The 71,829-nt window shown below is 41.7% G+C and overlaps 4 protein-coding genes across 4 annotated transcripts; all 4 read left to right on the top strand.

The window, feature by feature from the left end:
* The first annotated feature begins 3,502 nt into the window (after positions 1 to 3,502).
* On the top strand, positions 3,503 to 7,903 carry LOC106591742 (haptoglobin). The gene is made up of 4 exons (XM_045712805.2): positions 3,503 to 3,639; positions 3,968 to 4,080; positions 6,685 to 6,953; positions 7,139 to 7,903. Exons 1-4 carry the CDS (start codon positions 3,635 to 3,637, stop codon positions 7,700 to 7,702), a joined length of 951 nt encoding a protein of 316 aa, XP_045568761.1. The 5' UTR covers positions 3,503 to 3,634; the 3' UTR covers positions 7,703 to 7,903.
* Positions 7,904 to 14,061: 6,158 nt separating this feature from the next.
* LOC145867267 (uncharacterized) lies at positions 14,062 to 24,940 on the top strand. The gene is made up of 5 exons (XM_082971339.1): positions 14,062 to 14,306; positions 15,068 to 15,211; positions 24,004 to 24,120; positions 24,424 to 24,508; positions 24,638 to 24,940. Exons 2-5 carry the CDS (start codon positions 15,084 to 15,086, stop codon positions 24,923 to 24,925), a joined length of 618 nt encoding a protein of 205 aa, XP_082827465.1. The 5' UTR covers positions 14,062 to 14,306; positions 15,068 to 15,083; the 3' UTR covers positions 24,926 to 24,940.
* Positions 24,941 to 25,341: 401 nt separating this feature from the next.
* On the top strand, positions 25,342 to 34,058 carry LOC145867266 (NLR family CARD domain-containing protein 3-like). Its single transcript, XM_082971338.1, has 3 exons — positions 25,342 to 27,044; positions 27,280 to 27,453; positions 33,632 to 34,058. Exons 1-3 carry the CDS (start codon positions 25,663 to 25,665, stop codon positions 33,819 to 33,821), a joined length of 1,746 nt encoding a protein of 581 aa, XP_082827464.1. The 5' UTR covers positions 25,342 to 25,662; the 3' UTR covers positions 33,822 to 34,058.
* A 20,312-nt stretch (positions 34,059 to 54,370) lies between these two features.
* LOC145867265 (E3 ubiquitin/ISG15 ligase TRIM25) lies at positions 54,371 to 56,351 on the top strand. Its single transcript, XM_082971337.1, has 2 exons — positions 54,371 to 55,064; positions 55,497 to 56,351. Exons 1-2 carry the CDS (start codon positions 54,468 to 54,470, stop codon positions 55,725 to 55,727), a joined length of 828 nt encoding a protein of 275 aa, XP_082827463.1. The 5' UTR covers positions 54,371 to 54,467; the 3' UTR covers positions 55,728 to 56,351.
* Positions 56,352 to 71,829: the final 15,478 nt, after the last annotated feature.

Raw genomic sequence — 71,829 nt, 5'->3', positions numbered from 1 at the left:
TGAGCTTTTTTGAACAAAACTACATTCGTTATGGACCTGTGATACCTGGAAGTGACATCTGATGAAGAGAATCAAAGGTAATGGATTATTTACATAGTATTTTCGATTTTAGATCTCCCCAACATGACGTCTAGTCTGTATCGCAACGCGTATTTTTCTGGGCACAGTGCTCAGATTATTGCAAAGTGTGATTTCCCAGTAAGGTTATTTTTAAATCTGGCAAGTTGATTGCGTTCAAAAGATGTAAATCTATAATTCTTTAAATGACAATATAATATTTTACCAATGTTTTCTAATTTTAATTATTTAATTTCTGACGCTGACTTGACTGCCGGTTATTGGAGGGAAACGATTTCCTCAACATCAATGCCATAGTAAAACGCTGTTTTTGTATATAAATATGAACTTGATAGAACTAAAAATGCATGCATTGTCTAACATAATGTCCTAGGAGTGTCATCTGATGGAGATTGTAAAAGGTTAGTGTATCATTTTAGCTGGTTTTATGGTTTTGGTGACCCTGTCTTTGACTTGACAAAACATTACACACAACTCTTGTAAATGTACTGTCCTAACATACTCTAAATTTATGCTTTCGCCGTAAAACCTTTTTGAAATCGTAAAACGTGGTTAGATTAAGGAGATGTTTATCTTTCAAATGGTGTAACATAGTTGTATTTTTGAAAAATTTGAATTTTGACATTTATTTGGATTCAAATTTGCCGCTCTTGAAATGCACCTGCTGTTGATGGAGTGCACCACAGGTGGCACGCTAGCGTCCCACCTAGCCCCAAGAGGTTAAGGACAACAAAGTTAATGTATTGGAGTGGCGATCACAAAGCCCTGACCTCAATCCGATAGAAAATCTGTGGGCAGAACTGAAAAAGCGTGTGTGTGCAAGGAGGCCTACAAATCTGACTCAGTTACACCAGCTCTGCCAGGAGGAATGGGCCAAAATTCACCCAACATATTGTGGGAAGCTTGAGGAAGGCTACCCAAAACCTTTGACCCAAGTTAAACAATTTAAAGGCAATGCTACCAAATACTAATTGAGTGTATGCAAACTTCTGACCCACTGGGAATGCGATGAAAGAAATAAAAGCTGAAATAAATTATTCTCCCTACTATCTTTCTGACATTTCACATTCTTAAAATAAAGTGGTGATCCTAACTGACCTAAGACAGGGAACTTTTACTAGAATTAAATGTCAGGAATTGTGAAAAACTGAGTTTAAATGTATTTGGGTAAGGTGTATGTAAACCTCCGACTTCAACGGTATATCTCCCTGACTAACTTCAAGCATCAGCTATCTGAGCAGCTTACCGATCATTGCAGCTGTACATAGCCCATCCAACTACCTACAAATCAAATCAAATCAAATGTATTTATATAGCCCTTCGTACATCAGCTGAAATCTCAAAGTGCTGTACAGAAACCCAGCCTAAAACCCCAAACAGCAAGCAATGCATGTGAAAGAAGCACGGTGGCTAGGAAAAACTCCCTAGGAAAAACTCCCTAGAAAGGCCAAAAACCTAGGAAGAAACCTAGAGAGGAACCAGGATATGAGGGGTGGCCAGTCCTCTTCTGGCTGTGCCGGGTGGATATTATAACAGAACATGGTCAAGATGTTAAAATGTTCATAAATGACCAGCATGGTCAGATAATAATAATCATTGTAGTTGTCGAGGGTGCAACAAGCACGTCCGGTGAACAGGTCAGGGTTCCGTAGCCGCAGGCAGAACAGTTGAAACTGGAGCAGCAGCATGGCCAGGTGGACTGGGGACAGCAAGGAGTCATCATGCCAGGTAGTCCTGAGGCATGGTCCTAGGGCTCAGGTCCTCCGAGAGAAAGAAAGAAAGAAAGAGAGAAAGAGAGAATTAGAGAGAGCATATTTACATTCACACAGGACACCGGATAAGACAAGAGAATACTCCAGATGTAACAGACTGACCCTAGCCCCCCGACACATAAACTACTGCAGCATAAATACTGGAGGCTGAGACAGGAGGGATCAGAAGACACTGTGGCCCCATCCGATGATACCCCCGGACAGGGCAAAACAGGCAGGATATAACCCCACCCACTTTGCCAAAGCACAGCCTCCACACCACTAGAGGGATGTCTACAACCACCAACTCACCGTCCGAAGACAAGGCCGAGTATAGCCCACAAAGATCTCCGCCATGGCACAACCCAAGGGGGGGGGCGCCAACCCATCCCCATATTGTTTTATTTACTTTTTTTGTTCTTTTGCACACCAGTATTTCTACTTGCACATCATCATCTGCACATCTATCACTCCAGTGTTAATAACACTGGATTTTTTTATTGTGTTATTGACTGTACTTCTGTTTATTCCATGTGTAACTCTGTGTTGTTGTTTGTGTCGAACTGCTTTGCTTTATCTTGGCCAGGTCGCAGTTGTAAATGAAAACTTGTTCTCAACTAGCCTACCTGGTTAAATAAAGGACTTGTTCTCAACTGGCCTACCTGTTTAAATAAAGGACTTGTTCTCAACTGGCCCACCTGGTTAAATAAAGGACTTGTTCTCAACTAGCCTACCTGGTTAAATAAAGGACTTGTTCTCAACTGGCCTACCTGGTTAAATAAAGGACTTGTTCTCAACTGGCCTACCTGTTTAAATAAAGGACTTGTTCTCAACTGGCCTACCTGGTTAAATAAAGGACTTGTTCTCAACTGGCCCACCTGGTTAAATAAAGGACTTGTTCTCAACTGGCCTACCTGGTTAAATAAAGGTGAAATAAATGTTTTTGTTTATAAAAAAAAAATGTCTGACATCAATGTGTGAGCAACTACAATAATTGAATATGGTCAATTTCAAACATTTGTATATAACATAAACATACTGTTGACATGTAGGCTATGGTGTAATGGAATGGTTTGCCTTGTGTGGTAGGTTTTGTGGGTTTTGACACTCTTATGTAGGTGTTATAACCAGCCATAAAATAACTCAATATATGTCACAACAGGTCCAAATATGTGTCATAACAGTGTTATGACCATATTATAACAGGCTATGACAAGTTATGTCAGCTGTTATGACATATTATGACATGGTTATGACTGTGTCATAATGTTTTATGACGCTGGATGTCAAGTACAGTGTTACCAAAGTGAGTCGTAAACAGCAAATGTGAGTCAACAACAAACAACAACAACCATGACGGTATCACATTTTTTAAATAACACACTCTGATGCGGCATTTATATGCACCTCATTTACTTTCAATAAACCAAATTGACGCACAAATTATAGATGTGCTGTGTCCTGTTCTGATTTCATAATTCATACCCTATGAAATGATTTATCCCTCAGATGGTCTTCTCTGATACTAGTTGGCTGTGGCTGAGCTCCAGATGGGGTCAGGGTTAGGGTTTGGACACGATTCCAATAATGGGTTGGCATGAACAGAGATTTTGCAATCTCTCCGATTTTCGGGAATCAGAACTGAAGCTGTGTCCAGCAAAATTCCCAGCGGTGGGCAGACAGGGGGTGAGTTCTCTCCTCAGCAGATATAAGGCCTTGGTCCTATAACTTCTCACGGAGTACATCGTCTTTACAGAGGAGACACAGCTCAACATACAAACTGATAAACAGATATTTCCATCAAAATGTGGTATGTTATACTTTTCATATTCTTTCTTCAACAAAACCCTAGTTGCCTGGCAATTGTTGTCATTGCAGTACCAATCCAAATGAATCTCTGAAATGTCTTTGGACAATGGATCTTTGTAAAATGGCAGGGAAACACAGCTACTTAAATCTTTCAAAAAACATTCAAATTGCTCTAGCTAGAGACCTTTTCTAAATATAGGTTAACAAGCAAGCCCAGAGACTTCCTAAGTAAAGGAACCGTTAGTTGTGGTACTAGTGAGTGTTTGGGAGCTGTCTGTCAGTTGGCTCTGTGTGTGTGTACTGTACTTATGTGTTCCTTCTGTCCGCAGGTCATCCCTGGTAGTGCTCCTCGCGGCCTCCTGTGTCTGTCTGGAACAGGACAAAATCAAAATCAAAATCAAAATCAAAACCAAATCAATTGATGAGATGTCAGACAATTCAGGTAGCTATCTGTCTAACTGACACATAACCAACTCCCTGCCTTATGCCAATACGGGCTTACTTTTTCTGATTTAGATTGAAATGTCAACAAAGTGAGAGGGATGAAACGTTTTCAAACAAAAACATGTACATTTTAAAGATCATTGACAACCTTTCTTGTCCCATGTCTATGTTAAGGTGGGTGTTAGTGACACCATTGATGCAGAATATCGCCCAAAAATATTGGACTTACACATTACACGTGTGTTTTCACACGTGCAATTTGTCTATTTCCGAAACATATTATATTTGCTGGCCCATTGTGACTGGTTCGTGTAAGGATATCACTCACATTTCAATTACACTGTCACTCTCATCGGATGTTCTGAAGCCAATCTTCACTATGGATCCCCTTACGCAACTCTGAGCTGAGCAGACACAAGCTGTTCCTATTCAGCCTGTTGGAGAATACAGTAGCTGTGGCCAAAATGAGGATGTCACCATCACTTTCAAGTGAGAACCTTGTTAACCTCTTGGGGCTAGGTGGGACGCTAGCGTGCCACCTGTGGTGCACTCCATCAACAGCAGGTGCATTTCAAGAGCGGCAAATTTGAATCCAAATAAATGTCAAAATTCAAATTTTTCAAAAATACAACTATGTTACACCATTTGAAAGATAAACATCTCCTTAATCTAACCACGTTTTACGATTTCAAAAAGGTTTTACGGCGAAAGCATAAATTTAGAGTATGTTAGGACAGTACATTTACAAGAGTTGTGTGTAATGTTTTGTCAAGTCAAAGACAGGGTCACCAAAACCATAAAACCAGCTAAAATGATACACTAACCTTTTACAATCTCCATCAGATGACACTCCTAGGACATTATGTTAGACAATGCATGCATTTTTAGTTCTATCAAGTTCATATTTATATACAAAAACAGCGTTTTACTATGGCATTGATGTTGAGGAAATCGTTTCCCTCCAATAACCGGCAGTCAAGTCAGCGTCACAAATTAAATAATTAAAATTAGAAAACATTGGTAAAATATTATATTGTCATTTAAAGAATTATAGATTTACATCTTTTGAACGCAATCAACTTGCCAGATTTAAAAATAACCTTACTGGGAAATCACACTTTGCAATAATCTGAGCACTGTGCCCAGAAAAATACGCGTTGCGATACAGACTAGACGTCATGTTGGGGAGATCTAAAATCGAAAATACTATGTAAATAATCCATTACCTTTGATTCTCTTCATCAGATGTCACTTCCAGGTATCACAGGTCCATAACGAATGTAGTTTTGTTCAAAAAAGCTCATCATTTATGTCCAAAAATCTCCGTCTCGTTAGCACATGATGTAAGCCAGCCGGACTTCTCGTCATGAACGAGGGGAAAAAATATATTTCCGTTCGTTCAAACATGTCAAACGTTGTATAGCATAAATCATTAGGGCCTTTTTTAACCAGAACATGAATAATATTCAAGGTGGACGAATGCATAGCCTTTTATAACGTATTGGAACGAGGGTACCCAACATGAAGTAGCGCGCCAGGTGTCTAATGGGACATCACCGTTCCATGGCTCTTGTTCGGTCAGATCTCCCTCCAGAAGACTCAAAACACTTTGTAAAGGCTGGTGACATCTAGTGGAAGCAATAGGAAGTGCCAAAATATTCCTAAACCCCTGTGTTTTTCAATGGGATAGGTTTAAAGTCAATACAACACATCAGGTATCCACTTCCTGTCAGAAAATGTCTCAGGGTTTTGCCTGCCAAATGAGTTCTGTTATACTCACAGACACCATTCAAACAGTTTTGGAAACTTTAGAGTGTTTTCTATCCATATATAATAAGTATATGCATATTCTAGTTACTGGGTAGGATTAGTAACCAGATTAAATCGGGTACATTTTTTTTATCCAGACGTGCAAATGCTGCCCCCTAGACCCAACAGGTTAAGTCTCACGGCTCACAGCTATTATCCCGATTATCTTAAAAATCGATTCAGCAGCGACACACATGAGATGACAGGGATCAAAGAGAAGGCAAGCAGGGAGGAAAGGAAGGAGAGATCCTCAGTCTCAGCTTCCTCCAAGCTGGATGGTAAAATATGTCATTAGGAAAATCTACAGAGCATGAAAGCCTTGAAAAGTAAAATTCCTCAAAATCCACCTCTCATCAAACGTTTCAGGAAAATGTTTGAGAAGAGAAATGACACTAATTCCATCCTCATCTAGGTTTCTGCGTATTGTGACCTCCAAGGTAATTCTGTGAAAGCTAGCCTTGTCTGGCTCAAGTCATGACAACACTTATTTTTTTTAGATAATAGTAGATGATTAATGAATTTACTGAACTTTTGTCAGGTCAAAGCTAAAAGGTTCCAGAAAGCTACTACCAAATGCTATGTGTATTCAAGTGAATAGTGTTGATTTTAGCAAACTCAAACTCAAACTAAAACCAAGGCTGGAATTGTATTGAGGCACATTTCATTTTTCTGCAATAATCTTTTATGGTTGTGTTTGAGTTGCACAGCAGTAAGTGCTAGGTGGTGCTGAGTTGGGGATGTTTTAACCATATAGAGATTGTATAGAAATAATGTTGTTGTGTTTCTTGCCCAGACCTGCGCTTCAGGCGTATGGTTGGGGGCACCCTGGCCCCTCATGTCCCCTGGCAGGCCATGGTCTATCTGAGTAAAAACGTCATGAACGGGGGCTTCGCTGGGGGAGCTCTAATCTCTGACCGCTGGGTCCTGACCGCTGGCAGGAACTTGTTTGTCAGGAAGAGTAGGCAGGACACCCAGGGGAAAGAACCAATCATCCCCAAGGTGTACCTAGGCATCACGCGATACTCCCAAGCCAATGACTCCAAAGAAGTTGCTGTAGAAAAGGTGAGCTAGTATACCCATTACCATCTCTTTCAAACAATATACAGACAATTCAGTATTTACAGCAAGCAGAACTGCACTGGGCTCTCTCACCTACATCATCATTTTCAGTCTTATAGGTAGTTAGAGCACAAATACAGTAGATCGTCAAAAAAAAGGTCCTATGAATTATTCCCTTCCCCTTCTAGGTGGTTCTGCACCCAGGCTTCCAGAGCGTGTCAGACTGGGACAACGACCTGGCTCTGATTCAGCTGAAGGAGCCATTCACCTTGAGCGAGGCTGTGATGCCCATCCCTCTGCCTGAGAGGGGTGAGGACCTGGCTGAGGCAGCCCAGGAGAAAGGCATCATCACAGGCTGGGGTTGGGGGGTCCACTTCACCCCCGCTGAGTCACTGAAACACCTGGTATTGCCTGTGGCATCGCATAGCTTCTGTAAGGCAGAGTACAACCGTGGTGGCAGCACTCCAACCATAGACGACAACATGTTCTGTACTGGAGCCAGCAAGTACCAGGAGAATGTGTGCTTTGGGGATGCAGGCGGTGCCCTGGCAGTCCAGGACCCCAAAGACGGCAGAGTGTATGCTGCAGGGATCCTGTCCTTCGATAAGGCCTGTGCCGTGAGGAAATACGCTGTCTACATGAAGCTCTCTGCCTACATGCCTTGGATCAACAGTGTCCTCAGGGGTGACAGTGAGAAATCAGCCAGTCTCCGCTCCAGTGTAATGTCTGAGATGTTTTCGAGGCAGTTGTAGCCTCCACTCAGCACAGTTTCAGATATGAGAGCCGGGGCTCATAATCTCCATTATGCCTTTGCTAACAAAGTAATTTTCTGACTTGATCTTGTAAAACTCTCTCAAGTTTCGACTTTCATTGAGTGTGTGCCCCCGCCTGATTGAGTGTGTCTTCCGATGTTGATTTCAAAGGATTTTCAATAAATTAATCTCTCCTAAGAAGTTTGGTTTCCGATGTTTCACCTTATAACTTTTATTCACATTTTCTTCAACTCATTTTAGAATGCTGGGAAACATATTTTAGATCATCTCTACAAGCTGGAACCTTAGAGCATGTTAGAGCCATTAAAACAAGTAGCCTACAGCTAGGACATGAGACGATTTTGAAGTTCATTTAAGTAATGGAATTATTAAGGAAAATTGTTATCTGGCCAAGGAGGATATTGTGTTGAGACCAGCAAGGGTTTTTTAGTAGATTTGTCATGAAAATCATTCAAGAAGGAAATAACTTGTTCTAAAATAGAGCTACATAAACGAGGGTCTAGAATCCCTCCCAGCAGGGGAATGGAGGTCATGTCACTCCTGGTTAGTGACTAATTTAAATACAGAAGACAAAAGGCTTGTCATCACAGCTCAACACTAGTTAATAGCTCTCTTGCTTTGGAGCAGCCTGCTGTACCACAATTTGTTCAGTTTCAACAAGAGATATCTCAGAAATGGTGCCGAAGAGTATGGCTGATGTTTTACATGCCCGTAATCAATTGTGCTATTTTGTTAATTTTTTTGTGTTGTTTGTAACTTATTTTTTAACTTATTTTGTACATAATGTTGCTGCTACCGTCTCTTACGACCGAAAATAACTTCTGGACATCAGAACTGGGATTACTCACCACGGACTGGTAGAAGCTTTTTCCTTTAATCTCTATGTACTAGGGGCTATGTGGGACGCATGCGTCCCACCCCTGGTACACCCTATCAACAACAGGTGAAATATCAAGAGTGCCAAATTTGAAAACAATTAAATGTCATAATTCAAATTTCTCAAAAATACAACTATCTTACACCCTTTGAAAGATAAACATCTCCTTAATCTAACCACGTTGTCCGATTTCAAAAAGGCTTTACGGCGAAAGCATAAAGTTAGATTATGTTAGGAGAGTACATTGACAATAGCTGTGTGTAATGTTTTGTCAATTCAAAGACAGGCATCACCAAAAGCAGAAAACCAGCTAAAATTATGCACTAACCTTTGACAATCTCCATCAGATGACACTCCTAGGACATTATGTTAGACAATACATGCATTTTTAGTTCTATCAAGTTCATATTTATATCCAAAAACAGCGTTTTACTATGGCGTTGATGTTGAGGAAATCGTTTCCCTCCAATAACCGCCAGTCAAATCAGCACGACAAATTAAATAATTACTATTCGAAAACATTGGTAAAATATTATATTGTCATTCAAAGAATTATAGATTTACATCTCTTGAATGCAACCGGATTGCCAGATTTAAAAATAACCTTACTGGGAAATCACACTTTGCAATAATCTGAGCACTGCGCCCATAAAAATACGCTTTGCGATACAGACTAACCGCCATGTTGGAGAGATCTAAAATCGAAAATACTATGTAAATAATCCATTACCTTTGATTCTCTTCATCAGATGTCACTTCCAGGAATCCCAGGTCCATAACAAATGTAGTTTTGTTCGAAAAAGCTCATAATTTATGTCCAAAAAGCTCTGTGTTGTTAGCACATGATCTATGCCAGCCGAACTTCTCATCATGAACGAGGGGAAAAAAAATATTTATGTTCGTTCAAACATGTCAAACGTTGTATAGCATAAATCATTAGTGCCTTTTTCAACCAGAACATGAATAATATTCAAGGCGGACATTTGCATTCTCTTTTCAAACGTTTCGGAACGAGAGTACCCAACATGAACTCGCGCGCCAGAGTCTAATCGGCCACCACCGTTCCAAGGCTCTTGTTCGTTCAGTTCTCACAGTATAAGACTCAAACCACTTTCTAAAGACTGGTGACATCTAGTGGAAGCCATAGGAAGTGCTCAACAATTAATAAGCCCCTGTGTGTTTCAATGGCATAGGCTTAAAGGTAATTCAACACATCAGGTATCCACTTCCTGTCAGAATTTGTCTCAGGGTTTTGACTGCCATATGAGTTCTGTTATCCTTACAGACACCATTCAAACAGTTTTAGAAAATTCAGAGTGTTTTCTATCCAAACCTGAACAATAATATGCATATTCTAGCTTCTGAGTTGGTGTAGGAGGCAGTTAAAAATGGGCACATATTTTTTTCAAAATTCTCAATACTGCCCCCTAGCCCCAAGAGGTTGTTCCTTTTTCCCCCACGCTGTTTGTGGGGTGTTGCCTCTTTGTGTTTTGAGCAGTTAACGTATCTGCATTTTCTTGGTTTTGTGTACGTGTTTATTTCAGTGTGAAGAATAAACATGTGTTCGCTCCCAGCTGCGCTTTGGTCCTCTTCCTCATCACCCGACGACGATCGTTACACAGAGATGTTAAAAATCTGTTTAAAAAATCGTCAAAGAGTAATTATTTTAACCTAAAGCATTTAATAAAGACACTTATAGTACAATATTATGGGGAATAGGAATGAGAGGGCTACGTACACCATTTTAGGAAGGGATCACAGCAGTGATTGAATGAGGGTATGAGGCATGAGTTGAGGTGTTCAGAGGCTTGACCAGTGCAGGACAGGATTTGACTGGGAAGACAATAACACAAAAACACTACACAGTGAGACAAAAGAGCTAAGAATGAGTCATAGATGTGTAATAATGTGATTGTGTTTGTGATTGACTCTACACAAAGTAATGAGAGAAAATTGACAGGGGTTTCCTCACAGTGCTTGGAGAGGAAACATTCAATGTGCCAGTGGATGAGTGGGCCACATGAGACATGGCTTCCAGTTCATGTGAGGAGGTAGTTGACAATGGTAGTGGAGTGGTCATCGCTTGTTAAATCATGGAACAGGAGGGAATTCAGTTGGAAATACAAATAGCAGATACGTTCCCTTGAAGCTGAGCCATCGTAGGTTTGAACAACAAGTTTGTCCATGAAGATAAACACGGAATTCAAATCTCACCCACTTGGCAAATCAAAGTAGCCCAAGAAACTTTTTCTGAATAAAGCCCTGATCATCCACATACAGTACCTGACGATAACTGAGAACGGCAAGCAGACTGGTGGCAACCATAGGTCCCAGAGTGGGGGGGGGGGGCAATTTTTTTGCCCTGGGACCCAGAGTTTATCCTTATCTGTTGACCTAACCAGGAAAACTCTGGACCCTATGAGGTATGACAATGATGAATCAGTTGTAAAAGGTTTTGTAAGGGCTCTGATGGAACCAGTTTTAACTAAATCAGGGCACATGGTTTTAATAGCTCTTAGGGCTCGCGGACCGCTACCGGGACACCTACGACAACATCCGGTGAAATTGCAGAGCACCAAATTCAAAATAGAAATATCGTAATATTAAACATTCATGAAAATACAAGTGTCATACATCATTTAAAAGCTTAGAATCTTGGCAATCGAACTGCGTTGTCAGATTTCAAAAAGGCTTTACGGTGAAAGCATAGCATTCGATTATCTGAGGACAGCACCCCACAATAACATATTTTCCAAACAAGCACAGGCGTCACAGAATCCCAAATAGCGATAAAATAAATCACTTACCTTTGAAGATCTTCCTCTGTTTGCAATCCCGAGGGTCCCAGCTACACAATGAATGGTCGAGTCCTTCTTTATATCCCAAATCAGTCTGTTTAGCAGGCGCCATGACTTCAGAAATCCACTCCTTCAACATGCAGACACCAGCACACCACTGAAGCCATTAAGAACTATATTCAAAAACACACCTGGTAAACTGTTCAATCACCAGGCACACGACTCAACATAGTTCAATGACAGAGACTGTGGACTTAGAATAAAAAATAAAAATTGTGAAAATTAATAAAATAAAGTTGCAGCTGTCTTTGATATGCTCAAAATTAACTAACTGCTATCTTGAAATGTAGAGAAAGTGTTTTAAAATAGGCATCCAATCATTTGAAAATTAGTCGAAAGGCTAAGTGATTCTCTTCCTGAGAAGAAGCTGACAGCCTTCAAACAGAGCAAAAAAAGTGGTCCCAAAAAATATGTCAAATTGAATCAAAAAATGATACAGCTGTCTTTAATAAGATCAAACTGAACTAACTGCTATCTTGAAATGTTGAAAAAGTGTTTTTAAATAGGCATCCTATCATTTGAAAATTAGTTGAAAGGCTAAGTGATACTCCTCCTGAGAAGAAGTTGACAGCCTTCAAACATAGTGCAAAAAAAGTGGGCGTGAACATAGAATATTTTTGGGTCCAAAAAAATAATATACAGCTGTCTTTAATAAGATCAAACTGAACTAACTGCTATCTAGAAATGTTGAAAAAGTGTTTTTAAATAGCTCAGTCATATCACTCAATATGAGTCAAAATCTGTCACATCCAGGAGTGCTCATTATGTCAAAAATGAAAAAAATAACAACTCACAGCTGTGTTAATAGACCCAACTCAAACATCTGCTATCTTGAAATGTCCAAAAAAGGTATTTAAATGGGTCTACCAGACATCTTCTGGAGAGAAGAAGGCTCGATCTTTTCTCAAGAAGAACAATCTTCATACCATAAGACAGTTCTTCTTGAGAGAAGATAAGGTCAGGGACTCCTGTCTTACTTTCTGTCATGTTGAGATGGGTTTCCCTGTCTTACTTTCTGTCATGTTGAGATGGGTTAGTTCTTCTTGAGAGAACTAACCCAAAATTAGTCTAACTAACCCAAAATTAGTTAGGTGTGTCCATCCAGGGGAACGTCCCTGGTGGTGTGTCCTTCCAGGGGAACGTCCCCGGAGGTGTGTCCTTCCAGGGGAATCAGTGCCAGTAGCTCTTCTTTAAAGTCATTTCCATGAAAATAACAGACATAAACACACATCTGTGCTACATGGGTGTTGTCAGTTCTCTCATCAATAGCCAGGGGAAAATGCTCAGCCTGACTGAGCCCCTCCAGAACAATCCTATACACGTCATCCGCCAGAGCACAGACACGGCGTCCGGCTGATGTCACAGACAGGAGCACCTGTTTGACAGACGCAATTAGGCTATCCATAGACTTGTCTGTAGCCAATTCCTCCAAAACTGTCACCATGCATTTTTTAAACAGCTCTGCGTCTGTGAAGGGCATGTTGTGTTTGGTTAGAACCCAGGATGCTTTTAGGAAGCACTTGTGACCTCCTGTTGTTGGGTCAGGCCACGAAGGAGGATTCTACTGCCGTGTTTGTAGCTTGTAGTTAATGCTTCAGTGATTCTGCTTCAGGCCTCTGTCTGGGGCGGGAAGGCTACTTTGAAAGTACCATGTTTAGATTCATAATGCCGTCTGAGATTGAATTCTTTGCAAACAAGACACACTCTGGCTTGGCATTGGAGAAATATGGTAAGATGAATGGATCTCTCTGTCCGTTCTTCCCTGAAACTTTGATTTTCATTATCCACCTTTCTTTTGTTACTTTTTGAGAGCGACATGTTCTCTTGCTATCAAGCTCATTGTTCTGAATGAATGTTGACATTAATAAAGTAGTGTAGACTACAGTAGGCTACGTAGACCTGTTTTTCCCCACCAATCAACGCACAGAGAAATAAACAAAAAGTTATAATTGAATAGAGATATTGGTGATTTTATGATTTTATCAGATCTAAATTATTTTATTGTCACTGAATGTACTATGTACTAATCAAATGTGTTAAACATGTTAAATTTGTAGTGTAGGCCTATTAATTGTGCTAATATTATACGCTAATTATGTTCTGGCCCGCCCACTTTAACTCAGAAAAAAATTCTCCCGATGTCACGTCCTGACCATAGAAAGCTGTTATTTTCTATGGGAGAGTAGGTCAGGGCGTGACAGGGGGGTTTTCTAGTTTAGTTTTTCTATGTTGTTTTCTAGTTTTGTATTTCTATGTTGGGTTTTGTTTGGGATGATCTCCAATTAGAGGAAGCTGGTCATCGTTGTCTCTAATTGGAGATCATACTTAAGTAGGTGTTTTTCCCACCTTTGTTTGTGGGAGATTGTTTTTGAGTAGTGTATGTTTCACCTCTACATCACATTTTTTTTTTTGTTCTTTAGTTTATGTGTATGTATTGAATAGTTTCACAGTTCAATAAAATATGTGGAACGATAATCACGCTGCACTTTGGTCCGCTCCTCTCTATGACAACCGTGACACCCGAAGCCAAATCTAGTTGACAAACCCTGTTTTATAGTATGTCATGGCCTTTACTGGCCAACTGCTGTTATGTTTATGATATACTATGGTGTTGTTGATGAACCCTGTTTTATAGTATGTCATGGCCTTTTCTGGCCAACTGCTGTTATGTTTATGATATACTATGGTGTTGTGTCACTAGACTTTGACCAGATATTATTGCATCCAAAGATCAACTGTACCTAGAACATAGATACAGAGCCACTTGTTATCAGGAAGGTGCTCTCTCAGAACAACGGAAAATATCTCAATGACTTGACATGTTCTGGTTGTGAATTCAGGCTACAAGGTAAGAATCTTCCCAGTGATTATTGTAAAGTGTGTAGAGAAATTAAATGTTTGGTTTTATTTTAGTATAGTGACTGACAGTAAAACACTCAGATCTAACAGTCCATTTCACCTGGGACAGCTACGTGACAGTTCAATCATACAAAATGGCACTAACTGGGCGTAGGCAAGTCAAATTCAAAAACATATTGTTCATATATCGTATTTGTATATCGTGGTTATTTTACAACTTATAAAAATGTTAATGTATCATAGTTGTAAATCATCTTTCAGAATATCAGAACATTTGTTGTTTTCTAAACTACAATGATCTCCTGCTTCCTGTGTAATTTGGTATGAAACCACTGAACATACTTTTCTTAACATTGATATTATGAACTGAATTCAGTAACAGCATAATAATATCATACCTGTTGAACAAAGCAACACACTAGAATGAGAGAAATTATTAAAAGAGAAAGTGAGACATTATTATTATTATTATTATTATTATTAATATTATTATTATTGTTATTATTATTATTGTTATTGTTATTATTATTAATAATATTATTATTATTATTATTATTATTATTATTAGTTAAACTACATATTAGTCACGACTACATGTTCATGTGATGCATTAAATCACCTGACTGTTTGGATGTGTCTGTTAGAAAATGTTTTATTTCTAAGAGATAATGAATATATCAGAACAATTGACCTTCAATAATTAGTTAGTCACTGTGTTAACCACAACCAACATGCTGGATCTCTGTTTAGGGGTCAGTGCTCTAAAATGAGTCTCTCTGGGGAGAGGAAGGAAGGGGGCCCTGCCTCTAAAATGAGTCTCTTTGGGAAGAGAAAGGAGAAGGGCTCTGCCTCTAAAATGAGTCTCTCTGGGGGACATGACACCAAAGCTAAGAGGTGAGATGACAATTTGTTTAAGAATTATTAAAGAGTTTGTTTCTAAAATGTTACATCCCAAAAAAAAATTGTTTTGTTAAACACTATATAGCTGGAATGAAATGTTTGTATCCTTTATATTTTACTGTGATATGTGGTTGTCTCAACAGCACACACACACACACACACACACACACACACACACACACACACACACACACACACACACACACACACACACACACACACACACACACACACACACACACACACACATCTATAGAATGTTAGTATGACACAATCATTTAGCCTACTCTTAATTATTGCCTAATATGTTGGCATGCATAACTTTATTGTTTTACTAATTCTGATTGTTGTTACAAACGGAATTCTGACAATATATCCATTATATCAACACTCTTCACTCCTGTTAAAACCAAAACGGGTTCTATCTTCCTTAATATACAGAACCACTAAAGTTCTATACAGAACCCTTTATAGGAGGTTAGGAAGTGTCTGAGTATACAGTATATATACAATATATATAGAACCGTTTAAAGGGGGTTAGGAAGTGTCTGAGTATACAGTATAAATAGAATATATATAGAATCAAATTTCAAATCAAATCAAATTTATTTTTATATATTAAATGTATTTATATAGCCCTTCGTACATCAGCTGATATCTCAAAGTGCTGTACAGAAACCCAGCCTAAAACCCCAAACAGCAAGCAAAGCATGTGAAAGAAGCACGGTGGCTAGGAAAAAAAAAACAAGCATCTCTGTTTTGTCCGAGTTTAAAAGTAGAAAGTTTGCAGCCATCCACTTCTTTATGTCTGAAACACAGGCTTCTAGCGAGGGCAATTTTGGGGCTTCACCATGTTTCATTGAAATGTACAGCTGTGTGTCGTCCGCATAGCAGTGAAATTTAACATTATGTTTTCGAATGACATCCCCAAGAGGTAAAATATATAGTGAAAACAATAGTGGTCCTAAAACGGAACCTTGAGGAACACCGAAATTTACAATTGATTTGTCAGAGGACAAACCATTCACAGAGACAAACTGATATCTTTCCGACAGATAAGATCTAAACCAGGCCAGAACTTGTCCATGTAGACCAATTTGGGTTTCCAATCTCTCCAAAAGAATGTGGTGATCGATGGTATCAAAAGCGGCACTAAGATCTAGGAGCACGAGGACAGATGCAGAACCTCGGTCTGACGTCATTAAAAGGTCATTTACCACCTTCACAAGTGCAGTCTCAGTGCTATGATGGGGTCTAAAACCAGACTGAAGCGTTTTGTATACATTGTTTGTCTTCAGGAAGGCAGTGAGTTGCTGTGCAACAGCTTTTTCTAAAATTTTTGAGAGGAATGGAAGATTCGATATAGGCCGATAGTTTTTTATAATTTCTGGATCAAGATTCGGCTTTTTCAAGAGAGGCTTTATTACTGCCACTTTTAGTGAGCTTGGTACACATCCGGTGGATAGAGAGCCGTTTATTATGTTCAACATAGGAGGGCCAAGCACAGGAAGCAGCTCTTTCAGTAGTTTAGTTGGAATAGGGTCCAGTATGCAGCTTGAGGGTTTGGAGGCCATGATTATTTTTATCATTGTGTCAAGAGATATAGTACTAAAACACTTTAGTATCTCCCTTGATCCTAGGTCCTGGCAGAGTTGTGTAGACTCAGGACAATGGAGCTTTGGAGGAATACCCAGATTTAAAGAGGAGTCTGTAATTTGCTTTCTAATGATCATGATCTTTTCCTCAAAGAAGTTCATAAATGTATTACTGCTGAAGTGAAAAGCCTTCCTCCATTTGCGAAGGCTGCTTTTTAGTTAGCTTTGCGACAGTATCAAAAAGAAATTTCGGATTGTTCTTATTTTCCTCAATTAAGTTGGAAAAATAGGATGATCGAGCAGCAGTGAGGGCTCTTCGATATTGCACGGTACTGTCTTTCCAAGCTAGTCGGAAGACTTCCAGTTTGGTGTGGCGCCATTTCCGTTCCAATTTTCTGGAAGCTTGCTTCAGAGCTCGTGTATTTTCTGTATACCAGGGAGCTAGTTTCTTATGACAGATGTTTTTAATTTTTAGGGGTGCAACTGCATCTAGGGTATTGCGCAAGGTTAAATTGAGTTCCTCGGTTAGGTGGTTAACTGATTTTTGTCCTCTGACGTCCTTGGGTAGGCAGAGGCAGTCTGGAAGGGCATCAAGGAATCTTTGGGTTGTCTGAGAATTTATAGCACGACTTTTAATGCTCCTTGGTTGGGGTCTGAGCAGATTATTTGTTGCAATTGCAAACGTAATAAAATGGTGGTCCGATAGTCCAGGATTTTGAGGAAAAACATTAAGATCCACAACATTTATTCCATGGGACAAAACTAGGTCCAGAGTATGACTGTGGCAGTGAGTAGGTCCAGAGACATGTTGGACAAAACCCACTGAGTCGATGATGGCTCCGAAAGCCTTTTGGAGTGGGTCTGTGGACTTTTCCATGTGAATGTTAAAGTCACCAAAAATTAGAATATTATCTGCTATGACTACAAGATCCGATAGGAATTCAGGGAACTCAGTGAGGAACACTGCATATGGCCCAGGAGGCCTGTAAACAGTAGCTATAAAAAGTGAGTGAGTAGGCTGCATAGATTTCATGACTAGAAGCTCAAAAGACGAAAACGTCATAGTTTTTTTTTTTTGTAAATTGAAATTTGCTATCGTAAATGTTAGCAACACCTCCGCCTTTGCCGGATGCACGGGGGGTATGGTCACTAGTGTAACCAGGGGGTGAGGCCTCATTTAACACAGTAAATTCATCAGGCTTAAGCCATGTTTCAGTCAGGCCAATCACGTCAAGATTATTATCAGTGATTAGTTCATTGACTATAACTGCCTTGGAAGTGAGGGATCTAACATTAGGTAACCCAATTTTGAGATGTGAGGTATCACAATCTCTTTCAATAATGGCAGGAATGGAGGAGGTCTTTATACTAGTGAGATTGCTAAAGCGAACACCGCCATTTTTAATTTTGCCCAACCTAGATCGAGGCACAGACACGGTCTCAATGGGGAAAGCTAAGCTGACTACGCTGACTGTGCTAGTGGCAGACTCCACTAAGCTGGCAGGCTGGCTAACAGCCTGCTGCCTGGCCTGCACCCTATTTCATTGTGGAGCTAGAGGAGTTAGAGCCCTGTCTATGTTCGTAGATAAGATGAGAGCACCCCTCCAGCTAGGATGGAGTCCGTCACTCCTCAACAGGCCAGGCTTGGTCCTGTTTGTGGGTGAGTCCCAGAAAGAGGGCCAATTATCTACAAATTCTATCTTTTGGGAGGGGCAGAAAACAGTTTTCAACCAGCGATTGAGTTGTGAGACTCTGCTGTAGAGCTCATCACTCCCCCTAACTGGGAGGGGGCCAGAGACAATTAATCGATGCCGACACATCTTTCTAGCTGATTTACACGCTGAAGCTATGTTGCGCTTGGTGACCTCTGACTGTTTCATCCTAACATCGTTGGTGCCGACGTGGATAACAATATCTCTATACTCTCTACACTCGCCAGTTTTAGCTTTAGCCAGCACCGTCTTTAGATTAGCCTTATAGAACCCTTTATAGGAGGTTAGGAAGTGTCTGAGTATACAGTATATATGGAATATATATAGAACCCTTTATAGGAGGTTAGGAAGTGTCTGAGTATACAGTATATATAGAATATATATAGAACCCTTTATAGGAGGTTAGGAAGTGTCTGAGTATACAGTATATATAGAATATATATAGAAACCTTTATAGGAGGTTAGGAAGTGTCTGAGTATACAGTATATATAGAATATATATAGAACCCTTTATAGGAGGTTAGGAAGTGTCTGAGTATACAGTATATATAGAATATATATAGAACCCTTTATAGGAGGTTAGGAAGTGTCTGAGTATACAGTATATATAGAATATATATAGAACCATTTATAGGAGGTTAGGAAGTGTCTGAGTATACAGTATATATAGAATATATATAGAACCCTTTATAGGAGGTTAGGAAGTGTCTGAGTATACAGTATATATAGAATATATAGAGAATCCTTAATAGGAGGTTATGAAGTGTCTGAGTATACAGTATATATAGAATATATATAGAACCCTTTATAGGAGGTTAGGAAGTGTCTGAGTAGACAGTATATATAGAATATATATAGAACCCTTTATAGGAGGATAGGAAGTTTCTGAGTATACAGTATATATAGAATATATATAGAACCCTTTATAGGAGGATAGGAAGTGTCTGAGTATACAGTATATATAGAATATATATAGAACCCTTTATAGGAGGATAGGAAGTGTCTGGGTATACAGTATATATAATATATATAGAACCCTGTATAGGAGGTTAGGAAGTGTCTGAGTATACAGTATATATAGAATATATATAGAACCCTTTATAGGAGGTTAGGAAGTGTCTGAGTATACAGTATATATAGAATATATAGAGAATCCTTAATAGGAGGTTAGGAAGTGTCTGAGTATACAGTATATATAGAATATATATAGAACCCTTTATAGGAGGTTAGGAAGTGTCTGAGTAGACAGTATATATAGAATATATATAGAACCCTTTATAGGAGGATAGGAAGTTTCTGAGTATACAGTATATATAGAATATATATAGAACCCTTTATAGGAGGATAGGAAGTGTCTGAGTATACAGTATATATAGAATATATATAGAATCCTTTACTGGAGGTTAGCCTGTCTGAGTATACAGTATATATAGAATATATATAGAACCCTTTATAGGAGGTTAGGAAGTGTCTGAGTATACAGTATATATAGAATATATATAGAACCCTTTATAGGAGGTTAGGAAGTGTCTGAGTATACAGTATATATAGAATATATATAGAATCCTTTACAGGAGGTTAGCCTGTCGGAGTATACAGTATATATAGAATATATATAGAACCCTTTATAGGAGGTTAGGAAGTGTCTGAGTATACAGTATATATAGAATATATAGAACTATATAGGGTTCTTTGATCAGAACTCTAGAGGTTCTTCTTCACTGAACTGATCTTCATTATATCCAAACACACTGGTGGTCAGGGAGGCATCTCTTTGTTTGAACGATGGCCCACGCCAACTCTGGCTGACTTTTTTACAATACATTATAATACATTACATTACATTACAATACAACTTTGTCCCCATTAGTTACAGCAAACAACAAACATGTCTCTTCTTACTCCGTAAGAGTAAATTATCTTTATTGTCAGCACTTCTATGACCAATTTTCTACTCTGAGAAGCTTTGTGGATATGGGCCCAGATTTCAAAATATTGTTATAAAAACTTTGAATGTTTGTTTAACATAATATTAAAAAATGAATATTACTAATTTAACCCACTGTCAAGACTGGGTTTAGTTGTTTTGTGCCACTGTTCTGGAACTTCCCGTACAGAACTGTCCGTGTCCACGTACGGTGTGGCGCAAAGCGGTTACGCGCAGAGTGGGCTGAGGTGATCTTGGGGAATAACAACGGAGTTCACTACAGTGTTGAGACACCGAAGTTTATTGTTCAATTAGCTTTTTGCTGAATGGTCAGGGACAGTATGAGTGTAAACAGTTCTTTTCACTCTCTATCCTTGTTTCATTTTGTGGTTCACTGGATTCATGATCATCATCGAGATGAGGTACAGAACAACCTGCTAGCTAGCCAAGCTAGTCGGTACAGCTAGGTAAGCTAGCTAGCTACTATACCAGCAGCATCCTGGTTATCCTAGCTATCAAATCAAATGTATTTATAAAGCCCTTCTTACATCAGCTGATATCTCAAAGTGCTGTACAGAAACCCAGCCTAAATCCCCAAACAGCAGGCAATGCAGGTGTAGAAGCAAGGTGGCTAGGAAAAAATCCATAGAAAGGCCAGAACCTAGAAATAAACCTAGAGAGGAACCAGGCTATGAGGGCTGTGCCAGGTGGAGATTATAACAAAACATGACCAAGATGTTCAAATATTCAAAGATGACCAGCATGGTCAAATAATAATAATCACAGTGGTTGTCGAGGGTGCAACAGGTCAGCACCTCAGGAGTAAATGTCAGTTGGCTTTTCATAGACGATCATTCAGAGTATCTCTACCGAAAACAGCAGGTCTGGGACAGGTAGCACGTCCGGTGAACAGGTCAGGGTTCCATAGCCGCAGGCAGAACAGTTGAAACTGGAGCAGCAGCACGGCCAGGTGGACTTGGGACAGCAAGGAGTCATCAGGCCAGGTAGTCCTGAGGCATGGTCCAAGGGCTCAGGTCCTCTGAGAGAGAGAGAGAGAGAGAGAAAGAAAGAAAGAAAGAAAGAAAGAAAGAAAGAAAGAAAGAAAGAAAGAAAGAAAGAAAGAAAGAAAGAGAGAAAGAGAGAATTAGAGAGAGCATACTTAAATTCACACAGGACACCGTATAAGACAGGATAAATACTCCAGATATAACAGACTGACCCTAACCCCCAACACTTAAACTACTGCAGCAGAAATACTGGAGGCTGAGACAGGAGGGGTCGGGAGATACTGTGGCCCCATCCGACGATACCCCAGGACAGGCCCAAACAGGCAGGATATAACCCAACACACTTTGCCAAAGCACAGCCCCCACACCACTATAGGGATATCTTCAACCACCAACTTACCATCCTAAGACAAGGCCGAGTATAGCCCACAAAGATCTCCGCCACGACACAACACAAGGGGGGCACCAACCCAGACAGGAAGATCACATCAGTGACTCAACCCAATCAAGTGTCGCACCCCTTCCAGGGACGGCATGGAAGAACACCAGTAAGCCAGTGACTCAGCCCCTGTAATAGGGTTAGAGGCAGAGAATCCCAGTGGAGAGAGGGGAAGCACTAACTGAAGTTTATTTACTGCTTTATCACTACATCATCACCGGTTGCCTGCGTTTCTTGTGGACCAATGGAGATACCCGGATGTTTCTTCCACCTGTTAAATCCCGTGGAGGGCTTCTCCCTCTCGTTGACGGATGCTGGCTACCTCTGTCTGGTTCTCCTCTCTTCACTAGATGGACAGTAACTTTAGTGTTTAAACCCTCTGTGTCCAAGGACCGAACTTTTGAATATTATTTTCGGGGCGCCTCAGTAGGCTGAACTCATGACTTTTTCAACAATGTTTTTTTCTAATAAAAACTAGTTCATTGCATCCACCATGGAGCCCAGTTTCATAACATTACCTTATGTCCCTAGTTATGAAGTACTCGTGAAAAAACAGGCCTTATTTCAAGCCATTTTTCACCCTGCCAGCTCCTATTAGTTCTATTGAGCACCATGGCACCAACTCTCCTTCTGAACGTTCTATTCCCAGCTCATTGGTCTGCGTCACAATATCAGCTATGCTACTGTTATCAATGAGACCTGTCGACATTAACCGTGAACGCTTAACTCAGGTCACTTATTGTACTGAGATGTATTGCCTTAGACCGCTGCACCACTTGGGAGCCCATATTGGTTTTCAGAAAAAAGTATTCAACTTAAACAAAACGCATGTCCCTGTCCTCTTTTTCAAGATGTGGCTGATTTAAGCAGCCAGAAGACATTGTTTTCATTAAGAATGATTTAATTGTTGTGACGATTTGTTGTATCTAAATGGCTGCTGGGTCATTTGATATGCATTGAAATCTTCATTCGTAGACATCGAATTGAGTGAACCAAATGGACAGGTCTAGCTCGTTGATTTGTAGATCTGACTCAGTTGCTACCTCAGATTATGAGCCTATCAGGTGTCGTGAATGAGTTATGTAGTTCCCACAGAATGCCACAGGGAAGAGCAAGAGAGCTACAAACACATACTATTTTTTAAGCATTTTTAATATTTTGTTAATCAAAACCTGTCTAAGCGTTGTGCTGTTTTTATTTTGATATTAGTTATTGTATTATATGTATTATTACAAGGCAGAACACTTGATCAACAAGCCACATGTGTTTTATTTTTCAAATGTGGTTTGAACTGGGTGACCTGGTAACCTCTATGTCAAAGTCCAGGAATTGGCGTGGGATAGGTGGGACAGGTTTGAGACTGATCTAAGGAATTAATGAGAAAAATACACTTTATTTCTCAGCTGCCTCACCAATGACTGTATATGAATTAATAACTTTTAATTGCTGAATATTTATAAAAAATATACAGCCAAATAATCACTAGTCAGATGTTCTGAATATCATTAGTCAGAACCTCAACCACAGTATAGATGCATTTTAAAATATTTTCTTAATATCTCATATTGGGACTAAACAGCCTCGGAATAGAAAAGATGAGAGTGCATCTCCCAGCCCGCCAATAAATTACATCATGCAACGGTTAGCGAATTTACCTCAACATGCCCCTCATTTGCGCGAGAAGGCAGAGTAACGACACCAGCTTTTTGGTGGTGGCTGAGTTGTCTGCTTGTGCGAGAAGGCAGAGCAGGTCGATGCTGGTTGATGAATTTGACAATGAATGTACTAGAGCAGAGGGAACTTTTCCTGTGAGGGGGACTGGGGGTGTATCCAGGGAGAAAACTAATCTACTGAACTATCTATTGTGGTCTTATGCTTCCATCTATTGGAATAATTCGCAACAACAGTACTACTGAATAATGTGTAATTCCTTACTAAAGTAGTAATTACTCAGAATGGCAAAATATAACATTATCTAGTTCATTTTACCACTTAGAACCATTAAATATACATTTATAGCATAACAAACATTGAAACTGACATAAACCAAAAACACCATACATTTAGTAGATGAGATATGTAATGTTTGTCTCTGTTGTGTTGAAGCCCAATCAAGCAGCAGAGACCAGCCTTCCCTGTTCCCAGCTGTGTGTCCATGAAGAGTGACCAGTCTATCGGTCATCCTATAGGGTTTAGAGAGGGAGACTTTTCTACTGAACAAAGGTAAGAAGAACTCATGGGTCATGGTCAGTGAGTTAAACAACACTGTCTCTAGTCATTTCTCCTCTCCCATTTTCACATTTCTTTTGGTTGTTTTCATAATCCATAGGCTAATCCTTTTATCCATTTATATAGTCCTAAAACAATATTAAACAAACACAACGTTCCCTCCCTGTGTGTGTGTGTGTGTGTGTGTGTGTGTGTGTGTGTGTGTGTGTGTGTGTGTGTGTGTGTGTGTGTGTGTGTGTGTGTGTGTGTTTGTGTACTCCCTGGATGAGGACATGTAATCAAATGTTTTGTCCACAGACACCAACAGGAGAGATCAGAGTCAGAGATTCTCAGTGGTCAGTCTTCCCAGAGTCATCAAACAGACCTGGACTCTATATTCAGTGTATGTGGTCCTGTTATGAACATTTGTTTTTGTTTACCTCAAGTAAAGTTGATCTGTCAATTATTCATTAATGTGTTAATGAGAAAGCATTTCTTCTCTTGCTTAACTTATTTACTTGATTTATTTCAGTTGCTTGAAGAGAAAATTATGACATTTGTGAAGAACGAGCTGAAGATGTTCAAGAGGATTCTTAGTCCAGAACTCCCAGAAGGCTTTGAGAGTCAGAAGCAGGATGAGGAAGTGGTGGATGCTGAAGATGAGAAGCAGGAGAGCAGTGCCAGAGAGGGGGCTCGGAAGATCACACTGCACGTCCTGAGGAAAATGAACCAGAAGGAGCTTGCTGACACACTGGAGAAATGTAAGATCTGTCTGCCTCATGTTGAATGCTGTTTTATAACATTTAAAAGCTGTAGCTAAAGTACAGCTAAAGTAGCTGAGTAACTCAATGATATTGTAGCAGCCTTAACACAACACCTAGTGACCTCATCAAGTAGCATAAGGGATGTGTTGTGTTGATTAATTTAGAGAGAGAGACAGAGACAGAGAGACAACATTAATAATACCATCAATAATACCAATAATTACATTATCAGTCACACCAGTCTGTAATGCATTATGAAAACATTTAAACAGTCAGTTAAGAGAATAAATGATTATAATTTAAAATGTTATAACAGTCCTACAATACTGTAGGCATTAAAACAGACGTAATATTAATATCCTCTGTGCTATTTCTTCATTCAGATGAGCTTGCTGTGATTTGCCAACGTGAACTCAAATCTAATCTAAAGAAGAAGTTTCAATGTGTATTTGAGGGGATCGCTAAACAAGGAAACCCAACACTTCTCAATAAGATCTACACAGAGCTCTACATCACAGAGGGTGGAACAGGAGAGGTCAATAATGAACATGAGCTGAGACAGATTGAGACAACAACCAGGAAACAAGCAAGACCAGAGACTGCAGTCAAATGTAACGACATCTTCAAACCCTTAACTGGACAAGACAAACTTATCAGAACTGTGCTGACAAAGGGAGTCGCTGGCATTGGAAAAACAGTCTCTGTGCAGAAGTTCATTCTGGACTGGGCTGAAGGAAAAGCCAATCAGGATGTTCAATTTGTGTTTTCATTCCCTTTTCGGGAGCTGAATTTGATGAAAGGGGACAAACACACTTTGATTGAACTTGTCAATCACTTCTCAATGGAAACCAAACAATCAAGAATCTCCAACTACGACAAGTACAAAGTTGTGTTCATCTTTGATGGTCTGGATGAGTGCCGACTGCCCTTAGACTTCCAGAAGAACAAGATCTGTTGGGACGTCACAGAGTCAACCTCAGTGGATGTTCTGCTGACAAATCTCATCAAGGGAAATCTGCTTCCCTCTGCTCTCATCTGGATAACTACCCGACCTGCAGCAGCCAATAAGATCCCTTCAGGGTGTGTTGACCAGGTGACAGAGGTACGAGGGTTCAATGACCCACAGAAGGAGGAGTACTTCAGAAAGAGATTCAGTGATGAGGAGCTGGCCAGCAGAATCATCTCACACATAAAGACATCAAGGAGCCTCCACATCATGTGCCACATTCCAGTCTTCTGTTGGATTTCTGCAACAGTCCTCGAACACATGCTGAAACATAAGAGAGCAGAGATGCCCAAGACTCTGACTGAGATGTACACACACCTTGTGGTGTTTCATACCAAACAGAAGAATGAAAAGTATCTTGGGAAAGAAGAGACAGGTCCACACTGGAATAAAGAGAGCATTCTGTCACTGGGAAAACTGGCTTTTCAACAGCTAGTGAAGGGCAATCTGATTTTCTATGAAAAAGACCTGAAAGAGGCTGGCATTGATGTCAATGAAGCCTCTGTGTACTCAGGATTGTGCACACAGATCTTTAAAGAGGAATGTGTTCTGTACCAAGACAAGGTGTACTGCTTCGTTCATCTGAGCATTCAGGAGTTTCTGGCTGCTGTGTATGTGTTCCTCTCATTCATCAACAAAAATGAGAATCTCATGGACAAACAGCAAACAAAGTCCAGCATCTTTTCTCTGCTGTACAGAGACAAGTCTGAAGTTACTGTCTACAAGAGTGCTGTGGATAAAGCCTTACAAAGTGAGACAGGAAACCTGGACCTTTTCCTCCGCTTCCTTCTGGGACTCTCACTGGAGTCCAATCAGAAGCACTTACGAGGTCTACTGACAAAGACAAGAAGCAGCTCACAGAGCCATGAAGACACAGTGAACTACATCAAGGAGAAGATCAGGGAGAATCTTTCTCCAGAGAGGAGCATCAATCTGTTCCACTGTCTGAATGAACTGAATGACCATTCTCTAGTGGAGGAGATCCAAAGCTACCTGAGATCAGGAAGTCTCTCAGAAGCCAACCTGTCACCTGCACAGTGGTCAGCTCTGGTCTTTGTGTTGCTGACTTCAGAAAAGGAGCTGGATGTGTTTGACCTGAAGAAATTCTCCAGATCAGAGGAAACTCTTCTGAGGCTGCTGCCAGTGGTCAAAGCCTCCAGAGCTGCTCTGTGAGTAAATAATATAATATATATAAGAAGTATTCATCAGGAAGAAATATTATGTTTAGAGAAAAATATGTATTATAATATGTATATTGAAAAACATATTGATTAAATGCATTGATGGAAGATGAATCTATATGTTGTTTGGGAATATGAACCACATGCATCTACCGTTGTCCTTCTACACTACTGGTGTTAAATTAACAGTGTGTTTGTGAAGTCATGATGATCTCTTTGTCAGGCTGTCAGGCTGTGGAGTCACAGAGGAAGGCTGTGCTTCTCTGGTCTCAGCTCTGGAGTCAAACCCCTCACACCTGAGAGAGCTGGATCTGAGTAACAATGGCCTGAAGGATTCAGGAGTGACGCTGCTCTCTGCTGGACTGGGGAATCACCACTGTAAACTGGAGACTCTAAGGTCAGTATTCCTGTAGTTGGTCAACAAGTGGTAACTGTTCACCAGATCCACATGTGTTTACCAGACACACATAGTCCACACCATATGTGTTTGGACAGTGAAGCTTACAGTTTTACATTTGGTGCTGTGCTCCAGCATTTTGGATTTGAGATCAAATGTTTCATATTAGTTGACAGTACAGAATGTCACCTTTTATTTGAGACTATTCGTATCTGTTTTACCGTTTACAAATGAAAGCATTTTATGTATCTAGTTGTCCCATTTTATGTATGTACAGTGGCTTGCAAAAGTATTCACCCCCATGGCATTTTTCCTTTTTGTTTGCCTTACAACCTGGAATTAAAATAGATTTTTGGGGGTTTGTATCATTTGATTTACAAAACATGCCTACCACTTTGAAGATGCAAAATATTTTAATTGTGAAACAAACAAGAAATAAGAAAAAAAAGAGAACTTGACCGTGCTTAACTATTCACTCCCCCAAAGACAAAACTTTGTAGAGTCACCTTTTGCAGCTATTACAGCTGCTACTCTCTTGGGGAATGTCTCCATAAGCTTGGCACATCTAGCCACTGGGATTTTCGCCCATTTTTCAAGGCAAAACTGCTCCAGCTCCTTCAAGTTGGATGGGTTCCGCTGGTGTACAGCAATCTGTAAGTCATACCACAGATTCTCAATTGGATTGAGGTCTGGGCTTTGACTAGGCCATTACAAAACAGTTACATTTGTCCCCTTAAACCACTCGAGTGTTGCTTTAGCAGTCTTACATCTCTGGAAGACTGAAACAGCTTTCCCTCAAGGATTTCCCTGTATCTAGCACCATCCATCATTCCTTCAATTCTGACCAGTTTCCCAGTCCCTGCCGATGAAAAACAAACCCACAGCATGATGCTGCCACCACCATGCTTCACTGTGGGGATGCGGTTCTCGGGGTGATGCGAGGTGTTGGGTTTGCACCAGACATAGCGTTTTCCTTGATGGCCAAAAAGCTCAATTTTAGTCTCATCTAACCAGAGTACCTTCTTCCATATGTTTGGGGAGTCTGCCACATGCCTTTTGGTGAACACCAAATGTGTTTGCTTATTTATTTTCTTCAAGCAATGGCTTTTTTTCTGGCCACTCTTCCGTAAAGCCCAGATCTGTGGAGTGTACGGCTTAAAGTGGTCCTATGGACAGATACTCCAATCTCCGCTGTGGAGCTTTGCAGCTCCTTCAGGGTTATCTTTGGCCTCTTTGTTGCCTCTGATTAATGCCCTCCTTGCCTGGTCTGTGAGTTTTGGTGGGCGGCCCTCTCTTGGCAGGTTTGTTTTGGTGCCATATTCTATCCATTTTTTAATAACGGATTTAATGGTGCTCCGTGGGATGTTAAGAGTTTCATATATTTTTTTATAGCCCAACCCTGATCTGTACTTCTCCACAACTCTGTCCCTGACCTGTTTGGAGAGCTCCTTGGTCTTCATGGTACCGCTTGCTTGATGGTGCCCCTTGCTTAGTGGTGTTGTAGACTCTGGGGCCTTTCAGAACAGGTGTATATATACTGAGATCATATGACAGATCATGTGACACTTAGATTGCACACATGTGGAGTTTATTTAACTAATGATGTGACTTCTGAAGGTAATTGGTTGCACCAGATATTATTTATGGGCTTCATAGCAAAGGGGGTGAATACATATGCACACACCACTTTTCTGTTTTTAACTTTATTTTTTAAACAAGTCATTTTTTTTATTTCTCTTGACCAATTTGGACTATTTTGTGTTTGTCCATTACATGAAATCCAAATAAAATCAATTTAAATTACAGGTTGTAACAAAATGGGAAAAACGCCAAGGGGGATGAATACTTTTGCAAAGCACTGTAGTTCATTTGAAGAAGTCTTAATTATTTGGACAAATTCACTTATATTGTATTAAAGTAGCCATAAGTTTAGTATTTGGTCCCATATTCCATGCCTGAAGTGATTACATCAAGCTTGTGATTCTACAAACTTGTTGAATTCATTTGCAGTTTGTTTTGATTGTATTTTGGATTTTGTTTTTCCTAATAGAAACTGATTGGTGAATAATATCCTGTCATTTTGGAGTCACTTCACTTGTATTGTCAGTAAGAATAAGAATGAATCGAGAATGATGATGAATGAGAAAGTTACAGAGGCACAATGATCAGACCCCCTCTGTTATTGGTAATGGTGAGAGGTTAGCATGTTTTCTTGTAGCCTCTGTTATTGGTAATGGTGAGAGGTTAGCATGTTTTGTTGTAGCCTCTGTTATTGGTAATGGTGAGAGGTTAGCATGTTTTGTTGTAGCCTCTGTTATTGGTAGTGGTGAGAGGTTAGCATGTTTTGTTGTAGCCTCTGTAATTGGTAATGGTGAGACGTTAGCTGTTTTGTTGTAGCCTCTGTTATTGGTAATGGTGAGAGGTTAGCATGTTTTGTTGTAGCCTCTGTTATTGGTAATGGTGAGAGGTTAGCATGTTTTGTTGTAGCCTCTGTTATTGGTAATGGTGAGAGGTTAGCATGTTTTGTTGTAGCCTCTGTTATTGGTAATGGTGAGAGGTTAGCATGTTTTGTTGTAGCCTCTGTTATTGGTAGTGGTGAGAGGTTAGCATGTTTTGTTGTAGCCTCTGTTATTGGTAATGGTGAGAGGTTAGCATGTTTTGTTGTAGCCTCTGCTATTGGTAATGGTGAGAGGTTAGCATGTTTTGTTGTAGCCTCTGCTATTGGTAATGGTGAGAGGTTAGCATGTTTTGTTGTAGCCTCTGCTATTGGTAATGGTGAGAGGTTAGCATGTTTTGTTGTAGCCTCTGTTATTGGTAGTGGTGAGAGGTTAGCATGTTTTGTTGTAGCCTCTGTTATTGGTAATGGTGAGAGGTTAGCATGTTTTGTTGTAGCCTCTGTTATTGGTAATGGTGAGAGGTTAGCATGTTTTGTTGTATCCTCTGTTATTGGTAATGGTGAGAGGTTAGCATGTTTTGTTTTAGCCTCTTAACTTTCTCACTCATTCAGATTCATGATTCATTCATGATTTTTCTTAATCATGGCATCATCAGAATTTAATTTTTAATCGTGAAACACATACAGTTGAAGTCGGAAGTGTACATACACTTAGGTTGGAGTCATTAAAACGTGTTTTTGAACCTCTCCACAAATTTCTTGTTAACAAACTATATAGTTTTGGCAAGTCGGTTAGGACATCTACTTTGTGCATGACACAAGTAATTTTTGAAACAATTGATTACAGACAGATTATTTCACTTATAATTCACTGTATCACAATTCCAGTGGGTCAGAAGTTTACATACACTAAGTTGACTGTGCCTTTAAACAGCTTGGAAAATTCCAGAAAATTATGTCATGGCTTTAGAAGCATCTGATAGACTATTTGACATAATTTGGATGTATTTCAAGGCCTACCTTCAAACTCAGTGCCTCTTTGCTTGACATCATGGGAAAATGAAAAGGAATCAGCCAAAATCTCAGAAAAAAAAATTGTAGACCTCCACAAGTCTGCTTCATCCTTGGGAGCAATTTCCAAACGCCTGAAGGTAACACGTTCAATCAATAGCACGCAAGTCTAAACACCATGGGACCACACAGCCATCATACCATCCCAACTGTGAAGCACGGCGGTGGCAGCATCATGTTGTGGGGGTGATTTGCTGCAGGAGGGACTGGCGCACTTCACAAAATAGATGGCATCATGAGGCAGGAAAATTGTGGATATATTGAAGCAACATCTCGAGACATCAGTCAGGAAGTTAAAGCTTGGTCACAAATGGGTCTTCCAAATGGACAATGACCCCAAGCATACTTCCAAAGTTGTGGCAAAATGGATTAACCTCTATGGGCTAGGTGGGACGCAGGCGTCCCACCCGTGGTGCACTCCATCAACAGCAGGTGCATTTCAAGAGCGGCAAATTTGAATCCAAATAAATGTCAAAATTCAAATTTTTCAAACATACAACTATTTTACACCCTTTGAAAGATAAACATCTCCTTAATCTAACCACGTTTTACGATTTCAAAAAGGTTTCACGGCGAAATCATAAATTTAGAGTATGTTAGGACAATACATTTAAGAGATTTGTGTGTAATGTTTTGTCAATTCAAAGACAGGGTCACCAAAACCATAAAACCAGCTAAAATGATGCACTAACCTTTTACAATCTCCATCAGATGACACTCCTAGGACATTATGTTAGACAATGCATGCATTTTTAGTTCTATCAAGTTCATATTTATATCCAAAAACAGCGTTTTACTATGGCATTGATGTTGAGGAAATCGTTTCCCTCCAATAACCGGCAGTCAAGTCAGCATCACAAATTAAATAATTAAAATTAGAAAACATTGGTAAAATATTATATTGTCATTTAAAGAATTATAGATTTACATCTCTTGAACGCAATCAACTTGCCAGATTTAAAAATAACCTTACTGGGAAATCACACTTTGCAATAATCTGAGCACTGCGCCCAGAAAAATACGCGTTGCGATACAGACTAGTCGTCATGTTGGGGAGATCTAAAATCGAAAATACTATGTAAATAATCCATTACCTTTGATTCTCTTCATCAGATGTCACTTCCAGGTATCACAGGTCCATAACGAATGTAGTTTTGTTCAAAAAAGCTCATCATTTATGTCCAAAAATCTCCGTCTTGTTAGCACATGATCTAAGCCCGCCGGACTTCACTTCATGAACGAGGGGAAAAAATATATTTACGTTCGTTCAAACATGTCAAACGTTGTATAGCATAAATCATTAGGGCCTTTTTTAACCAGAACATGAATAATATTCAAGGTGGACGAATGCATACTCTTTTATAACGTATTGGAACGAGGGTACCCAACATGAACTCGCGCGCCAGGTGTCTAATGGGCCATCATCGTTCCATGGCTCTTGTTCGGTCAGATCTCCCTCCAGAAGACTCAAAACACTTTGTAAAGGCTGGTGACATCTAGTGGAAGCAATAGGAAGTGCCAAAATATTCCTCAGCCCCTGTGTTTTTCAATGGCATAGGTTTAAAGGTAATACAACACATCAGGTATCCACTTCCTGTCAGAAAATGTCTCAGGGTTTTGCCTGCCAAATGAGTTCTGTTATACTCACAGACACCATTCAAACAGTTTTAGAAACTTTAGAGTGTTTTCTATCCATATATAATAAGTATATGCATATTCTAGTTACTGGGTAGGATTAGTAAGCAGATTAAATCGGGTAAAAACAATTTATCCAGCCGTGCAAATACTGCCCCCTAGCCCTAACAGGTTTGGACAACAAAGTCAAGGTATTGGAGTGGCCATCACAAAACCTTGACCTCAATCCTATAGAAAATTTGTGGGCAGAACTGAAAAAGCGTGTGCGAGCAAGAGGCCTACAAACCTGACTCAGTTACACCAGCTCTGTCAGGAGGAATGGGCCAAAATTCACCCAACTTATTGTGGGAAGCTTGTAGAAGGCTACCCGAAACGTTTAACCCAAGTTAAACCATTTAAAGGCAATGCTACCAAATACTAATTGAGTGTATGTAAACTTCTGACCCACTGGGAATGTGATGAAAGAAATAAAAGCTGAAATTAATCATTCTCTCTACTATTATTCTGACATTTCACATTCTTAAAATAAAGTGGTGATCCTAACTGACCTAAGCCAGGGAATTTTTATTAGGATTAAATGTCAGGAATTGTAAAAATTGAGTTTAAATGCATTTGGCTAAGGTATATGTAAACTTCTGACTTCAACTGTATGTATTAAAATACCCTCAAATAAAAGGTGACATTATATACTGTCACCTCATATGAAACATTTGATCTGAAATCCAAAATGTTGGAGTATAGAGCCACATTTAAAATGTTAGCTTCACTGTCAAAATAGATATGGTGTGGACTGTATACTCAATACAATCTAAATCTGATACCTCACTGTCTGTCTTTTGACTGATACTGCTTTTAAACTGGTCTGGTCAGTCTACTCAAATATTTGTACTATACATGTTTCTATCTGCAGGCAATACTTTGATCATTTGTCATTTTTAATGATGATACATTAATTTACGAATAGATATGGCAGGTTTCAGGACACTGATATCTGAAAAATGTTGAAAAATTATACTGCCACTATTTTCACCACCAAAGCATAGCAGTGTGATTTTAATTTGATTTGACTCTTTGCAGGCTGTCAGGCTGTCTAGTCACAGAGGAAGGCTGTGCTTCTCTGGTCTCAGCTCTGAGGTCAAACCCCTCACACCTGAGAGAGCTGGACCTGAGTAACAATGACCTGAAGGATTCAGGAGTGAAGCTGGTCTCTGCTGGACTGGGGAATCCCCACTGTAAACTGGAGACTCTGAGGTCAGTATTCCTGTAGTTGGTCAACAAGTGATAACTGTTCACCAGATCCACATGTGTTTACCAGGGACACATAGTCCACACCATATGTGTTTGGACAGTGAAGCTTACAGTTTTACATTTGGTGCTATCCTCCAGCATTTTGGATTTGAGATGTTTCATATTAGGTGACCTTACAGAATGTCACCTTTTATTTGACGGTATTTTCATACATATCTGTTTTACCGTTTAGAAATTAAAGCACTTTCTGTACGTAGTTCTCCCATTTGAAGAAGTCTTAATTATTTGGACAAATTTACTTATATTGTATTAAAGTTGTCATAAGTTTAGTATTTAGTCCCATGTTCCATGCCTGCAGTGATTACATCAAGCTTGTGATTCTACTAACTTGTTGAATGCATTTTTCAGTTTGTTTTGGTTGTGTTTTGGATGATGTTTTTCCTAATAGAAACTGATTGGTGAATAATGTCCTGTCATTTTGGAGTCACTTCACTTGTATTGTCAGTAAGAATAGAAGATGTTTCTGAACACTTCTACATTCATGTGGATGCTACCATGATTATGAATAATCATGAATGAATCGTGAATAATGATAAATGAGAAAGTTACAGAGGCACAAAGATCAGACCTCCTCTGTTATTGGTGTTATTCTGTATACTTCTGGCCCTTCTTTGGACACTGTGTTAACTAACTAACCAGACGAGCTTCAATGCCATACAACTCTCCTTCCGTGGCCTCCAACTGCTCTTAAATACAAGTAAAACTAAATGCATGGTCTTCAACCGATCGCTGCCTGCACCTGCCCGCCTGTCCAGCATCACTACTCTGGACGGTTCTGACTTAGAATATGTGGACAACTACAAATACCTAGGTGTCTGGTTAGACTGTAAACTCTCCTTCCAGACTCACTATAAGCATCTCCACTCCAAAGTTAAATCTAGAATTGGCTTCCTATTTCACAACATAGCATCCTTCACTCATGCTGCCAAACATACCCTTATAAAAATGACCATCCTACCGATCCTCGACTTCGGCGATGTCATTTACAAAATAGCCTCCAATACCCTACTCAATAAATTGGATGCAGTCTATCACAGTGCCATCCGTTTTGTCACCAAAGCCCCATATACAGTGGGGGAAAAAAGTATTTGATCCCATGCTGATTTTGTACGTTTGCCCACTGACAAAGAAAGGATCAGTCTATAATTTTAACCTCTATGGGCTAGGTGGGACGCTAGCGTGCCACCCGTGGTGCACTCCATCAACAGCAGGTGCATTTCAAGAGCGGCAAATTTGAATCCAAATAAATGTCAAAATTCAAATTTAAAAAAAATACAACTATTTTACACCATTTGAAAGATAAACATCTCCTTAATCTAACCAAGTTTTACGATTTCAAAAAGGTTTTACGGCGAAAGCATAAATTTAGAGTATGTTAGGACAGTACATTTACAAGAGTTGTGTGTAATGTTTTGTCAAGTCAAAGACAGGGTCACCAAAACCATAAAACCAGCTAAAATGATGCACTAACCTTTTACAATCTCCATCAGATGACACTCCTAGGACATTATGTTAGACAATGCATGCATTTTTAGTTCTATCAAGTTCATATTTATATCCAAAAACAGCGTTTTACTATGGCATTGATGTTGAGGAAATCGTTTCCCTCCAATAACCGGCAGTCAAGTCAGCGTCACAAATTAAATAATTAAAATTAGAAAACATTGGTAAAATATTATATTGTCATTTAAAGAATTATAGATTTACATCTCTTGAACGCAATCAACTTGCCAGATTTAAAAATAACCTTACTGGGAAATCACACTTTGCAATAATCTGAGCACTGCGCCCAGAAAAATACGCGTTGCGATACAGACTAGACGTGATGTTGGGGAGATCTAAAATCGAAAATACTATGTAAATAATCCATTACCTTTGATTCTCTTCATCAGATGTCACTTCCAGGTATCACAGGTCCATAACGAATGTAGTTTTGTTCAAAAAAGCTCATCATTTATGTCCAAAAATCTCCGTCTTGTTAGCACATGATCTAAGCCAGCCGGACTTCTCGTCATGAACGAGGGGAAAAAATATATTTCCGTTCGTTCAAACATGTCAAACGTTGTATAGCATAAATCATTAGGGCCTTTTTTAACCAGAACATGAATAATATTCAAGGTGGACGAATGCATACTCTTTTATAACGTATTGGAACGAGGGTACCCAACATGAACTCGCGCGCCAGGTGTCTAATGGGACATCATCGTTCCATGGCTCTTGTTCGGTCAGATCTCCCTCCAGAAGACTCAAAACACTTTGTAAAGGCTGGTGACATCTAGTGGAAGCAATAGGAAGTGCCAAAATATTCCTCAGCCCCTGTGTTTTTCAATGGGATAGGTTTAAAGTCAATACAACACATCAGGTATCCACTTCCTGTCAGAAAATGTCTCAGGGTTTTGCCTGCCAAATGAGTTCTGTTATACTCACAGACACCATTCAAACAGTTTTAGAAACTTTAGAGTGTTTTCTATCCATATATAATAAGTATATGCATATTCTAGTTACTGGGTAGGATTAGTAACCAGATTAAATCGGGTACATTTTTTTTATCCAGACGTGCAAATGCTGCCCCCTAGCCCTAACAGGTTAATGGTAGGTTTATTTGAACAGTGAGAGACAGAATAACAACAAAAACATCCAGAAAAACTAATGTCAGAAATGAAATGGAATAAATAAATTAATTCCATGTATTCCATTCCAGTCTTTACACTGAGCCTGTCCTCATATTGCTCCTCCACCAGCCTCCTCTGGTTTGTATGTGAAAGTATGCAGGTATTCATGTTGTTGTGGAGGCAAATTATATTTAAACAAAATACTTTTAAAAAAGGTACAAATGCAGCCGTAAAAATAAAATAAAATCAGATGTGAAAATGGTGCATTTCTAAGTTTTGTAGAAAAAATATGAAGTTAAAAAGTTCTACCTGATGACATCATCAAAAGTTGAATGATTTTAAAAGCAGTGATTTTTCAAACACAATTAGATTGTCAGTGGTGTGGGGAGCAATAAAATGTCCTCTACTGGGCTAGAAACTCATTGCAGGTTTTGAAAATCACCGTTTTTAAAGAGTTTTCTTCTCATTTTTTTTTAACTACAGATCATAAAAATGTGAAAGGTGCTGTTTTCAGAAATATAGATACTGTTTTGGTGCTGGAGAGGATGAATATGAGGTTGAAAAGTGCAGGACTTGCCTTTTAACACTAGAATCAGTCCTGCTCCCTGACTTTTAACACTAGAATCAGTCCTGCTCCCTGACTTTTAACACTAGAATCAGTCCTGCTCCCTGACTTTTAACACTAGAATCAGTCCTGCTCCCTGACTTTTAACACTAGAATCAGTCCTGCTCCCTGACTTTTAACACTAGAATCAGACCTGCTCCCTGACTTTTAACACTAGAATCAGTCCTGCTCCTCCTAAATGTTTGTATTTTACACTGCTCATTTGTGTGAATTTTGAAATCAAGAAGAGAAAAGATCCTTTTGACCAGTTTATTTCCCACCTACTACCTGCCCACCAAGACAATGTGCTGTTGGACCTTGGTACCCAGCCAGCCACTAATGAGTCTCCCTTTCCTCACTGAATAAATGGGCCGTAATTGTGCACCTTATATGATAATATACGTTTTTACCTTTATTTAACTAGGCAAATCAGTTTTTGAACAAATTCTTATTTTCAAAGACGGCCTAGGAACAGTGGGTTAACTGCCTTGTTCAGGGGCAGAACGACAGATTTTTACCTTCTCAGCTCAGGGATTCGATCCAGCAACCTTTCAAGTACTGGCTCAACACTTTAACCACTAGGCTGCCTGCCGCCTCTACACTCTAACCACTAGGCTACCTGCCGCCTCTACACTCTAACCACTAGGCTACCTGCCGCCTCTACACTCTAACCACTAGGCTACCTGCTGCCCCTACACTCTAACCACTAGGCTACCTGCCGCCCCTCCACTCTAACCACTAGGCTACCTGCCGCCCCTCCACTCTAACCACTAGGCTACCTGCCGCCCCTCCACTCTAACCACTAGGCTCCCTGCCCCCCCTCCACTCTAACCACTAGGCTCCCTGCCCCCCCTCCACTCTAACCACTAGGCTACCTGCCGCCTCTACACTCTAACCACTAGGCTACCTGCCGCCTCTACACTCTAACCACTAGGCTACCTGCCGCCTCTACACTCTAACCACTAGGCTACCTGCTGCCCCTACACTCTAACCACTAGGCTACCTGCCGCCCCTCCACTCTAACCACTAGGCTACCTGCCTCCTCTACACTCTAACCACTAGGCTACCTGCTGCCCCTACACTCTAACCACTAGGCTACCTGCTGCCCCTACACTCTAACCACTAGGCTACCTGCCGCCTCTACACTCTAACCACTAGGCTACCTGCCGCCTCTACACTCTAACCACTAGGCTACCTGCCGCCTCTACACTCTAACCACTAGGCTACCTGCCGCCTCTACACTCTAACCACTAGGCTACCTGCCGCCTCTACACTCTAACCACTAGGCTACCTGCCGTCCCTCCACTCTAACCACTAGGCTACCTGCCGCCCCTACACTCTAACCACTAGACTACCTGCCGTCCCTCCACTCTAACCACTAGGCTACCTGACGGTCCCTCCACTCTAACCACTAGGCTACCTGCCGCCCCTCCACTCTAACCACTAGGCTACCTGTCGTCCCCAAATGAGGCCTAACTGAATGATAAGAAGGATGAAGGGGTTGATGTAATGTAGAAAGACAATAGTGTAATGATGAGTTTGTGTTATGCCTATTTATCAGCAGCAAATCATTTGACCACACCCCCTTGTGGGTTAATAATATTCTCTTTTATGTTTTACTTTCCACAAATCAACTGTTGTGGGTCTGTTTTATTGACTGTAACTCGAACACTAATCACATGTATTGTAAGGAAATGAACACATGCTATGAGTTACAGTAGGCCTTTAGAGTGATGTAAAACATGTCCTGGACTCTGTCCAAGTTGATGAGCGGGAAACAAATGATAACAGTCAACCTTCACAGCTGGTCCATCGACACTACTCCTAAACTGTACCAAAACTAATTTCACACATGATAAGAGTTATCCTGATCAGCTGGCCCATCGACACTACTCCTAAACTATACCAAAACTAATTTTACACATGATAAGAGTTATCCTGATCAGCTGGCCCATCGACACTACTCCTAAACTATACCAAAACTAATTTCACACATGATAAGAGTTATCCTGATCAGCTGGCCCATCGACACTACTCCTAAACTATACCAAAACTAATTTCACACATGATAAGAGTTATCCTGATCAGCTGGCCCATCGACACTACTCCTAAACTGTACCAAAACTAATTTCACACATGATAAGAGTTATCCTGATCAGCTGGCCCATCGACACTACTCCTAAACTATAAAAAAAAACTAATTTCACACATGATAAGAGTTATCCTGATCAGCTGGCCCATCGACACTACTCCTAAACTATACCAAAACTAATTTCACACATGATAAGAGTTATCCTGATCAGCTGGCCCATCGACACTACTCCTAAACTATACCAAAACTAATTTCACACATGATAAGAGTTATCCTGATCAGCTGGCCCATCGACACTACTCCTAAACTGTACCAAAACTAATTTCACACATGATAAGAGTTATCCTGATCAGCTGGCCCATCGACACTACTCCTAAACTGTACCAAAACTAATTTCACACATGATAAGAGTTATCCTGATCAGCTGGCCCATCGACACTACTCCTAAACTATACCAAAACTAATTTCACACATGATAAGAGTTATCCTGATCAGCTGGCCCATCGACACTACTCCTAAACTGTACCAAAACTAATTTCACACATGATAAGAGTTATCCTGATCAGCTGGCCCATCGACACGCTGCGTTTTGGTCCCCCTTTTTCGATGTATGTGACAAAATGAGCATCTATTTACCAAATCCTCCTTCAGAGTCACATGCAGGTAAAATACTTTTATTTCTATATAATACTGTATCTGAAAGAGCAGATTCTGCAGGTAAAAAAATTGTGATGTCTATATAGTACTGTATCTGAAAGAGCAGATTCTGCAGTTTCCTTGACACTTACCTTTATCAAATAACTCTCAACATTCAAGAGGTGCAGCTTTATTTCCAAAGTTCAATTTTTCTTCAACAATATCTGTGTTGTCCATGTTTTAATCACATGACCACTCCAGCAGCAGCATTGATCTGGCGACTAAGCAAAAACTATTAACATAATCAAATTAAAATCTGCTATTCTGTCGTCAATGGATGAACGGCCAATAGAAACCAGATAGAAACTGATCGTGGTGCATGTGACTTCAGTTCTGGTTAGCCACAGATGTAGAAACCAACTTGCTCAAGGTCTTTCCATGTCTGGGGAAAGATGAAACCAGGCCAGCGGGTGACTGTCTGAGACTGTCTGAGACTGTGGTTTTGAGTCACGTGGAGCCTTACATGGGCAAATGCAGAAATGTGACCATGGACAGCTTCTTCACATCAATTTCCCTCAGACAAGTTGATTGCGAAGAAGACTAGCATGCTAGGACAGTGAACACACAAAGAAGACTAGCCTGCTATGAACAGAGAACACACAAAGAAGACTAGCCTGCTATGAACAGTGAACACACAAAGAAGACTAGCCTAGCCAGGTCATTACAGTATATACAGTATCTCTACCATATAAAGACACCAACTAGTATCCCCTTTATGATCTAGCCAGGTCATTACAGTATATACAGTATCTCTACCATATACAGACACCAACTAGTATCCCCTTTATGATCTAGCCAGGTCATTACAGTATATACAGTATCTCTACCATCTGCCAGACACCAACTAGTATCCCCTTTATGATATAGCCAGGTCATTACAGTATATACAGTATCTCTACCATATACAGACACCAACTAGTATCCCCTTTATGATCTAGCCAGGTCATTACAGTATATACAGTATCTCTACCATATACAGACACCAACTAGTATCCCCTTTATTATCTAGCCAGGTCATTACAGTATATACAGTATCTCTACCCTATACAGACACCAACTAGTATCCCCTTTATGATATAGCCAGGTCATTACAGTATATACAGTATCTCTACCATATACAGACACCAACTAGTATCCCCTTTATGATCTAGCCAGGTCATTACAGTATATACAGTATCTCTACCATCTGCCAGACACCAACTAGTATCCCCTTTATGATCTAGCCAGGTCATTACAGTATATACAGTATCTCTACCATCTAGCCAGGTCATTACAGTATATACAGTATCTCTACCATCTAGCCAGGTCATTACAGTATATACAGTATCTCTACCATATACAGACACCAACTAGTATCCCCTTTATGATCTAGCCAGGTCATTACAGTATATACAGTATCTCTACCATCTGCCAGACACCAACTAGTATCCCCTTTATGATCTAGCCAGGCCATTACAGTATATACAGTATCTCTACCATATACAGACACCAACTAGTATCCCCTTTATGTTCTAGCCAGGTCATTACAGTATATACAGTATCTCTACCATATACAGACACCAACTAGTATCCCCTTTATGATCTAGCCAGGTCATTACAGTATATACAGTATCTCTACCATATACAGACAGCAACTAGTATCCCCTTTATGATCTAGCCAGGTCATTACAGTATATACAGTATCTCTACCATATACAGACACCAACTAGTATCCCCTTTATGATCTAGCCAGGTCATTACAGTATATACAGTATCTCTACCATATACAGACAGCAACTAGTATACCCTTTATGTTCTAGCCAGGTCATTACAGTATATACAGTATCTCTACCATATACAGACACCAACTAGTATCCCCTTTATGATCTAGCCAGGTCATTACAGTATATACAGTATCTCTACCATATACAGACACCAACTAGTATCCCCTTTATGTTCTAGCCAGGTCATTACAGTATATACAGTATCTCTACCATATACAGACACCAACTAGTATCCCCTTTATGATCTAGCCAGGTCATTACAGTATATACAGTATCTCTACCATCTGCCAGACACCAACTAGTATCCCCTTTATGATCTAGCCAGGTCATTACAGTATATACAGTATCTCTACCATCTGCCAGACACCAACTAGTATCCCCTTTATGATCTAGCCAGGTCATTACAGTATATACAGTATCTCTACCATATACAGACACCAACTAGTATCCCCTTTATGATCTAGCCAGGTCATTACAGTATATACAGTATCTCTACCATATACAGACACCAACTAGTATTCCCTTTATGATCTAGCCAGGTCATTACAGTATCTCTACCATATACAGACACCAACTAGTATCCCCTTTATGATCTAGCCAGGTCATTACAGTATATACAGTATCTCTACCATCTGCCAGACACCAACTAGTATCCCCTTTATGATCAAGCCAGGTCATTACAGTATATACAGTATCTCTACCATATACAGACACCAACTAGTATCCCCTTTATAATCTAGCCAGGTCATTACAGTATATACAGTATCTCTACCATATACAGACACCAACTAGTATCCCCTTTATGATCTAGCTAGGTCATTACAGTATATACAGTATCTCTACCATCTGCCAGACACCAACTAGTATCCCCTTTATGATCTAACCAGGTCATTACAGTATATACAGTATCTCTACCATATACAGACACCAACTAGTATCCCCTTTATGATCTAGCCAGGCCATTACAGTATATACAGTATCTCTACCATATACAGACACCAACTAGTATCCCCTTTATGATCTAGCCAGGTCATTACAGTATATACAGTATCTCTACCATATACAGACACCAACTAGTATCCCCTTTATTATCTAGCCAGGTCATTACAGTATATACAGTATCTCTACCATATACAGACACCAACTAGTATCCCCTTTATGATCTAGCCAGGTCATTACAGTATATACAGTATCTCTACCATATACAGACACCAACTAGTATCCCCTTTATGATCTAGCCAGGTCATTACAGTATATACAGTATCTCTACCATATACAGACACCAACTAGTATCCCCTTTATGATCTAGCCAGGTCATTACAGTATATACAGTATCTCTACCATATACAGACACCAACTAGTATCCCTTTATGATCTAGCCAGGCCATTACAGTATATACAGTATCTCTACCATATACAGACACCAACTAGTATCCCCTGTATGATCTAGCCAGGCCATTACAGTATATACAGTATCTCTACCATATACAGACACCAACTAGTATCCCCTTTATGATCTAGCTAGGTCATTACAGTATATACAGTATCTCTACCATCTGCCAGACACCAACGAGTATCCCCTTTATGATCTAGCCAGGTCATTACAGTATATACAGTATCTCTACCATATACAGACACCAACTAGTATCCCCTTTATGATCTAGCCAGGTCATTACAGTATATACAGTATCTCTACCATATACAGACACCAACTAGTATCCCCTTTATGATCTAGCCAGGTCATTACAGTATATACAGTATCTCTACCATATACAGACACCAACTAGTATCCCCTTTATGATCTAGCCAGGCCAATACAGTATATACAGTATCTCTACCATATACAGACACCAACTAGTATCCCCTTTATGATCTAGCCAGGTCATTACAGTATATACAGTATCTCTACCATATACAGACACCAACTAGTATCCCCTTTATGATCTAGCCAGGTCATTACAGTATATACAGTATCTCTACCATCTGCCAGACACCAACGAGTATCCCCTTTATGATCTAGCCAGGTCATTACAGTATATACAGTATCTCTACCATCTGCCAGACACCAACTAGTATCCCCTTTATGATCTAGCCAGGTCATTACAGTATATACAGTATCTCTACCATATACAGACACCAACTAGTATCCCCTTTATAATCTAGCCAGGCCATTACAGTATATACAGTATCTATACCATATACAGACACCAACTAGTATCCCCTTTATGATCTAGCCAGGTCATTACAGTATATACAGTATCTCTACCATATACAGACACCAACTAGTATCCCCTTTATGATCTAGCCAGGTCATTACAGTATATACAGTATCTCTACCATATACAGACACCAACTAGTATCACCTTTATGATCTAGCCAGGCCATTACAGTATATACAGTATCTCTACCATATACAGACACCAACTACTATCCCCTTTATGATCTAGCCAGGTCATTACAGTATATACAGTATCTCTACCATATACAGACACCACCTAGTATCCCCTTTATTATATTACATTCATATTATTACTTTTAGATGGCAAGACTCTGTAAAATGAGGTACTTGCTGCTGGACTGTTGCAGTGTTCTACAATGTGCTCGACATGGCTGCTATCAACACGTGTTGTACAAGCAATGCCTTGTCAAGACAGTCAGCAGGAGAGATTTCATGATGGATCTGGCATGTGAGCTTTGTGAGAACCACATGAACGCAGAGAAAGAAGCTACAGTCACCAAGCAGGCAGCAGGTCCTGCTCTCCCTTTTCCCCCCAGGCACCACATCTCCCTCGGGGGAGAAAGAAGCTACAGTCACCAAGCAGGCAGCAGGTCCTGTTCTCCCTTTTCCCCCCAGGCACCACATCTCCCTCGGGGGAGAAAGAAGCTACAGTCACCAAGCAGGCAGCAGGTCCTGTTCTCCCTTTTCCCCCAGGCACCACATCTCCCTCGGGGGAGAAAGAAGCTACAGTCACCAAGCAGGCAGCAGGTCCTGTTCTCCCTTTCCCCCAGGCACCACATCTCCCTCGGGGGAGAAAGAAGCTACAGTCACCAAGCAGGAAGCAGGTCCTGCTCTCCCTTTTCCCCCAGGCACCACATCTCCCTCGGGGGAGAAAGAAGACACAATGTCAAGTCGGCAGGTGCCCACCGAACAAGGCCAATGAAAACCGATTAGATTTGTTTGTGGACGCGAAGCATAAAGAGAAGATGGGATTGATTCACGTGTAAAGGCGCGGTACAGTGTCTGATACAATCAACAAATTATTGTTTTAATATCTTGTCATCAATATATTTCCACAAATATTTATTTATGAAATTCATCTTTTACAATTGTTCACTGGTGCTTTTGATTAGGAATACAGCAAATCGTTTCACCAGCGGACCTGGCTGGTTTTATTATTATTATAGATTTTGTTGTTTCTAATTTGTCAAAAGAAACTGTAAATTGACTTTATTAATTACTATAACTCCATTACTAATCGAATCTACAAATACAGTTGATCAAATGGATTACGCTGTAGTGTTTTATTGTCAAGGAAATAGGCTGTAGGACCATTTATTTTCTACTTTGTAGAATTAACAATTGTTGTTATTTTATTTATATATTTCCACTAATATTTCTTCATGTAATTTATCATTTACAATAGTTTATACACTATGTATCAAGTGTTTATTTAACAAACCATGTTTTCACACCTTGCACCTTGCTGGTTGATATGCATCTGATGCTTATGCTAATGTGGACGCCTGGCAACTTTCTCTAGCGGGGACGTATATGCTGATAGACCAGGTGGTTCTAGTGTTAAGGACTGGTAGATGGGTGTTCTGATAGACCAGGTGGTTCTAGTGTTAAGGACTGGTAGATGGGTGTTCTGATAGGCTGATAGACCAGGTGGTTCTAGTGTTAAGGACTGGTAGATGGGTGTTCTGATAGGATGATAGACCAGGTGGTTCTAGTGTTAAGGACTGGTAGATGGGTGTTCTGATAGGCTGATAGACCAGGTGGTTCTAGTGTTAAGGACTGGTAGATGGGTGTTCTGATAGGCTGATAGACCAGGTGGTTCTAGTGTTAATTAATGACTGGTAGATGGGTGTTCTGATAGGCTGATAGACCAGGTGGTTCTGGTGTTAAGGACTGGTAGTTGGTGTTCTGATAGGATGATAGACCAGGTGGTTCTAGTGTTAAGGACTGGTAGATGGGTGTTCTGATAGACCAGGTGGTTTTAGTGTTATGGACTGGTAGATGGGTGTTCTGATAGGCTGATAGACCAGGTGGTTCTAGTGTTAAGGACTGGTAGATGGGTGTTCTGATAGGATGATAGACCAGGTGGTTCTAGTGTTAAGGACTGGTAGATGGGTGTTCTGATAGGCTGATAGACCAGGTGGTTCTAGTGTTAAGGACTGGTAGATGGGTGTTCTGATAGGCTGATAGACCAGGTGGTTCTAGTGTTAATTAATGACTGGTAGATGGGTGTTCTGATAGGCTGATAGACCAGGTGGTTCTGGTGTTAAGGACTGGTAGATGGGTGTTCTGATAGGCTGATAGACCAGGTGGTTCTAGTGTTAAGGACTGGTAGATGGGTGTTCTGATAGGCTGATAGACCAGGTGGTTCTAGTGATAAGGACTGGTAGATGGGTTGTTCTGATAGGCTGATAGACCAGGTGGTTCTAGTGTTAAGGACTGGTAGATGGGTGTTCTGATAGGCTGATAGACCAGGTGGTTCTAGTGTTAAGGACTGGTAGATGGGTGTTCTGATAGGCTGATAGACCAGGTGGTTCTAGTGTTAAGGACTGGTAGATGGGTGTTCTGATAGGCTGATAGACCAGGTGGTTCTAGTATTAATTAATGACTGGTAGATGGGTGTTCTGATAGGCTGATAGACCAGGTGGTTCTAGTGTTAAGGACTGGTAGATGGGTGTTCTGATAGGCTGAAAGACCAGGTGGTTCTAGTGTTAAGGACTGGTAGATGGGTGTTCTGATAGGCTGATAGACCAGGTGGTTCTAGTGTTAAGGACTGGTAGATGGGTGTTCTGATAGGCTGATAGACCAGGTGGTTCTAGTGTTAAGGACTGGTAGATGGGTGTTCTGATAGGCTGATAGACCAGGTGGTTCTAGTGTTAAGGACTGGTAGATGGGTGTTCTGATAGGCTGAAAGACCAGGTGGTTCTAGTGTTAAGGACTGGTAGATGGGTGTTCTGATAGGCTGATAGACCAGGTGGTTCTAGTGTTAAGGACTGGTAGATGGGTGTTCTGATAGGCTGATAGACCAGGTGGTTCTAGTGTTAAGGACTGGTAGATGGGTGTTCTGATAGGCTGATAGACCAGGTGGTTCTAGTGTTAAGGACTGGTAGATGGGTGTTCTGATAGGCTGATAGACCAGGTGGTTCTAGTGTTAAGGACTGGTAGATGGGTGTTCTGATAGGCTGATAGACCAGGTGGTTCTAGTGTTAAGGACTGGTAGATGGGTGTTCTGATAGGCTGATAGACCAGGTGGTTCTAGTGATAATTAATGACTGGTAGATGGGTGTTCTAATAGGCTGATAGACCAGGTGGTTCTAGTGTTAAGGACTGGTAGATGGGTGTTCTGATAGGCTGATAGACCAGGTGGTTCTAGTGTTAATTAATGACTGGTAGATGGGTGTTCTAATAGGCTGATAGACCAGGTGGTTCTAGTGTTAAGGACTGGTAGATGGGTGTTCTGATAGGCTGAAAGACCAGGTGGTTCTAGTGTTAAGGACTGGTAGATGGGTGTTCTGATAGGCTGATAGACCAGGTGGTTCTAGTGTTAAGGACTGGTAGATGGGTGTTCTGATAGGCTGAAAGACCAGGTGGTTTTAGTGTTAAGGACTGGTAGATGGGTGTTCTGATAGGCTGATAGACCAGGTGGTTCTAGTGTTAAGGACTGGTAGATGGGTGTTGCTCATGCATTCACTCATGCTGACCGGCTCCAGTACTTTATTCTTGACTAAACCTCCAAGTCAGCCTAGACTTTTGGTCTGATAGCAGAAGCTACAGGTCCTGCTTTCAGAACCTTTGGTTTGCTGTCTGGCTTAATGCCAAGCTTCCCTGTGATGTCGTTCATACAACCCTGCTGTCCATTAAATCTGTCTGTTTCTTTAAGATGGCAGGTAGGTCTATGTCTCCACGTGTCATTGTCTGCACTGATGGCCAGTCCAGTGTGATTTTCTCCAACTATGAACATCCCAGTAGTGACACATAGTCTCCTTTCAGGAGGTAGAGTGGCAGCTTTCAGTTTGTCTGTATACCTGAACTGTGACATCAGTGATGTCTCTCAAGGTGACAGATTCACCTGTGTAAGTCTTTAACACGAGGTGCGCTGGTTGAAGTGGAAGGTGTTTCAGTGTGATTTCCTGGTCTGATGAGTCACTCACCTCAGTGTTCTCTTACTCAACAGTGTGAACATGTTTCTTGTTTCCCGTTTTGCATTTTCTGTTCTCTTTTTGTTTGTAGAGGATTTGTCAAGTGTGTATTTTTTTACCACAGGCTGGACAATCCATGTCCTTACACCAGCATGTAGAATCCTGACATCCCTTTATACCACAGGCTGGACAATCCATGTCCTTACACCAGCATGTAGAATCCTGACATCCCTTTATACCACAGGCTGGACAATCCATGTCCTTACACCAGCATGTAGAATCCTGACACCCCTTTATACCACAGGCTGGACAATCCATGTCCTTACACCAGCATGTAGAATCCTGACATCCCTTTATACCACAGGCTGGACAATCCATGTCCTTACACCAGCATGTAGAATCCTGACATCCCTTTATACCACAGGCTGGACAATCCATGTCCTTACACCAGCATGTAGAATCCTGACATCCCTTTATACCACAGGCTGGACAATCCATGTCCTTACACCAGCATGTAGAATCCTGACATCCCTTTATACCACAGGCTGGACAATCCATGTCCTTACACCAGCATGTAGAATCCTGACATCCCTTTATACCACAGGCTGGACAATCCATGTCCTTACACCAGCATGTAGAATCCTGACATCCCTTTATACCACAGGCTGGGCAATCCATGTCCTTACACCAGCATGTAGAATCCTGACATCCCTTTATACCACAGGCTGGACAATCCATGTCCTTACACCAGCATGTAGAATCCTGACATCCCTTTATACCACAGGCTGGACAATCCATGTCCTTACACCAGCATGTAGAATCCTGACATCCCTTTATACCACAGGCTGGACAATCCATGTCCTTACACCAGCATGTAGAATCCTGACACCCCTTTATACCACAGGCTGGACAATCCATGTCCTTACACCAGCATGTAGATTCCTGACATCCCTTTATACCACAGGCTGGACAATCCATGTCCTTACACCAGCATGTAGAATCCTGACATCCCACCTTGCCACAGTGGAAGCATGTGACTTGATTTTCCCGTCTCTGATTTTCAGTTGAAACTCTGCGCACTTTTCCTTTTTTTGTGATCAACTTTTTTATTTATTATAAAGGAACACAGACAAGAACAAATAGCAGCAGGAATGGTTATACAGCTAGAGACACAATACTGTTAATATATATATCAGAATAAATAGCAGCAGGAATGGTTATACAGCTAGAGAAACAATACTGTTAATATATATATCAGAACTAATAGCAGCAGGAATGGTTATACAGCTGGAGACACAATACTGTTAATATATATATCAGAACTAATAGCAGCAGGAATGGTTATACAGCTAGAGACACAATACTGTTAATATATATATCAGAATAAATAGCAGCAGGAATGGTTATACAGCTAGAGACACAATACTGTTAAAATATATATCAGAACTAATAGCAGCAGGAATGGTTATACAGCTAGAGACACAATACTGTTAATATATATATCAGAACTAATAGCAGCAGGAATGGTTATACAGCTAGAGACACAATACTGTTAATATATATATCAGAACAAATAGCAGCAGGAATGGTTATACAGCTAGAGACACAATACTATCAAAAAATATATATAAGTATAATATGTAAACCAGGTATTGCAGGTAAAAACAATTATAATTAACCACATATACAATCACTCACCTGAGCCGCATCAACCCCTCCTGGGACCACCCCACCCCACCCTCCATCCCCTCCTGGGACCACCCCACCCCCTCCTGGGACCACCCCATCCCACCCTCCAACCCCTCCTGGGACCACCCCAACCCACCCTCCAACCCCTCCTGGGACCACCCCATCCCACCCTCCAACCCCTCCTGGGACCACCCCAACCCACCCTCTAACCCCTCCTGGGACCACCCCACCCCACCCTCCATCCCCTCCTGGGACCACCCCACCCCCTCCTGGGACCACCCCATCCCACCCTCCAACCCCTCCTGGGACCACCCCAACCCACCCTCTAACCCCTCCTGGGACCACCCCAACCCACCCTCCATCTCCTCCTGGTACCACCCCAACCCACCCTCCATCCCCTCCTGGTACCACCCCAACCCCCCCTCCAACCCCTCCTGGGACCACCCCAACCCCCCCTCCAACCCCTCCTGGGACCACCCCAACCCACCCTCTAACCCCTCCTGGGACCACCCCAACCCACCCTCCATCTCCTCCTGGTACCACCCCAACCCACCCTCCATCCCCTCATGGGACCACCCCAACCCACCACCCCAACCCACCCACCAACCCCTCCTGGGACCACCCCAACCCACCCAACCTGATCGCTATGAAATAAAATACAAAATCAGTAAAAAATCAGTAAGGCCACATTTGCACTAAAATTATAATGAACGTCAATCAGTTGGGTAAAAAACTAACTTGTATAGTTTCAGCTGCAGATAACCAGCTGTCAATTGTTTTATAAATGATATCTATAAAAGTGCTGATCCAATGAGGTGTGGTGGTAGCCCCATGGATCCTAGCAGTGGATAGTTGATAATAAATTATATCTATAAAAGTGCTGATCCAATGAGGTGTGGTGGTAGACATCTTAGGTCCAACATCTGTTTAGCTGCTGTCAAACCTGACAACATTAAACCTATTTTCTGTAATGATAGTGGTGAATTATCATTAAGTGATAACAGTTTGGGGGAACAAGGTATGATGATATCCACTACAGCAGATAAGACAGAGGGTACCTCTTTCCAAAACATGTCCCCTGGTCACTCCCAGTTGATAAGAGAATTATCTAATAAAGGTAAATGAATCAATAAACCATGATGAATTATTAGTCATACAGCAGGGTTAATGAATAATCAATGTAATGATCAATGTAGGGATCGATCAGTCTGATTAGTTCCGGAAAGTCCAGGAACCACTGGAGAGGGAAAGAAATGTGTGTATGCAATTAGTATAGAGAGATAGAGAAACAGATGGTAAAGGGGGCTTCAAAGCATTTCTAACCTTGAGGGAAAGGAACAGGCTGAGCTCGGGATAGTGATAAACAGTGTGAGAAGTTTATGGGGGATGCAGGTCACCAACGGATTGTGTGTAAATGCATGTGCGTAAGTAAGCAAGAACTATATAATGACTGTTTTGTTATCCTGACGGCAGAACGTTCTCATGAATAAAGCTACAGAAACCTTTTGCAGAAAGCTGAGTCCTTGCCTAATTATTTTAACCCATTGTCTTACAAACTTTGGGCATTAGTCAAGGCGAATTGATTATTGATTATTATCATAAAAGATATAAAATTCCTTTAACAATTGGTCCTTCGAGCCGGATTTCAAACTGCCGCTGTCGTTCCAAGGAGACACGGAAACCGGGCGGATGAAATATCCGTAAATCAAAGACCTGGCCCTTTTCTGTGGGTTCTTTACAGGCCGGTGGCAAACTGGTACGCGACAGAGGTGGTGACGAGATTCTACGAACATTGAAAAACTCAGCTGCAAATAACAAGGTTAGTAAGCTTTATTCATTGTTTTGGGGAATAGCACCTGCATGATTACATTAAATAAGGAATGAGTGAGAGCACCTGAATGTCTGCGTTGCATGATGAGTGATACACCTGTAGGTCTGCATTACATGATGAAATGAGGAATACACCGGTATGTCTGCATTGCATGATGGAATAAGGGACACAATTGGGTGTTGGCATTAAATAGCTCAGTCTTATCACTCAATATGAGTCAAAATCTGTCACTTCCAGGAGTGCTCATTTTGTCAAAAATGAAAAAATAACAACTCACAGCTGTGTTAATAGACCCAACTCAAACATCTGCTATCTTGAAATGTCCAAAAAAGGTATTTAAATGGGCCTACCAGACATCTTCTTGAGAGAAGATAAGGTCAGGGACTCCTGTCTTACTCTCCGTCATGTTGAAATAGGTTCTCCTGTCTTACTTTCTGTCATGTTGAAATAGGTTTCCCTGTCTTACTTTCTGTCATGTTGAGATGGGTTAGTTCTTCTTGAGAGAACTAACCCAAAATGAGTCGAACTAACCCAAAATTAGTCGAAAGGCTAAGGGATTCTCTTCCTGAGAAGAAGCTGACAGCCTTCAAACAGAGCAAAAAAAGTGGTCCCAAACAATATGTCAAAATGAATAAAAAAATGATACAGCTGTCTTTAATAAGATCAAACTGAACTAACTGCTATCTTGAAATGTTGAAAAAGTGTTTTTAAATAGGCATCCTATCATTTGAAAATTAGTTGAAAGGCTAAGTGATTCTCCTCCTGACAAGAAGTTGACAGCCTTCAAACAGAGCAAAAAAAGTGGGCGTGAACATAGAATATTTTTGGGTCCAAAAAAAGAATATACAGCTGTCTTTAATAAGATCAAACTGAACTAACTGCCATCTTGAAATGTTGAAAAAGTGTTTTTAAATAGCTCAGTCTTATCACTCAATATGAGTCAAAATCTGTCACTTCCAGGACTGCTCATTTTGTCAAAAATGAAAAAATGAAAAAAATAACAACTCACAGCTGTGTTAATAGACCCAACTCAAACATCTGCTGTCTTGAAATGTCCAAAAAAGGTATTTAAATGGGCCTACCAGACATCTTCTTGAGAGAAGATAAGGCCAGGGATCTCTCTGGTCACCCACAAAGCCATTTCCTCCTTTGGCCGTCTCTCCTTCCAGTTCTCTGATGCCAATGACTGGAACGAACTACAAAAATCTCTGAAACTGGAAACACATATCTCCCTCACTAGCTTTAAGCACCAGCTGTCAGAGCAGCTCACAGATCACTGCACCTGTACATAGCCCATCTATAATTTAGCCCAACTACCTCTTCCCCTACTGTATTTATTTATTTATTAATTTATTTTGCTCCTTTGCACCCCATTATTTCTATGTCTACTTTGCACTTTCTTCTACTACAAATCTACCATTCCAGTGTTTTACTTGCTATATTGTATTTACTTTGCCACCATGGCCTTTTTGCCTTTACCTCCCTTATCTCACCTCATTTGCTCACATTGTATATAGACTTATTTTTCTACTGCATCATTGACTGTATGTTTGTTTTACTCCATGTGTAACTCTGTTGTTGTTGTATGTTGTCGAACTGCTTTGCTTTATCTTGGCCAGGTCGCAATTGTAAATGAGAACTTGTTCTCAACTTGCCTACCTGGTTAAATAAAGGTGAAATAAATACAAATGTATATACTGTATTCCAGTCCTGGTTCATCCTATATAACTACTGCTGTCCACTTCATATGTATATACTGTATTCCAGTCCTGGTTCATCCTATATAACTACTGCTGTCCACTTCATATGTATATACTGTATTCTAGTCATGGTTCATCCTATATAACAACTGCTGCCCACTTCATATGTATATACTGTATTCTAGTCCTGGTTCATCCTATATAACTACTGCTGTCCACTTCATATGTATATACTGTATTCTAGTCATGGTTCATCCTATATAACTACTGCTGTCCACTTCATATGTATATACTGTATTCTAGTCATGGTTCATCCTATATAACTACTGCTGTCCACTTCATATGTATATACTGTATTCTAGTCCTGGTTCATCCTATATAACTACTACTGTACATCTACTATTCTTCAGATATACTACAGATGTACTCCAAATTGTCTATGCATCACATCACAGTACACAGTGTATATATATATATATATATATCATTGCTTGTCCTAATATTTTCATTGACTTTTTAGATTTGCCCTCTGTGAGCTGGGAACACAAGCATTGTTAGATATTACTGCACTGTTGGAGCTGGGAACACAAGCATTGTTAGATATTACTGCACTGTTGGAGCCAGGAACACAAGCATTGTTAGATATTACTGCACTGTTGGAGCCAGGAACACAAGCATTGTTAGATATTACTGCACTGTTGGAACCCAGGAACACAAGCATTTCACTTCACCCACAATAACATCTGATAAATATGTGTATGAAACCAATAAAATAAAATGTGATTGTATTGTTGAAAGTGTTAGATAATTCTCAATCCGTGTTGTGTCTTGTCTAAGAACAGCCCTTAGCCGCGGTACTGTATAATAACCATATATCACACCTCCTCAGGACTTATTGATTTATAAGGCATTATAAAGGTGATTAAAATAATGATACATACATACTTCATAGAAAACTGTTACCCTTCATATATTCTAACAACTCACATTTTAAGATTCATTATGTCATTTGTTCCATGTTAAGGGCTCTAACATTGGAACAAAACTATTTGTCTCCCTCTTGATGTTGCTTGCAGTTCCTCTCTCTCTTCCTCCCTCCCTCTAACCCCACCCTCCCTCTAACCCCACCCCTCTGGCAGAACCAGGAAGTCCATCCCCCTTCACAAACTCTCTTCTGAGGAAACGAAACTGATCTGAGTCTCTGTGTCGTCTGTCTGTGTGAGAGTGAACAACCGTCCAAATGGCTCAACAGGGAGTTCTGCTGGACCAGGACCAGTTCTGTTGTTCTGTCTGTCTGGATCTACTGAAGGAACCAGTCACCATCCCCTGTGGACACAGTTACTGTAGGAGCTGTATTGAGGGCTGCTGGGATCAGGATGTTCTGAAAGGGGTCTATAGCTGTCCTCAGTGCAGACAGACCTTCAGTCCGAGGCCTACGCTGAGTAAAAATAACATGTTGGCTGAGCTGGTGGAGAAACTGAAGAAGACAGGACTCCAGGCTGCTCCCCCTCCTGCTCTGTGCTATGCTGGACCTAGAGATGTGGCGTGTGATGTCTGCACTGGGACCAGAAAGCAGAAAGCCCTCATGTCCTGTCTGGTGTGTCTGGCCTCTTACTGTGAGACTCACCTCCAATCTCACTACGAATCTCCTGCTTTGAAGAAGCACAAGCTGGTCAAAGCCACCGCACAACTACAGGAGAAGATCTGCTCTCATCATGACAAACTGCTGGAGGTTTACTGTCGTACCGATCAGCAGTGTATCTGTCTGATGTGTACAATGGATGAACATAAAGGCCATGATACAGTGTCAGCTGCAGCAGAGAGGACTGAGAAACAGGTAAGACCAGAACAACTTGTTGGTGACTGTCTGATAAACAAAGAATTAAAGATACAGTAGGAACTAAGGCTGTTTGAATATGAGATCATTCAAATGAAATGAATCCTCAGCAGAACAAATATGAACACAAACCTTGAGTATATTGATATGTCAACCCAGATTCTCCAGATGTATCACCATTTTATAATGTCAAACACTATTATCATTCTGAATGGCCTTTTATGAGTCCAAAGTTCAGTCTCAACCTGTTGATACATGTAGTCCTACCATAAAAACTATAATCATTCACATAGCAACAAATAAATATCATTTAGTAAATGGACCATCCATTTTTTAGACCTTCCTCTCTATGGGCCCTATGTCACATTACTATACTATTGATCTACTGGACTAATAAAGCTTGATAGCTCATTGAAGAGTGATTCTCCACAGAGGCAGCTGGGGATGAGTCAGCAGAAGGTCCAGCAGAGATTCCAGGAGAGAGAGAAGGAGCTGAAGGAGCTCCAACAGGCTGTGGAGTCTCTCAAGGTGAGTATTGTTGACCAGAGGAGACACACCATTTCACCTGTCTCCTCCAGTCAGAGAGAGAGAGAGGTAGAGGGGCCCCTATCCAATCCCACTGACCCCACTGTTGGGAACAGGTTGTCACTGCTGAGGCAGTGAAGAAAGTAGAGGAGGATGGGTCAAGGCTGAGGGATCCTGAGAGGATCCCTGTGAGTAGTAGATCTGTGACAGCACAGAGGGATGGGCCAACCAGTGATATATGCTTCAGTAAGGTTGGCTTCTTAGTGTTCATAGCAAATGGTTATCAACTGTACTGCAGAAATGGAATGTAAATCACAGAAAAAAAATATGTTTTGGTGGCAGCTGCAGAGAAGTATTTGGTCATACTAGATTTGACTTCAGAAGAGTTCCAGTGTGTGTTGAGTGGTGGTGTCCCGTCCTCCCAGGTCGTTGGCCTGGTGCAGGAGCAGATAGGGTCAAAGTAGTGGAATGGGGTAGTGGGTTTTAATGAGTGTAGGGTTAGTTGGCCTGGTGCAGGAGCAGATAGGGTCAAAGTAGTGGAATGGGGTAGTGGGTTTTTAATGAGTGTAGGGTTAGTTGGCCTGGTGCAGGAGCAGATAGGGTCAAAGTAGTGGAATGGGGTAGTGGGTTTTAATGAGTGTAGGGTTAGTTGGCCTGGTGCAGGAGCAGATAGGGTCAAAGTAGTGGAATGGGGGTAGTGGGTTTTAATGAGTGTAGGGTTAGTTGGCCTGGTGCAGGAGCAGATAGGGTCAAAGTAGTGGAATGGGGTAGTGGGTTTTAATGAGTGTAGGGTTAGTTGGCCTGGTGCAGGAGCAGATAGGGTCAAAGTAGTGGAATGGGGTAGTGGGTTTTAATGAGTGTAGGGTTAGTTGGCCTGGTGCAGGAGCAGATAGGGTCAAAGTAGTGGAATGGGGTAGTGGGTTTTAATGAGTGTAGGGTTAGTTGGCCTGGTGCAGGAGCAGATAGGGTCAAAGTAGTGGAATGGGGTAGTGGGTTTTAATGAGTGTAGGGTTAGTTGGCCTGGTGCAGGAGCAGATAGGGTCAAAGTAGTGGAATGGGGTAGTGGGTTTTAATGAGTGTAGGGTTAGTTGGCCTGGTGCAGGAGCAGATAGGGTCAAAGTAGTGGAATGGGGTAGTGGGTTTTAATGAGTGTAGGGTTAGTTAGAAGGCTGTTTTTTAGTATTATCATAATTTCCCCTTTTCCCATTTTGTATCCCATAATATCATGGATTTATATTATAGACCAGTTGAGGCAGGTGAGATGCCTTTGGATATACGACGTAATAAATTGTCATTAGCTTATTGGGTTGAAAGGCTGTGAGGTTGAGCATCCCACTGCTACTGTTCTAGATGACTGTTGGGAATATACTAGTAGACAAGGCAGTGGTTTTGGTTGGACAGTTGGAAAGCTTGCTGATGAGAGTAGTTTCAGGGAGTTGGAGGTTGGCCCTTTCTGTGGTGATAGGGGATGTTCCTCCATGGTTACTCCCAGATCCTGTTGTTGATCTAACCTTGGTAGACAAAAGGAAAGATTGGGTCAGAAGTCAGTGATAAAGGGAAACTGGTTGACAATTACATTGGTAGAAGTTGTTATGCTTTTTTTTTACCTCTTTTCACAGATGGATCCAAGGGCCCAGATAGTGGGCCCACAGGAGCAGGTGTTTACCTTCCTGAATGTGATGTGCAGATATGTAGAAGACTAACAGATGAACTGTCAGTGTACTCAGTTGAACTGTTGGTGATAATAGTTGTCCTCCAGTGGGTGGAGGACGTACAGCCTGTTAGAATTATAGTATCCTCAGATTCTCTGTCTGTATTGAATAGTTTATCATCTGGTAAATCTATTAGGAGTGACCTACTATTGGAGGTATTAATGTTATTATGGAGAATTGAGAGAATGGGTCTAGTAGTGAGATTATGCTGGGTCCCAGCACATTCAGGTGTGGAATGGAATGAAATTGTAGACTAGTTAGCTAAAATAACTTTAAAACAAGATATAATATATATTAATGTTCCACTGGGTAGAGGTGAGGACAAATGTGAGATCAGAGACATTTTGATAGATGTGTGGCAGAAGAGATGGGACTCTGAGCACAAGGGACGGCATTTATATGTCCTCTAAAGAAAGGTCGGTGGACCAAGGTTCAAAGGTCAGATTAGGAAGGAAGAGGTGGTGTTTCCTCGATTGTGTTTAGGACATTGTACATTGAACTGGTCCTTCCATCTGGTTGGCGGCATGTGAATGGTTTGTGTCTGGAGGGTATTGTCAATGAAACGGTGGAGCATGTGTTGTTATAGTGTTGTAAGGATGTTGAAGAGAGGGAAAGATTGAAGTGTAGGGTCATTGAGGTTGGATGGGGTTGGATGGGGGGTTGGAAGGGATTTGGGGGATGGGGGAGGGTCTATTAGAAGTTAGTAGGGATCTTTTTTATTTTCTCAGAAGTACTGAGTTAGGTAGGAGGATTTAGAAATGGTGTAAACCGTGATTGAACACACTCCAGCACAGTAGGAGGCGCCACGCTCCTTTAACGTTGGTTTGAGGACCGCCATTATACCATAGAAGAAGAAGAAGTTGGTAACGTGAGGTTTTGTCGTTCGTGAAGAGTGCAGCTATTCTTTTGCCTATTTTCCAAATGTATTTTGTCATGGTGGGAGGGTTTGTTTATCGGTTTCCGCTGTTTATCGGTTAGAGTTGAGGAGGGAGTAGGGTAGTTTGATGTCCTCAACCGAGTGGAGAAGAAACGCTGTCTCTTCAGGTGCGTTGTGGAGAATGGTGTGGAGGAATTATTGATCCTGGTCGGTGAACAGGTGGGAGAGGAACATATACACTCTGTATCCAGAATGAACAAGGCGGTGGTTGTGGTAATGTAAAAGGTGAGTCTTGTTACCCGGCTAGTTACCAGTATGATTTATGTGAGGGGTTGTGTTGGTGCTGATTTCGACAAGAGTAGTGGTGTCTAATCTGCCTCCGTTTATTACCACCGAACAGATCCGTAAAGAGTTGGTTCGTTTTGCTAAATGTGGAAGTGTTTTTCTGAACGAAATTCAAGGTTAAACAGGGGAGGGGTGGTACACAGGGTTTGTTAGCACAGAGGAGCCCTTGTAGGTAACCTTGTAGGTTTACCTCAGGTAACTTATTATTAACTATCCTTGTAGGTTTACCTCAGGTAACTGATTATTAACTAACCTTGTAGGTTTACCTCAGGTAACTTATTATTAACTATCCTTGTAGGTTTACCTCAGGTAACTTATTATTAACTATCCTTGTAGGTTTACCTCAGGTAACTTATTATTAACTATCCTTGTAGGTTTACCTCAGGTAACTTATTATTAACTATCCTTGTAGGTTTACCTCAGGTAACTTATTATTAACTAACCTTGTAGGTTTACCTCAGGTAACTTATTATTAACTAGGTTACAGCTACTTGGTGAGGAAGCTCACTGTTCACCTGGTTATAGATTGTAGTGACCTACAGGGATGGTTGGCGCAAAGCCTTCAAACGTTAAACATGTTCTGGTCATGGTTAACTGTATATATATATTTTTTTATATATAAAAAGGTGTAAATTCTCAACAAATCGCATGTCCCTGTTCTCTTTTTCAAGATGTGGCCGATTTAAACAGTCAGAAGAAAGAAAAAAAAAGAAATAACCTTATTTTATTTGTTTCTAAATGGCTGCTGGGTAATATGATAATCGTTGAAATCTGTTGGTTCGTAGACATCAAATAGAGAGAATGCTGCGCAGGTTCACTGAGTTGTAAACCTAATGGATAGGTGGAGATCATTGTATATTGTATACTATCATAGTAGTGAGATTCTGCTGAGTCCCAGCACATTCAGGTGTGGAATGGAATGAAATTGTAGACTAGTTAGCTAAAACAATGGGGAAAGTTTTTACCAATTGTTGGTAGTTAAAAACGTTAAAACGTAAACCAGTTATTATTATAATACATTTTTTTATGGCTTGGTCCTAAGAACAGGTTTTAGTGGTAAATTAAAAAGGGAGACAGTTTTTGGTGCCATTTATGGAAAACTGAATTGGGTTTGTGGCTGGATCAGCAGCTCTTCATCATGCGGCCGGAGAGACTCAATACAACAGGGGTCTCTGATTTCTATGCTGCAGTACTGAGGGCCTGGCAGCTGCTGAGACCCACACGAGAGGAGGGGGGTGTGGTGCCTGGGCCGTGGGTCTGGGAGGAACCACTGATCACTGGGTTTGGTGGACCTGGAGAGCAGGGTGGCAGCGTTCTGACTCAAAGCAGCACAGAGGCTACTGTACCGTACGGAGGTGGGCTTAGCGGGAGGGAAGGGGCATCAGAGGCAGGGGGTTGTGGGGGCTGAGAGCATGGCAGGGTATAGGTGGAGGGTGCTTTATAAGCTCCCAGTGCTGGAAAGGTCAGGGGTTATCCAGTGGAGGGTATTACATGGAGCCCTGGACACCAATAGCTGATTGGCTCGGGTTGACCTGGGAGTTGGGGAGGGGTTGTCCGTTTTCTACAATGACAGACTGTTCATCATGTTTTCTCTGTGTTGCCAGGGTAATGCCATTACTGTTTATTTAATTTCACCTTTATTTAACCAGGTGGGCCAGTTGAGAACAAGTCCTTTATTTAACCAGGTGGGCCAGTTGAGAACAAGTCCTTTATTTAACCAGGTAGGCCAGTTGAGAACAAGTTCTTTATTTAACCAGGTGGGCTAGTTGAGAACAAGTCATTTATTTAACCAGGTGGGCCAGTTGAGAACAAGTTCTCATTTACAACTGCGACCTGGCCAAGATAAAGCAAAGCAGTGCGACACAAACAACAACACAGAGTTACATGGAGTAAACAAACGTACAGTCAATAACACAGTAGAAAAGTCTATATACAGTTGTGCAAATGAGGTAAGATAAAGGAGGTAAGTTACTAAACAGGCCGTGGTGGCGAAATAATTACAATTTAGCAATTAAACACTGGAGTGATAGATGTGCAGAAGATGAATTTGCAAGTAGAGATACTATTAACTAACTGCTATCTCTCTGTCCCTCTCTCTCTCTCTCTCTCTCTCTCTCTCTCTCTGTCCCTCTCTCTCTCTCTCTGTCCCTCTCTCTCTCTCTCTGTCCCTCTCTCTCTCTCTCTGTCCCTCTCTCTCCCTCTGTCCCTCTCTCTCTCTCTGTCCCTCTCTCTCTTTCTCTGTCCCTCTCTCTCTCTCTCTGTCCCTCTCTCTCTCTCTCTCTCTCTGCTCTCTCTCCTCTCTCTCTGCTCTCTCTCTGTCCCTCTCTCTCTCGTCCCTCTCTCTCTCTCTCTGTCCCTCTCTCTCTCTCTCTCTCTCTGTCCCTCTCTCTCTCGTCTCTCTCTCTCTCTCTCTCTCTCTCTCTCTTTCTGCTCTCTCTCTCTCTCTCTCTCTCTGCTCTCTCTCTCTCTCTCTCTGTCCCTCTCTCTCTCTCTCTCTCTCTCTCTCTTTCTGTCCCTCTCTCTCTCTCTTTCCTGTCTCTCTCTCTCTCTCTCTCTCTCTGTCTCTCTCTCTCTCTCTCTCTCTGTCTCTCTCTCTCTCTGTCTCTCTCTCTCTCTCTCTCTCTGTCTCTCTCTCTCTCTCTCTCTCTCTTTCTGTCTCTCTCTCTCTCTGCTCTCTCTCTCTCTCCTGTCTCTCTCTCTCTCTCTCTCTCTCTGCCTCCTCTCTCTCTCTCTCTGTCCCTCTCTCTCTTCTGTCTCTCTCTCTCTCTCTCTCTCTCTCTGTCCCTCTCTCTCTCTCTCCCGTCCCTCTCTCTCTTCTCTCTCTGTCCCCTCTCTCTGTCTCTCTCTCTCCTTTCTGTCCCTCTCTCTCTCTCCCTCTCTGTCCCTCTCTCTCTGTCTCCGTCTCTCTCGTCCCTCTCTCTCTGTCCCTCTCTCTCTCTCTCTCTCTCTGTCCCTCTCTCTCTCTCTCTCTCTTTCTGTCCCTCTCTCTTTCTGTCCCTCTCTCTCTCTCTCCCTCTCTCTCTGTCTGTCTCTCTCTGTCCTCTCTCTCTCTCTCTCTCTCTCGTCTGTCCCTCTCTCTCTCTGTCTCTCTCTCTCTCTGTCTCTCTCTCTCTCGTCTCTCTCTCGTCCCTCTCTCTCTCTCTGTCCCTCTCTCTCTCTCTCTCTCTCTCTCTCTCTCTCTGTCTGTCCCTCTCTCTCTGTCTCTCCCTCTCTCTCTCTCTCTCTGTCCCCCTCTCTCTCTCTCTCTCTGTCTCTCTCTCTCTCTCTCTCTCTCTCTCTCTGTCTCTCTCTCTGTCTCTCTCTCTCTCTCTCTCTGTCCCTCTCTCTCTCTGTCCCTCTCTCTCTCTCTCTCTGTCCTCTCTCTCTCTCTCTCTCTCTCTCTCTGTCCTCTCTCTCTCTCTCTCTCTCTCTCTCTCTGTCCTCTCTCTCTCTGTCCCTCTCTCCCTCTGTCCCTCTCTGTCCCTCTGTCCCTCTCTCTCTCTCTCTGTCCCTCTCTCTCTCTCTCTCTCGTCTCTCTCTCTGTCTCTCTCTCTCTCTCTGTCTCTCTCTCTCTCTCTCTCTCTCTGTCTCTCTCTCTCTCTCTGTCCCTCTCTCTTGTCCCTCTCTCTCTCTGTCTCTCTCTCTCTGTCCCTCTCTCTGTCCCTCTCTCTGTCCCTCTCTCTCTCTCTCTGTCCCTCTCTCTCTCTCTGTCTCTCTCTCGTCTCTCTCTGTCCCTCTCTCTCTGTCCCTCTCTCTCTCTCCCTCGTCCCTCTCTCTGTCCCTCTCTCTCTCTCTGTCCCTCTCTCTCTCTCTCTCTGTCCCTCTCTGCTCTCTGTCCCTCTCTCTCTCTCTCTCCCTGTCTCTCTCTCTGTGTCCCTCTCTCTCTCTCTCTGTCCCTCTCTCTCTGTCCTCTCTCTCTCTCTCTGTCCTCTCTCTCTCTCTCCTCTCTCTCTCTCTCTCTCTCTCTCTCTCTCTCTCTGTCCCTCTCTCTCTCTGTCCCTCTCTCTCTCTGTCCCTCTCTCTCTCTCTGTCTCTCTCTCTCTGTCCATCTCTCTGTCTCCTCTCTCTCTCTCTCTGTCTCTCTCTCTGTCCTCTCTCTCTGTCTCTCTCTCTGTCTCTCTCCTTCCCTCTCTCTCTCTCTGTCCCTCTCTCTCTGTCCCTCTCTCTCTCTCTCCCTCTCTCTCTCTGCCTCTCTCCTCTCTCTCTGGTCTCTCTCTCTCTGTCTCTCTCTCTCTTCTCTCTCTCTCTGTGTCTCTCTCTCTGCTCTCTCTCTGTGTCCCTCTGTGTCTCTCTGTCCGTGTCCCCCTCTCTCTGGGTCTCGGTGTCCCTCTCTCTGTGTCCCTCCCTCTCTCTCCCTCTGTCCCTCTCTCTCTCTCCCTCTCTCTCTCTCTCTCTCTCTCTGTCCCTCTCTCTGTGTCCCTCTGTCCCTCTCTCTGTGTCCCTCTGTCCCTCTCTCTCTCTCCCTCTGTCTCTCCCTCTGTCCCTCTCTCTGTCTCTCTCTCCCTGTCTCTCTCTCTCTGCTCTCTCTCTCTCTCTCTCTGTGTCTCTCTCTCTGTCTCTCTCTCTCTGTGTCCCTCTGTGTCTCTCTGTCCGTGTCCCCCTCTCTCTGGGTCTCGGTGTCCCTCTCTCGTGTCCCTCTCTCTCTGTCTCTGTCTCTCTCTCTCTGTCTGTCTCTCTCTCTCTGTCCCTCTCTCTCTCCCTGTCCCTCTCTCTCTGTATCTGTTATCTATCTGTCTGTCTCTCGGCTGTCCCCTCTCTCGCTCTCTCTGTCCCTCTCTCCCTCTCTCTGTCTCTCCCTCTCTCTGTCTCTCTCTCTCTCTGTCTCTCTGTCTGTCTCTGTCTCTGTCTCTCTCCAGAGTTATCAGTTCTCTCTCCTGTATCAGTGTATCTTCAGACTTACCCAGCATCGTTGTCTGTCCTCTTCAGTACTTTGGAGATGTGAGTAGAGACTGTGTTGAACTGAGAGAGAAACTAGAAGACTTCCTTAAGGAGAATGGACACAAGATCTCCACTACAGGTGTGTTGAAAACAATCAGAACATCAACTTTAGACCATTGAAAGTTCCCTACTAGTCATATACATGTGGAATATGGTATGATGATAACATTCCCTCTCTCTGTCAATGTGTTTGTGTGTCTGTAGTGAATATAGTGGAGGTTGTTCTGCCTCCAGAGACCAAGACCAGAGAACAGTTGTTACAATGTGAGTCTCTTTATTGTGAAGTAACTAACAGTCTCTTTTTACTGCCACTCCTAACAATCCCTCTAGAAATATATAGCAATAGTAGATCTAATCAAAGACTGGGTATCTATCTGACTCCTCATATTTCTCTGATTTGATCTCTGCTGTGCTCTAATCAAAGACAGGGTAGATACAGTATCTGACTTAACTTATTGTTCTGACTCCCCTCATTGGTCTCTGCTCTTCTCCCAGATTCCTGTCAGCTCACACTGGACCCAAACACAGCAGGCACACACCTCTCTCTGTCTGAAGGGAACAGAAAGGTGACCTATACAGACCAAGTCCAACCATATCCTGACCATCCAGACAGATTCACCAACCAGTACCAGGTTCTGTGTAGAGAGGGTCTGACTGGGCGCTGTTACTGGGAGGTGGAGTGGACTGGGGAGTGGGTTATTACAGCAGTCTCATATAAAGACATCAGCAGAACAGGGTCAGGTAATACATTTGGATTCAATAACAAGTCCTGGAGTTTACAGCGCTATAGAGGTGGTTATTATTTCATACACAATAATGTTGAGACTAAAGTATCAGGCCCTCAGTCCTCCAGAGTAGGAGTGTACCTGGATCACAAGGCAGGTACTCTGTCCTTCTACAGTGTCTCTGACACAATGACCCTCCTCCACAGAGTCCAGACCACATTCACTCAGCCCCTCTATCCTGGGTTTAGTATCTATAGTTATAATGGTACTGCTGAGCTGGTTAAACTGTAGTAGGGTCCACATAGATACTAGTCATGCTGGTGTAGTCTATAGCTGAGCTGGTTAAACTGTAGTAGGGTCCACATAGATACTAGTCATGCTGGTGTAGTCTATAGCTGAGCTGGTTAAACTGTAGTAGGGTCCACATAGATACTAGTCATGCTGGTGTAGTCTATAGCTGAGCTGGTTAAACTGTAGTAGGGTCCACATAGATACTAGTCATGCTGGTGTAGTCTATAGCTGAGCTGGTTAAACTGTAGTAGGGTCCACATAGATACTAGTCATGCTGGTGTAGTCTATAGCTGAGCTGGTTAAACTGTAGTAGGGTCCACATAGATACTAGTCATGCTGGTGTAGTCTATAGCTGAGCTGGTTAAACTGTAGTAGGGTCCACATAGATACTAGTCATGCTGGTGTAGTCTATAGCTGAGCTGGTTAAACTGTAGTAGGGTCCACATAGATACTAGTCATGCTGGTGTAGTCTATAGCTGAGCTGGTTAAACTGTAGTAGGGTCCACATAGATACTAGTCACGCTGGTGTAGTCTATAGCTGAGCTGGTTAAACTGTAGTAGGGTCCACATAGATACTAGTCATGCTGGTGTAGTCTATAGCTGAGCTGGTTAAACTGTAGTAGGGTCCACATAGATACTAGTCATGCTGGTGTAGTCTATAGCTGAGCTGGTTAAACTGTAGTAGGGTCCACATAGATACTAGTCATGCTGGTGTAGTCTATAGCTGAGGTGGTTAAACTGTAGTAGGGTCCACATAGATACTAGTCATGCTGGTGTAGTCTATAGCTGAGCTGGTTAAACTGTAGTAGGGTCCACATAGTTACTAGTCATGCTGGTGTAGTCTATAGCTGAGCTGGTTAAACTGTAGTAGGGTCCACATAGATACTAGTCATGCTGGTGTAGTCTATAGCTGAGCTGGTTAAACTGTAGTAGGGTCCACATAGATACTAGTCTTGCTGGTGTAGTCTATAGCCGAGCTGGTTAAACTGTAGTAGGGTCCACATAGATACTAGTCATGCTGGTGTAGTCTATAGCCGAGCTGGTTAAACTGTAGTAGGGTCCACATAGATACTAGTCATGCTGGTGTAGTCTATAGCTGAGCTGGTTAAACTGTAGTAGGGTCCACATAGATACTAGTCATGCTGGTGTAGTCTATAGCTGAGCTGGTTAAACTGTAGTAGGGTCCACATAGATACTAGTCATGCTGGTGTAGTCTATAGCCGAGCTGGTTAAACTGTAGTAGGGTCCACATAGATACTAGTCATGCTGGTGTAGTCTATAGCTGAGCTGGTTAAACTGTAGTAGGGTCCACATAGATACTAGTCGTGCTGGTGTAGTCTATAGCTGAGCTGGTTAAACTGTAGTAGGGTCCACATAGATACTAGTCGTGCTGGTGTAGTCTATAGCTGAGCTGGTTAAACTGTAGTAGGGTCCACATAGATACTAGTCGTGCTGGTGTAGTCTATAGCTGAGCTGGTTAAACTGTAGTAGGGTCCACATAGATACTAGTCGTGCTGGTGTAGTCTATAGCCGAGCTGGTTAAACTGTAGTAGGGTCCACATAGATACTAGTCATGCTGGTGTAGTCTATAGCCGAGCTGGTTAAACTGTAGTAGGGTCCACATAGATACTAGTCATGCTGGTGTAGTCTATAGCCGAGCTGGTTAAACTGTAGTAGGGTCCACATAGATACTAGTCATGCTGGTGTAGTCTATAGCCGAGCTGGTTAAACTGTAGTAGGGTCCACATAGATACTAGTCATGCTGGTGTAGTCTATAGCCGAGCTGGTTAAACTGTAGTAGGGTCCACATAGATACTAGTCATGCTGGTGTAGTCTATAGCCGAGCTGGTTAAACTGTAGTAGGGTCCACATAGATACTAGTCATGCTGGTGTAGTCTATAGCCGAGCTGGTTAAACTGTAGTAGGGTCCACATAGATACTAGTCATGCTGGTGTAGTCTATAGCTGAGCTGGTTAAACTGTAGTAGGGTCCACATAGATACTAGTCATGCTGGTGTAGTCTATAGCTGAGCTGGTTAAACTGTAGTAGGGTCCACATAGATACTAGTCATGCTGGTGTAGTCTATAGCTGAGCTGGTTAAACTGTAGTAGGGTCCACATAGATACTAGTCATGCTGGTGTAGTCTATAGCTGAGCTGGTTAAACTGTAGTAGGGTCCACATAGATACTAGTCATGCTGGTGTAGTCTATAGCTGAGCTGGTTAAACTGTAGTAGGGTCCACATAGATACTAGTCATGCTGGTGTAGTCTATAGCTGAGCTGGTTAAACTGTAGTAGGGTCCACATAGATACTAGTCATGCTGGTGTAGTCTATAGCTGAGCTGGTTAAACTGTAGTAGGGTCCACATAGATACTAGTCATGCTGGTGTAGTCTATAGCTGAGCTGGTTAAACTGTAGTAGGGTCCACATAGATACTAGTCATGCTGGTGTAGTCTATAGCTGAGCTGGTTAAACTGTAGTAGGGTCCACATAGATACTAGTCATGCTGGTGTAGTCTATAGCTGAGCTGGTTAAACTGTAGTAGGGTCCACATAGATACTAGTCATGCTGGTGTAGTCTATAGCCGAGCTGGTTAAACTGTAGTAGGGTCCACATAGATACTAGTCATGCTGGTGTAGTCTATAGCCGAGCTGGTTAAACTGTAGTAGGGTCCACATAGATACTAGTCATGCTGGTGTAGTCTATAGCTGAGCTGGTTAAACTGTAGTAGGGTCCACATAGATACTAGTCATGCTGGTGTAGTCTATAGCCGAGCTGGTTAAACTGTAGTAGGGTCCACATAGATACTAGTCATGCTGGTGTAGTCTATAGCCGAGCTGGTTAAACTGTAGTAGGGTCCACATAGATACTAGTCATGCTGGTGTAGTCTATAGCCGAGCTGGTTAAACTGTAGTAGGGTCCACATAGATACTAGTCATGCTGGTGTAGTCTATAGCCGAGCTGGTTAAACTGTAGTAGGGTCCACATAGATACTAGTCATGCTGGTGTAGTCTATAGCCGAGCTGGTTAAACTGTAGTAGGGTCCACATAGATACTAGTCATGCTGGTGTAGTCTATAGCCGAGCTGGTTAAACTGTAGTAGGGTCCACATAGATACTAGTCATGCTGGTGTAGTCTATAGCTGAGCTGGTTAAACTGTAGTAGGGTCCACATAGATACTAGTCGTGCTGGTGTAGTCTATAGCCGAGCTGGTTAAACTGTAGTAGGGTCCACATAGATACTAGTCATGCTGGTGTAGTCTATAGCCGAGCTGGTTAAACTGTAGTAGGGTCCACATAGATACTAGTCATGCTGGTGTAGTCTATAGCTGAGCTGGTTAAACTGTAGTAGGGTCCACATAGATACTAGTCATGCTGGTGTAGTCTATAGCCGAGCTGGTTAAACTGTAGTAGGGTCCACATAGATACTAGTCATGCTGGTGTAGTCTATAGCCGAGCTGGTTAAACTGTAGTAGGGTCCACATAGATACTAGTCATGCTGGTGTAGTCTATAGCCGAGCTGGTTAAACTGTAGTAGGGTCCACATAGATACTAGTCATGCTGGTGTAGTCTATAGCCGAGCTGGTTAAACTGTAGTAGGGTCCACATAGATACTAGTCATGCTGGTGTAGTCTATAGCCGAGCTGGTTAAACTGTAGTAGGGTCCACATAGATACTAGTCATGCTGGTGTAGTCTATAGCCGAGCTGGTTAAACTGTAGTAGGGTCCACATAGATACTAGTCATGCTGGTGTAGTCTATAGCCGAGCTGGTTAAACTGTAGTAGGGTCCACATAGATACTAGTCATGCTGGTGTAGTCTATAGCTGAGCTGGTTAAACTGTAGTAGGGTCCACATAGATACTAGTCATGCTGGTGTAGTCTATAGCTGAGCTGGTTAAACTGTAGTAGGGTCCACATAGATACTAGTCATGCTGGTGTAGTCTATAGCTGAGCTGGTTAAACTGTAGTAGGGTCCACATAGATACTAGTCATGCTGGTGTAGTCTATAGCTGAGCTGGTTAAACTGTAGTAGGGTCCACATAGATACTAGTCATGCTGGTGTAGTCTATAGCTGAGCTGGTTAAACTGTAGTAGGGTCCACATAGATACTAGTCATGCTGGTGTAGTCTATAGCTGAGCTGGTTAAACTGTAGTAGGGTCCACATAGATACTAGTCATGCTGGTGTAGTCTATAGCTGAGCTGGTTAAACTGTAGTAGGGTCCACATAGATACTAGTCATGCTGGTGTAGTCTATAGCCGAGCTGGTTAAACTGTAGTAGGGTCCACATAGATACTAGTCATGCTGGTGTAGTCTATAGCCGAGCTGGTTAAACTGTAGTAGGGTCCACATAGATACTAGTCATGCTGGTGTAGTCTATAGCTGAGCTGGTTAAACTGTAGTAGGGTCCACATAGATACTAGTCATGCTGGTGTAGTCTATAGCTGAGCTGGTTAAACTGTAGTAGGGTCCACATAGATACTAGTCATGCTGGTGTAGTCTATAGCTGAGCTGGTTAAACTGTAGTAGGGTCCACATAGATACTAGTCATGCTGGTGTAGTCTATAGCCGAGCTGGTTAAACTGTAGTAGGGTCCACATAGATACTAGTCATGCTGGTGTAGTCTATAGCCGAGCTGGTTAAACTGTAGTAGGGTCCACATAGATACTAGTCATGCTGGTGTAGTCTATAGCCGAGCTGGTTAAACTGTAGTAGGGTCCACATAGATACTAGTCATGCTGGTGTAGTCTATAGCCGAGCTGGTTAAACTGTAGTAGGGTCCACATAGATACTAGTCATGCTGGTGTAGTCTATAGCCGAGCTGGTTAAACTGTAGTAGGGTCCACATAGATACTAGTCATGCTGGTGTAGTCTATAGCCGAGCTGGTTAAACTGTAGTAGGGTCCACATAGATACTAGTCATGCTGGTGTAGTCTATAGCTGAGCTGGTTAAACTGTAGTAGGGTCCACATAGATACTAGTCATGCTGGTGTAGTCTATAGCTGAGCTGGTTAAACTGTAGTAGGGTCCACATAGATACTAGTCATGCTGGTGTAGTCTATAGCTGAGCTGGTTAAACTGTAGTAGGGTCCACATAGATACTAGTCATGCTGGTGTAGTCTATAGCTGAGCTGGTTAAACTGTAGTAGGGTCCACATAGATACTAGTCATGCTGGTGTAGTCTATAGCTGAGCTGGTTAAACTGTAGTAGGGTCCACATAGATACTAGTCATGCTGGTGTAGTCTATAGCTGAGCTGGTTAAACTGTAGTAGGGTCCACATAGATACTAGTCATGCTGGTGTAGTCTATAGCTGAGCTGGTTAAACTGTAGTAGGGTCCACATAGATACTAGTCATGCTGGTGTAGTCTATAGCTGAGCTGGTTAAACTGTAGTAGGGTCCACATAGATACTAGTCATGCTGGTGTAGTCTATAGCTGAGCTGGTTAAACTGTAGTAGGGTCCACATAGATACTAGTCATGCTGGTGTAGTCTATAGCTGAGCTGGTTAAACTGTAGTAGGGTCCACATAGATACTAGTCATGCTGGTGTAGTCTATAGCCGAGCTGGTTAAACTGTAGTAGGGTCCACATAGATACTAGTCATGCTGGTGTAGTCTATAGCCGAGCTGGTTAAACTGTAGTAGGGTCCACATAGATACTAGTCATGCTGGTGTAGTCTATAGCTGAGCTGGTTAAACTGTAGTAGGGTCCACATAGATACTAGTCATGCTGGTGTAGTCTATAGCCGAGCTGGTTAAACTGTAGTAGGGTCCACATAGATACTAGTCATGCTGGTGTAGTCTATAGCCGAGCTGGTTAAACTGTAGTAGGGTCCACATAGATACTAGTCATGCTGGTGTAGTCTATAGCCGAGCTGGTTAAACTGTAGTAGGGTCCACATAGATACTAGTCATGCTGGTGTAGTCTATAGCCGAGCTGGTTAAACTGTAGTAGGGTCCACATAGATACTAGTCATGCTGGTGTAGTCTATAGCCGAGCTGGTTAAACTGTAGTAGGGTCCACATAGATACTAGTCATGCTGGTGTAGTCTATAGCCGAGCTGGTTAAACTGTAGTAGGGTCCACATAGATACTAGTCATGCTGGTGTAGTCTATAGCCGAGCTGGTTAAACTGTAGTAGGGTCCACATAGATACTAGTCATGCTGGTGTAGTCTATAGCTGAGCTGGTTAAACTGTAGTAGGGTCCACATAGATACTAGTCATGCTGGTGTAGTCTATAGCCGAGCTGGTTAAACTGTAGTAGGGTCCACATAGATACTAGTCATGCTGGTGTAGTCTATAGCCGAGCTGGTTAAACTGTAGTAGGGTCCACATAGATACTAGTCATGCTGGTGTAGTCTATAGCCGAGCTGGTTAAACTGTAGTAGGGTCCACATAGATACTAGTCATGCTGGTGTAGTCTATAGCTGAGCTGGTTAAACTGTAGTAGGGTCCACATAGATACTAGTCATGCTGGTGTAGTCTATAGCCGAGCTGGTTAAACTGTAGTAGGGTCCACATAGATACTAGTCATGCTGGTGTAGTCTATAGCCGAGCTGGTTAAACTGTAGTAGGGTCCACATAGATACTAGTCATGCTGGTGTAGTCTATAGCCGAGCTGGTTAAACTGTAGTAGGGTCCACATAGATACTAGTCATGCTGGTGTAGTCTATAGCCGAGCTGGTTAAACTGTAGTAGGGTCCACATAGATACTAGTCATGCTGGTGTAGTCTATAGCCGAGCTGGTTAAACTGTAGTAGGGTCCACATAGATACTAGTCATGCTGGTGTAGTCTATAGCCGAGCTGGTTAAACTGTAGTAGGGTCCACATAGATACTAGTCATGCTGGTGTAGTCTATAGCCGAGCTGGTTAAACTGTAGTAGGGTCCACATAGATACTAGTCATGCTGGTGTAGTCTATAGCTGAGCTGGTTAAACTGTAGTAGGGTCCACATAGATACTAGTCATGCTGGTGTAGTCTATAGCTGAGCTGGTTAAACTGTAGTAGGGTCCACATAGATACTAGTCATGCTGGTGTAGTCTATAGCTGAGCTGGTTAAACTGTAGTAGGGTCCACATAGATACTAGTCATGCTGGTGTAGTCTATAGCTGAGCTGGTTAAACTGTAGTAGGGTCCACATAGATACTAGTCATGCTGGTGTAGTCTATAGCTGAGCTGGTTAAACTGTAGTAGGGTCCACATAGATACTAGTCATGCTGGTGTAGTCTATAGCTGAGCTGGTTAAACTGTAGTAGGGTCCACATAGATACTAGTCATGCTGGTGTAGTCTATAGCTGAGCTGGTTAAACTGTAGTAGGGTCCACATAGATACTAGTCATGCTGGTGTAGTCTATAGCTGAGCTGGTTAAAC

The sequence above is a fragment of the Salmo salar genome, unplaced genomic scaffold, assembly GCF_965601325.2.
Source record: "Salmo salar unplaced genomic scaffold, fSalSal1 ptg000257l, whole genome shotgun sequence".
Lineage (NCBI taxonomy): Eukaryota > Metazoa > Chordata > Actinopteri > Salmoniformes > Salmonidae > Salmo > Salmo salar.
The sequence above is the reverse complement of the archived record's forward strand: the minus strand, read 5'-3'. Positions and strand labels throughout refer to the sequence as shown.

What these genes read in the sequence shown, in the direction of transcription:
- LOC106591742 (XM_045712805.2), top strand. An exon ending in TGAGATGTCAGACAATTCAG is followed by an intron (nt 4,081 to 6,684) that starts GTAGCTATCTGT and finishes TTTCTTGCCCAG; the next exon opens with ACCTGCGCTTCAGGCGTATG. An exon ending in AAGAAGTTGCTGTAGAAAAG is followed by an intron (nt 6,954 to 7,138) that starts GTGAGCTAGTAT and finishes TTCCCCTTCTAG; the next exon opens with GTGGTTCTGCACCCAGGCTT.
- LOC145867267 (XM_082971339.1), top strand. Translation starts at nt 15,084, where the DNA reads ATGAGTCTCTCTGGGGAGAGGAAGGAAGGGGGCCCTGCCTCTAAAATG. An exon ending in CATGACACCAAAGCTAAGAG is followed by an intron (nt 15,212 to 24,003) that starts GTGAGATGACAA and finishes GTTGTGTTGAAG; the next exon opens with CCCAATCAAGCAGCAGAGAC. An exon ending in GACTTTTCTACTGAACAAAG is followed by an intron (nt 24,121 to 24,423) that starts GTAAGAAGAACT and finishes TTTTGTCCACAG; the next exon opens with ACACCAACAGGAGAGATCAG.
- LOC145867266 (XM_082971338.1), top strand. Translation starts at nt 25,663, where the DNA reads ATGAAAGGGGACAAACACACTTTGATTGAACTTGTCAATCACTTCTCA. An exon ending in AAAGCCTCCAGAGCTGCTCT is followed by an intron (nt 27,045 to 27,279) that starts GTGAGTAAATAA and finishes TCTCTTTGTCAG; the next exon opens with GCTGTCAGGCTGTGGAGTCA. An exon ending in TGTAAACTGGAGACTCTAAG is followed by an intron (nt 27,454 to 33,631) that starts GTCAGTATTCCT and finishes GACTCTTTGCAG; the next exon opens with GCTGTCAGGCTGTCTAGTCA.
- LOC145867265 (XM_082971337.1), top strand. Translation starts at nt 54,468, where the DNA reads ATGGCTCAACAGGGAGTTCTGCTGGACCAGGACCAGTTCTGTTGTTCT. An exon ending in CAGAGAGGACTGAGAAACAG is followed by an intron (nt 55,065 to 55,496) that starts GTAAGACCAGAA and finishes GATTCTCCACAG; the next exon opens with AGGCAGCTGGGGATGAGTCA.